This window comes from Heloderma suspectum, chromosome 6, assembly GCF_057233095.1.
Source record: "Heloderma suspectum isolate Gila_16-S chromosome 6, 16-S_ref, whole genome shotgun sequence".
NCBI lineage: Eukaryota > Metazoa > Chordata > Lepidosauria > Squamata > Helodermatidae > Heloderma > Heloderma suspectum.
In genome coordinates this window covers 94,053,378-94,125,466 of record NC_139463.1, presented here as the reverse complement: position 1 = coordinate 94,125,466, position 72,089 = coordinate 94,053,378, and the positions used below count along the sequence as shown (strand labels likewise).

The window sequence follows — 72,089 nt, the reverse complement described above, 5'->3', positions numbered from 1 at the left end:
TCGCCTCGCCCGGCCGCGAAATTAAAAGTTTTTTTTAAAAAAAACAAAACGCCCCCGTGATAGGCTACGTGATGATTAACGTAGCCTATCACGGCTAGATCTGCAAAGTCAGCCGTGATAGGCTACGTAAATCGTCACGTAGCCTATCACGGGTGACTTAAAAAAAAAAAAAGCGCGTACGCAAATGGCGGCCCCCATAGGGAGCCGCCATTCGCGTTCCTTATTTGGTCGCTGTAGTCTACGTAAATCTTTACGTAGACTATGGTGAAAATAAGGGCAACGCAAATAGCGTTGCCCTTATTTTCGCCGTAGTCTACGTAATCTTTACGTAGACTACAGCGACCAAATAAGGAACGTGAATGGCGGCTCCCTATGGGGGCCGCCATTATCCGTACGCGCTTTTTTTTTTTTTAAGTCACCCGTGATAGGCTACGTGACAATTTACATAGCCTATCACGGCTGACTTTGCAGATCTAGCCATGATAGGCTACGTTAATCGTCACGTAGCCTATCACGGGGGCGTTTTGTTTTTGTTTTTTCTTTTATTGGAATGGCGGCGGCGGCAGCCGGTTGAAAGACCGGCTCCCGCTCCCGCCCCGGTCGAAGACCCGACGAACCGCCGGCTGGACCCGCCGCCGGGAGGGACATTCGCCAAAGGTAAGTCCCGTCCCGGGGGCGGTGCGGGGGGCGGGGGGGTGCGGAGAATTTCTCCCCGAAACTTGTTCGGGGGGCCGAACACGTTGGCGCTCGGCCCCCCGAAGTTTCGGGGAGAAATTCTCCGCCATCCCTACAGATGATGCATGCTGCTCTCCGTAGCTAGCCCGGTGTTTCTTGCCCTAAATCCAGGTTTTTTTCAAACTCATTTTGTGTTGGATTTTCCTGTCACAGCAGCTTCAGTGCTGTTTGAGAGTCCGTGTAACCTCAGCTGGCTTCGGTGCGGGCTGGTGGAAGCGGCGCTGACTGGCAGACGGGAAAGTAGCATGGGGTGGGGGTGTGCAGAGAGCAGCGGGGTAAACATGTCTACCTGGAAGTAACTCCTCACCTTCAGTTCCACTTTGCCAGCCCTGCTGTTTTGGAGCTGTGCTGGCAAACACAAAGGACCACAGCTGAAAAACACTGCCTCAGTTGCTGCCTCTTATTTTAAATAGCCATTGAGCTCGGGAAGGGAGATGGGAGCCAGTCCTGCTGTTTTGAAACTGCGCAGCTACGAGGGGGCACAGCTGAGAAACCCTGCTCAGTCACTGCCTCTCACTTTAAGTAGTCAGTGGGCTTAGGAGTGGAGATGGGAGCCAGCCCTGCTGTTTTGTAGGGATGTACGAAAATCACTTACCTTTCGGGGATTATGCTGATGGTGCGGGGGGAGGCGTTCCGTCCATCCCCCTGGAATCCTGGCCAGCTGGCTGTGCTCCACAGTGATTATGCAGAGCCGCCGGCTGGCTCCGCCAGCAGCCGGACATCCGGCCGCTGGCTAGCAGGGACACAAATGGCGGTGGCTGTAGCCGCCGCCGTTTGCGTCCCTGCAGTCAGTCGTGATAGGCTACATAAATGTTTACATAGCCTATCACGGCTGATTTAAAAAACAAAAATGCATGTACGCAAATGGCGGCGGCCATGGCCGCCGCCATTTGCGTTCCTTATTTTGGCACGTCTTAGTCTATGTAAACATTTGCGTAGACTAAGTCGGTGAAAATAAGAGGAACGCAAACAGCGTAGTGTCTACGCTATTTGCGTTCCCTTTATTTTCGCCATCTTAGTCTACGTAAATGTTTACGTAGACTAAGTCGTGCCAAAATAAGGAACGCAAATGGCAGCGCCCATGGGCGCCGCCATTTGCGTACGCGCTTTTTTAAAAAATCTGCCAAGATAGGCTACGTAAACATTTACGTAGCCTATCACGGTGTTTTTTTAAAAAATTTAGCCGTGATAGGCTATGTAAATCTTTACGTAGCCCACTTTTCTTTTCTTTTTTAACTTGGAAATGGTGGCGGCCAGTCGGAACACCGGCCGCCGCCGCTGCCGCCAGGAAGATCCGCCCCAGGTAAGTCCCATCCTGAGGGGGGCAGGGGGGGCGGGCCATTCCACCACCAATTTCAGGGGGCCGAATGTGCTGGCATTCAGCCTCCCTGAGATCCGTGGCGGAACTTTCGTACATCCCTACTGTTTTGAAACTGTGCAGCTATGAAGGGGCACAGCTGAGAAATGCTGGCTCAGTCCCTGCCTCTCACTTTAAGTAGTCAGTGGGCTTGGGAGTGGAGATGGGAGCCAGCCCTGCTGTTTTGAAACTGTACAGCTACAAAGGGGCACAGCTGACAAGTGGCAGATGCCTGTTCATTTGAAGCTGCGCAGCTAAGACAGGGTGATTGCCAGGGTGGATGATTTTCATGAACATGTACTCAGAAGCACTTCATTGAGCTCATGTTTGTTTTGGGGGAAGCCTGTTGATTGGGGCAGTTAATATACATCAAATACAAAGTTCCAGTTGCTCTACCTCCTTGCTGGCTCCATGCTCTCTGCTCTCAGCATCTCTGGCACTCCTGCCTATTCTGCTCAGTTTCCTGGCGGCGGCTGCCTGCTTCCCTGCCTGCCTCATAAATGTGAGTGTCTATGTGGGTTGTGTGAGGTTTGTCATGGAAGCCTACTCATAAGCAAGTCCTCCACCACACTTGGTTGAACATGCAAGGGAGGGGGAGCAAGCCTCCATTCCTTGGCTGCCCTGCAGCTATGCAATTGCGGACGTCCATTTCTACTTATGGCGGGACTTCCCACCCCACCCCAACGAATGCGGCTCCAGTTCCCATCTACACCGCAAAAGCGGAGGAATACAGCATTGCGTGTACCATGGGAAGAGCTGATTTGATTATGTGAAAATGCAGATTTTGCCCAAATCACTTCACAGAACGTTTCTGTTTAGGTTGGCCCTATGCCATGGCAGCTAATGCTGCTCATTCCCACTATCCCTGTTGTCTGGGCCAGAGCAAGAGGCAGGTGAACAAGCAGGTTGCAATAGTGGAGAGGAGGATCAAGCCTAGGGAGCTCTTGCCAGTGGGCCCCTCCTGGGGTGTGGACCCTCAGCAGGTGCCCAACCATGCCTACCCTTGACGCTAGCCCTGCATTTTATACCTTGCTCTCTATCTCACCTCATGGACATCTCTCTCTATCTCTTTGAATTTTTCTGTTCAAGAACATATGTTTGCTGTCATGTTTAGAAATAACTAAATTAAATCATCCTTGTCATTCTGGCAAGACCATATCTAGCACACCAAAGAATGATAAATTAACATGTACCTGTACACACCCTGCAGGAAATTTGCAAATGAATATCCCTTTTCATTCTCAAAACCCCCTCAACGTTCTTTGAACTTCTTTCAAATTTCCTACATACATTTCTGCTGGGTTCACTCAAATAGATGAAGCTGTGTTAACCTGAGACTGTTCCCTATTGAGAAGTATAGGAGCTATTCTGTTTGTAGATAAACACAATACAGTTTGGTTTTCTAAACTTCATGTAGACTACCTTAGAGTAAGGCTTGCCTTGAGAAATGAGGTATAGAAAATACTGAAATAAGTAATAAAGAAAATGAGCCAGAAAGCAGTGATGATAATTTTACAAAGTGTGGGATATTCTTCTGATACCGAATGCAACTTTCATTTTAGTGTAGTTACTAAGAATTACCAGCACATCCTGGCTTTGGCATTTGCAGTAAAGGAAATCAATGAAAACCCTCAGATCTTACCCAATCTCACTTTGGGCTTCCACATCTACGACAGCTATTTCAGTGCCAGGTGGACCTATCGTGCCACAATGCAACTTATATCCACATTAGGGAGATTTGTCCCCAACTACGTATGTGGCATCCAGAATTATTTCACAGCAGTTATTGGGGGGCTGGACTCCCAGACCTCCTTTCATGTGGCCACAGTCTTGGATATCCACAAAATTCCACAGGTGGGTGAGATGTTTCTCCTCTGTGTGTATGGAATACGGGAAATTAACTCTTTGTCCTTCCAGGTTGGATTTTGTAGTTTGGCAAACGAAATGGGTACATTTGGAGCAGAGAAATGGGCTTTAAATGTTGTATAAAGCTCAGATCCAGGCTACAGAATATTGGTTGGATCCAGTTTTGGTCATACTTAGAGGAGATCCATTGAAATCAATTGGACCCCAGTTAGTCATGACGAAATCTGAGCCCAACCCATAGTCTTGAGTTTTGAATGAGAAAAAAAATGCAATTCTTAGTTTTAAGCAGGTATTATATTTATGTGGCTATCCATTGAGCTGAAAAAGAAAACCATATGTTTGGCATCTCAAGCCACATTCATACAGGCATCCCATTCCATTTTAAAGATGTTCTGAGGTTCTTATTTATTACTTTCCGTTCATGGCAAAAAAATAATTTATTACTGGTGTGGCATGGGAGCTACTTCTTGTTCATGCTGACACCCTATTTATCATTTATTCGGATTGGAGATGCTTCTGTGTGGCTAGGTCACATGCTACTTCAGGAATATCTGTAGAATGAGCCCTGCTTTACAAACTGGACCCTAATCTTGACTGAGCCAACAGCAAAGAGTTGGGGCCACGAGTACTTTATGCTGAGGCAGAGAGAAGTTTTGATGGGAATAAGAGAGGAAGGCACAGATTTCCAGAGCCCTGTAACTGCCACGTGATCTATTTCATAGGGGAAAAAGAGGCTGAGTGAAAATATTATGGGTGTCCCAAGAATCTGAGTAGGGGTGCTTTCCGAAGTGTACATCCCTGCTTGACTTCTTCAAGCAGAAACGAGGTGGGCAGGGCAGCACAGCTCGCCTCGAGTTTGTCACCCAGCCTGATTCTCTTTGCCCACAAAACCCATGCTGTAGCTCTTCCTGATCCTAAAGGGGTGAAAGCTTACCTTCCAGACATGGACAGGTTAGCAGGTGACAGCAGCAGCGACGGCTGTGGCCCATTGCTGGGTGGGATAGGCCACCCGAGTCTGTCTTCCTTCCCTTGCCCTACTTTGAAAACTGAAGAAGACACTGTCCATGCATTGACTCTGCAGCATCTTCTTCCACTTGGGAACATGAGAGTTGAACTACGACATCTCTCTTCTTTATAGAAGGCTCTCATCTTTACAGAAGCTGGAGCTGCGCATGTAACATTGGCAAGGGAAGTGGAAGCAATTGAGCCCCTTTGGATTCTTTCACACAGTGAAATCAGATTCATTTTTGTGGTGTGCAGCCTTCTGCTGTCCTGTCCCTAGAATTCTGAATTGGTGGCAACTGATATTTGGGAAGCATGATTGCACTTCCAGATATGCAGTGCTTGACACATTTGCTTGAACACACACTGGAAAACAATTGCAACCACCAGTGGCAGGCAACATTTTTTCCCTGCAATGCCTTGGGACAATTCAACATCCAAGGGATACAAAATTGAAACTGGGTCACCCCAGCACAGAAGCTTTACTATTGCACTGGTGACAAAAAAAAAAAAAAAGAAGACGGTGTGCCACTGCTATTAATGGTAACCTCCATACACAGAGCTGGAAAATTCCATTGCAGAAAATATCCAAAGGAATTGCCCTCTTTTCCAGGGTGGGGGGGTTGAATGTCACTGTCCCTGCTCCAAGTTCAAGATGAACAGTATCTTCTGAGAGCTTTCAGCTCAATTCCAAGACATCATAAGCTCTTCGTTTAAAATCAAACAAAAAACAGTTCATCCCTGGCACCTGGTTCAGTTAAGTGGTTGAATAGGAAGAGTTCTGAGCCAACTTGTCCACAGCAAGACTGAAGTTTTGCCTTCAATCATGAACCCACTATCTTCTCATCCTCAGCCCCTTTCTGTAGAATGGGGAAACGCAGGACACTTTTGAAACTGATATTGAAAAATTATTAATTGCTGCTGTTATTATTGTTAAAGTTATTATTGTCTTCCTCCTCCATTCCACATCATTCTTAAGCTCATATATGGCTCTGCTCCAGTGATGGATGATAAAACCCCAGGACTTCCTTTCTACCAGACGGCCCCTAAGGAAACCTTTCAGTATACAGGGATTTGTTATTTGCTCCTGCATTTCAGGTGGACATGGATTGGGGTCATTGTTATGGATACGGACAATGGAGAAAGATTTGTGCATACTGGGCTTCCACTGTTTTCCCGGAGTGGTATCTGTTTTGCCTTCATAGCAAAAAGCCACACGATAACCTTTGTCACTCAAGTTGTAGACATTGTGGTACAGGGGGCAAAAATACACGATACAGTCATGGGGAGCAAAGCCAATGTATTGTTGTTGTATGGAGAATCTTACACTGTGGCATTTTTGAGGTGGTTGCCATATCTATCAGAACAAGAACACATGCCAAGTAAGCCAAAAGGTAAAGTGTGGATAATGACTGCCCAGATGGAGCTCACTTCATTTGTCTATCAAAGGACTTGGGATGCAGACATACTACATGGTGCACTCTCCTTCACCATTAATTCCAATGATTTGCCAGGGTTCAAGTCATTTGTGAAGAGCAGAAACCCATCTAGTGCGACAGAGGATGGGTTTATCAAAGACTTTTGGCAACATGCGTTCAGCTGTGTGTTTCCAAATCGAGTTTTGGACAATGTGGAGGGGGATATTTGTACTGGGGAGGAGAAGCTGGAGACCCTTCCAGGGACTTTTTTTGAAGTGAGCATGACTGGCCACAGCTACAGCATCTACAATGCTGTCTATGCTGTGGCCCAAGCATTACATGCCATGTCCTCATCCAGACTCGATCACAGAAGAACTGTGGAGAGAGGAGGACTGAAGCTTCAGAATCAAGTGCTGTGGCAGGTAATGAGTTAAACATTCTCACATGCGCACATGTGACTTATTATTATTAACTTATTATTTCTGCCTATTCTGGCTAGAGGTGCTGGCGAAATCCACTGCAGATTCCAATGAGGTTGAATTCCCAAGAATTCAACCTGCAGAACCCACAGCACACTGGCTCCCCTTACCCACGCTTCCTTTTGGATTTTGTGCGGGGCAGTTTCCCCACTTTAAAAAAGGCAAGATACGCTAATGGTGGCTGCCATTAGCATCTCCTGGGGAAAATACGGCCATAATTTCCATATTTTAAACCATTGGAGGCCGTAAAGCACTTACTTGTATGAAAATTGTGGCTGTAAAATGCTTTGTTGTTGTTGTTCAGTCGTTCAGTCGTGTCCGATTCTTTGTGACCCCATGGACCATAGCACGCCAGGCCTTCCTGTCCTCCGCTCTCTCCCGGAGCGTGCTCAACTTCATATTCTTTGCATTGTAAAATGCTTACTTCTACATAAATTGCTGCCATACGTGCTTTACGGCCACAATTTACATAGCAGCAAGCGCTTTACAGCCACAATTTACATAGCAGTAAGCACTTTACAGCCACAACTTACATAGAAGTAAGCGCTTTACAGCCACAGTTTACATAGAAGTAAGTGCTTCATGGGCGCAAATGGCATAAAACACACAAATTACGGCCCTGATTTCCCCAAGAGATGCTAATGGCAGCCGTCATTAGCATAGCATGCCTTTTTAAAAGCTGGAAAACTGCACCACGAAATCCAGAGGACGTGCCAGGACTCCGGGGAAATCCTGTGAGCATGGGGTAAAATCTCTCGCCTTCTCTCTCTCTCTCTCTCCCACACACATACTTAGGGATGTACAAAAGTGAAAGGTCCTCCCCCCCGGAATCCTCGACGGCCGGCTGTGCTCCGTGGCAGCTCCGCGGAGCAGCCGGCCAGGCCCAGGCAGGCCAGAGCCGTCTGCAGCCGGATTCCCGGCCGCGGAGGGCGCTGGGTAAAAAAAACACGTATGCAAATGGCAGCTACGGCTGCCGCCATTTGCGTTCCTTATTTTTCGCCATCTTAGTCTACGTCAATATTTACGTAGACTAAGACGAAGAAAAGGAAGGGGAACGCAAATAGCGTAGTGGGCGCTATTTGCGTTCTCCTTTCTTTTCTTCGTCTTAGTCTATGTAAATATTGACGTAGTCTAAGACGGCGAAAAATAAGGAACGCAAATGGCGGCGGCCATAGCCGCCATTTGTGTACGTGTTTGTTTGTTTTTTAAACCCAGACGTGATAGGCTATGTAAGTCGTTACGTAGCCTATCACGTCTATGGGAGGGGGGAAGACACAGACTGCAAATGGAGGCGGCGGCAGCCGTTTGGAAGACCAGCCGCAGCCGCCGCTGGAGCCGCCGCCATCCGGAACATCCGCCCCAGGTAAGTCTCGTCCTGGGGGGGATCCGCGGTGGGCAGGGGGGGCAGGCCTTTCTGCGATGGATTTCGGGGGGGCAAATGCACTGGCATTTGGCCTCACCGAGATCCGTCGTGGAATTCTCTGACATCCCTACACATACCCCCCCCCTCTCTGCTAGTCAGTTTCAGCCAAAAGACTAAAAGTGTAGAGGTCAAAAGTGTAGTTAGAATGGAGGGCTCATGAGGTTTTGCTTAGGAAACCAGTAGAGTATGAGGTTCAACAGAAGGTCAGAAGAAGAGGGGGGAAAGTATTCACTCAGGAAACAGAAACAAAGGAGGAGCCATGGCTCAGTGGTTGACGACATGCTTTGCATGCAGAAGGTCCTTGGTTCAATCCCTAGCATCTCCAGGTACAGCTGGAAAAAATCCTAGCTGTAACCTTGGAGGTATTATATGGCATTTCTGCCTCTTGTTGGCAAGGCAGGTAGCAGAGGCAAACGAAATAAGCATTTTACTAGTCCCACAATCTTTACTCACATATCCTTGCACATAGTATTCAAGCACTGCTTAGGGTTCTAAAGGGTTTGCTCAGTCCATTCAGGCAGGAGAATGGGCTACATGGACCAATGGTATGATTTGGTACAAGGCAGCTTTCTATGTCCCATTGAGTTCACTTCTCTCTCCCAGCAATGCAGGAAGGCAGGGGGGGAGGGGGGAGGAACAGGAAGAAGGAAACAGGAGCCACACCTAGGCTATAGAGTTCCTAAGGCTAGGTATGCCCCATACATTAACTAGCTAAACAGCCCCTTTCCTGTAACTTGCAGATGAGGTTGCAATATTCCCAACATGCACTTACTGGAAATTCCTCATTCATGGGGAATAACTGCATCCCCAATCACTGTCACAGATGGGGTTCAACGGGATACCCATGCCTGTCGGGCCCAGACATCTACAGACATCTGAATGCCACTTGTCCGTCAAAGAAGTTGGACCCTGACTGCTCAGGGATCGCATAACTAGTTAGCATGACAGAGTCTCTTTCATTATCATGATTAACCAGACAAATCACTCCATCATCAACTAAGACCGGCTATGCACACGCACCCCCCCTCACCCAAATTGAGAAACAGCAATCAATCTGTCAATCTTTTCTGTGTCTGGGTAGTAGGGATGTCAGAGAATTCTGCCACAGACTCCAGTGAGGCCGGATTCCTTAGGATCTGGCCCCCCGGAATCTGTGGCGGAACGGCCTCCCCCCTCCGCCACCCCGCAGAATCCCCCAGGGCGAAGCTTACCTGGCAGCGGAGGTGGCAGCGGCTCTGGCTGGTCTCCCAGCCACTGCCGGGTTGCTGCGGCCGCAAATGGCCGCCATCGTAGCAGCCGCCATTTGCGTGACTACCTTTTGCCATGATAGGCTATGTAAATACTTACGTAGCCTATCACGGCTTGGCAGCCACGCCAATAGCAGCTGGTGTAGCAGCCGCCATTTGCAGCGGCAGCAGCCCGGCCACAGAGCAGAGTCGCCATGGAGCGGAGCCGGCTGGGGAGGATTCAGGGGGGAGGGGGGAGCACCTCCCCCCGACCGCTGATACCCCGGAACGGACGGGTGAGTACATTTCATACATCCCTACTGGGTAGTTGAGGTTTCCTATCCTGAGTCAAATTAAGCTGCAGGCTCCCCTCCCAACAGCCAATAGGAGGGTAAATCTGCTCAACTGGGCCAACAGCCAGTGGAAGGCCAGGTCTTCTCAGCCAGCCCCAGCCATCTCCCAGAGGCCAAGTGTTCCCATTGATCCTGACTGTGTTGTGGTGTCTCTCACACAAAGACATGCAGATACCCCACCACTCTGGAATGTCAGTTCTGCCTGCAGAGATGAGGTGACGGGGGTGGCAAGACCTGGTCTTCTCCACTAGGCCACTGGCTCACCTGGAGGTCTGGTCTAGCTGGGGCATGGGTGGGAAGGGGGGTCAGACACCCGTCCCCTGAGGGGTTCCTCCAGATAATGGACAAATGCTTGTGTTGGTGGCTGTCTTTCAATAGATAACAGTAAGGGAGCTTATTTTATTTATTTATTTACAAAATTTATATACCACTCTCATCAGAAGGTTTTCGAGCAGTGAACAACATGATAAAAGAATAAAACAATGGTTTAAAGAGTTAAAGCTTTTAAAAAAAAAAAAAAAAAAAGCCCCCCAAAAGTGGAGTTTAACAAACCACGGCTGGTCATGCAAGGAAGGCCGCTTGAAAGAACAACATCTTCAGGAGGTGCTGGAAGGAACACAATGTTGGCGCCTGCCTGACCTCTAAAGGTAGGGGTGCACAAAAGCCACTTACCTGGTCTCGCAGCTTTTTGCGGTGGGGGGGAGGCGCTTCGCTGCTCTCCCCCCGAAGTTCAGGCCAGGGGGGGAGGCTTCCCGCCTCACCCGGCCGAAATTCAGGCCGGGGGGGGAGGCTTCCTGCCTCGCTTGGCCGAAATTCAGGCCGGGGAGGAGGCGCCTCGCCTCGCCCGGCCGCGAAATTAAAAGTTAAAAAAAAAATACGCCCCCGTGATAGGCTACGTGACGATTAACGTAGCCTATCACGGCTAGATCTGCAAAGTCAGCCGTGATAGGCTACGTAAATCGTCACGTAGCCTATCTAGGGATGGCGGAGAATTTCTCCCCGAAACTTCGGGGGGCCGAGCGCCAACGTGTTTGGCCCCCCGAACAAGTTTCGGGGAGAAATTCTCCGCCATCCCTAGATAGGCTACGTGACGATCCGGCCGGCGATTCGGTGGGTCTTCGTCAGGGGCGGGGGCGGCAGCCGATCTTTCAACCGGCTGCCGCCGCCGCCATTGCAATAAAAGAAAACAAAAACAAAAACGCCCCTGTGATAGGCTACGTGACGATTAACGTAGCCTATCACGGCTAGATTGGCAAAGTCAGCCGTGATAGGCTACGTAAATTGTCACTTAGCCTATCACGGGTGACTTTAAAAAAAAAAAAAAGTGCGTACGGATAATGGCGGCCCCCATAGGGAGCTGCCATTCCCGTTCCTTATTTGGTCGCTGTAGTCTACGTAAATGTTTACGTAGACTACGGCAAAAATAAGGGCAACGCTATTTGCGTTGCCCTTATTTTCGCCGTAGTCTACGTAAACATTTACGTAGACTACAGCGACCAAATAAGGAACGCGAATGGCGGCTCCCTATGGGGGCCGCCATTTGCGTACGCGCTTTTTTTTTTTTTTTAAGTCAGCCGTGATAGGCTACATGGCGATTTACGTAGCCTACCACGGCTGACTTTGCAGATCTAGCCGTGATAGGCTACGTTAATCGTCACGTAGCCTATCACGGGGGCGTGTTTTTTTTTTAACTGTTTAGTTCGCGGCCGGGCGAGGCGAGGCGCCTCCTCCCCAGCCTGAATTTCGGCCGGGCGAGGCAGGAAGCCTCCCCCCCGGCCTGAACTTCGCGGGGGGAGCAACGAAGCACCTCCCCACCACCACGGGAAATCTTCGAGGACAGGTAAGTGACTTTCGTCCACCCCTAAGCCTATCACAGCTGACTTAAAAAAAAAAAAAAGCGCGTATGCAAATGGCGGCCCCCATAGGGAGCCGCCATTCGCGTTCCTTATTTGGTCACTGTAGTCTATGTAAATCTTTACGTAGACTACGGCAAAAATAAGGGCAACGCAAATAGCGTTTCCCTTATTTTCGCCTAGTCTACGTAAACTTTACGTAGACTACAGCGACCAAATAAGGAACGTGAATGGCGGCTCCCTATGGGGGCCGCCATTAGCCGTACGTGCTTTTTTTTTTTAAGTCAGGCGTGATAGGCTACGTGACGATTTACGTAGCCTATCACGGCTGACTTTGCAGATCTAGCCGTGATAGGCTACGTTAATCGTCACGTAGCCTATCATGGGGGCGTGGGTTTTTTTTTAGTTTTATTGGAATGGCGGCGGCGGCAGCCGGTCGAAAGATCGGCTGCCGCCCCCGCCCCTGACGAAGACCCGATGAACCGCCGCCAGGACCCGCCGCCGGGAGGGACATTCGGGAAAGGTAAGTCCCGTCCCGGGGTGTGTGTGGGGGGCGAGGGGGTGTGAAGAATTTCTCCCCATAACTTCTTCAGGGGGCTGAACATGTTGGCGTTCAGCCCCCCAAAGTTTCGGGGAGAAATTCTCTGCCAACCCTATCTAAAGGTAGGGGATTCCACAGGAAGGGGGCCACCACACCGAAGAATCTTTTCCTGGTGGACTCCAACTGCGCCATGGGTCCATGTGGAGCCACCAGAAACATGCCCTCTGATGACCTCAGTGACCGGGCAGGTTGGTAAGGAATGAGGCGCTCTCTCACGTATCCTGGTCCCAATTTGTTTAGGGATTTGTACACTAGTACTAATACCTTAAACCTGGCCCAGTAGTGTATAGGCAGCCAGTGCAGTTCCCTCAGCAAAGGAGTTACACACTGAAAAGGGGCAGGTCCCAACAACAGCATTCTGCACTAGCTCCAGCTTCCAGACCAGCCTTAAGGGCAGCCCCACATACAGCGCATTGTAGTAACCCAGTCTTGAGATTACTAAAGCCTGTACCACCATGGTCAAACTATCCCTGTCCAGGAGAGGCCGTAGCTGGCAAACCAGCTGAAGCTGGTAAAAGGCACTCCGAGCCGCCGTGCCCACTTGGGCCTCCAGTGACAATGATGGATCTAGGAGTACCCCCAGACTACAGACCTGATCTTTCAGAGAGAGTGCAACCCCATCCAGAACAGGCAGTGAGCCTATCTTCCGGACCCAGGAACCCACCCACAGGGTTTCTGTCTTGCCAGGATTCACCTTCAGTTTATTGGCCCTCATCCAGCCCATTCCTGAGTCTAGGCACTGGTTCAGGACTTGCACAGCCTCTCCTGATTCAGATGTCACAGGGAGATGGAGCTGCGTGTCATCAGCATACTGTCATTAGCTCCAAATCCCCTAATGAGCACTTCATATAGATGTTAAACAATACTGGGGCGCCCCATAGCTGAATTGCCAAGGGGCCAAGGAATAGTCATTAGTCACCCAGTGTTACTCTCTGAAATCAGCCCCATAGTTAGGACCAGAACCACTGTAGCACAGTGCCTCCAATACCCCTCCCGCCTAGTCAATCCAGGAGGATACCATGGTTGATGGTATCAAAAGCCTATGAGAGATGGAGCAGAATTAACAGGGTTGCACTCCCCTTGTCCCTCTCTCGATAAAAGTCATCCATCAGGGTAACCAAGGCTGATTCAGCCCCGTAACCAGAACGAAACCCAGACTGGAATGGGTCTAGATAATCAGTATCCTCCAAGCGTGCCTGCAGTTTGTCCGCCACAACCCTCTCAAGTATCTTCCCTAGAAAAGGGGTATTTGCAACTGGGCGGTAGTTGTCTAATACCGTTGGGTCCAGAGTGGGTCCAGAGTATATGAAACTGTGTGGTCTCTACTGGAGGGAGGGGCTTACCCACCCAATTCTAATAGCCAACCTACGTACTACCTGAGACCTAGAAAGTTTTGTGGTTAGTTTAGTGGAGGCAGATGGGGGAGGCGGGGAGATTGCCACCTGGTGGCAGCAGAAAAGGCCACAGAAAGGGAAGGGCAAAAAGGGTTGGGGGAATACTATTTTGCCCATTTTCCCTTCCACACATGAAACATTGTGTTGCTGGTCAGGGAGAAATTGTGAAAAAAAAAATCAGCTTTCAACATTGAAATGTTAAAAAAAAGAAAGAAAAGAAAATTGTTTCCATCCAGGACACATCTTTATTTACATCTTGGTTTCAAAGACTGGACACACTCCTACTCAACTGCAACCTTTTGCAAATTGTCAGCTTTTCCTTTTCAATCTAGCTCCATCACTTTCTGAGAGGTGTCTCATTCAACAACAGCGCTGGAGAAAAGGTTTCCTTTGACCGGAATGGGGAGTTAGCAGCTGGATTTGATGTGACCAACTGGATTGTTTCTTCAAACCAATCGTTTCATAGAGTGAAAGTTGGGAGTGTGGATCCCCAGGCTTCTCCAGACCAAGCATTCACCATCAGTGAGGATGCCATCACATGGCACAGTGGGTTTAACCAGGTACGACGATCCAGTTGGAGGCAGTTAGGGAAATTTTCTTGTTTGACGTGAACACTCAGTCTTATTCCTGCTGCCCAAAATTAATTTCACTGAAGTGTGCTCAGCTTTTATAAACCATGCTTTTTGATTGGGAATACCACAACCCTATCATTCTATATAGATGGAATCCAACTGAGTACTTGTAACAAGGAATGGTAGCTTCAGTTGCATGATAGCTGCAGCTGCATAGACTCCAAGTGTCTATTCTAAGTGTCTATTCCTAAGTCTATCTGGGACTTAGGTCCACGACTCTGCCACTGACAGCCATTCGGCTCCAGAGTAGTGGTGAAGCTGGAACTAACCACAGGATAGGATACAAGAACATATGCATATTGCCTAAATAACACATCTGTTAAGGGTATGACCTGTAACAGCAATAATTCCCTGGCATTTTGGAGCTTGAGTGAACATGAAAAGTCCTTAATGCAACATGTTAAATTGAAAGGTTGATTGTTTATTGAATTTGATTATGTTTTGAAAGGGCTATGCCTACAATGCTAGATGCCTGGTCCACTTAGGAGAGTAGACCTCAATCATATTTGCCTTTGAGAAATCACTATTTGGAAGATAGTATTTTAAACCCCAAAATTGATTCTGAGGGGAGACGGAGAGGAGAGGAGAGGAGAGGAGAGGAGAGGAGAGGAGAGGGAGGCAGAGATCAGGAAAACTAGTCCTGAGGAAACGGTGAAGATGGAAAGATAGGGACAGAAAAGACAGGCCCCGAGGAAAGAGAACAGCAGCATTCTGACATCCCCTAGTTACCGGGCAGCACCAGCTCCATAAGCAACAGTCAATAACTGAGGCCTCAAGTCACTTCTGAATAACAATTGATGGATTATTGTGACATGTGAACCAGATCAATATCTACATGTATACAGGCGTTTCCTCTAGATATCTCATCTAAGCCAAGCTAACCTGAGATGCTAGGTCATAGTAGCATCTCTGCAACAACAACAAAAACAACAACAACATCAACCAAGTACAAATCTTTATCAACAACAAAACATTTACTAGATTATCTGTGCAGTGCAATGCATATTGCTACAATAATAGTAATATAACAACAACAACAACAACAACAACGGAGACAGTTAATGTTAGCATCTGAACAACAACAGCAAAGTACAAAAAAAAAATTCAGCAGCAGCAAGAACATTTTCTCGATTACAGTGTAATACATGTTACTGCACTACTACTACTGTGCGGTGTAATGCATGTTACTATATTACTACTGTGCAATGTAATATATGTTACTGCTCTGCTGCTACTACTACATCTGTGCAGTGTAATACATGTTACTGCACTACGACGACGACTGTGCGATGTAAGATGTTACTACACTTCTACTACTGTGCAGAGTAATATATGTTACTACACTACTATTAGTAGTAGTATAATTAATAATAGGAGGAAACAGCCTGTGGCATGTTGAGTGCTCTTTAGGAGCCCATAAGTGAACCATTTTCATATGGCTTCATCCCACACTAATGTCATAATATTTGAAATGTGAGGACTAGATGGGTTTGGCCTATTATGCTGATGCTCCCCCCACCCAATTACACTCGCCATTTCTAGTCAGGTGATAATTTGGAGGGAAGCACTCGTGTGATTGGCCCCACCTATAAACCACTTGTATTTCAAATATTAAGATGGGGGTATAGGAGAAAGCTACAGAGTAGAGGTTCCTCTACCAATTCAGTAACTTATAAAGGCTCCAGAACCTTGAGGATTCCAAGCTCATTATTCACACTAGATTATCCTTGTTGTTGTTGTTTTTAAATTTATGGATTAGGCACTACCTATCTCTTTATGTACTGAGAGTTGCCTCCCTGGTTCTAGCAAAAAAGTGAAGGAGGGGGAGCCATTTTGCTGCTATGATTGCATCCCCTGTCCAGAAGGAAAGATTTCAAACCAAAAAGGTAAGAAATATACTACACAAATTAATCAAACAGATTGACTACAACCAAGTGTAAATCCATATGAAATTAGGGTTACTATCTTCATTGTTTGAAACATGACAGAAAGTTAGGGTAGAGAAAGGTTGGCTAGGAAGTAGATGAAGATGAAAGAATAAACATATACAACTGGTGTGTGTGTGTGTGTGTGTGTGCCTATGTATGTGTTTGCGATACATTTTGGGGTATGTGTGTAATAATTTGCTCCTAGTTATGCTACAGATATTGAAAGAGAGAAAACACCTTTCAAAGAGCTTCCATTGCTCATTGCTATACTCAAATATGGGCTACTTTTTAACAATCAGTGAAATTGCCAGATGAGAAATACATTTAAGAGCATCTCTACACCAGCCTAAAATCCCACATTTAAAATGGGTCTTTCTGCCTCCATTTTAAATGCAGGATCACAACAGACTCCCCTTACACTTGCTTCCTTTCCCCTGCTCCCCTTTCCCCCACCTTCTCCCCCTTACCTGAGTCTTCCATATGTTTAATTGGTCTCGCTCCTCTTCTTGAAGCTTTTCCTTTTGAGGGAACTCAAGCAGAACACAAGCAGGGTGATTTGATAGCTCATTATCTCTGATCTATAATCCCCTACCTGCCAGTCTGGGGGGGTCCACGGGGGGGGGGAGGCGATCCATTCCTCCCCCGGAATCCTCGCTGGCTGGCTCCATACAGCAAGCGATACAGCCGCCATTGCCATGCTGTATCACTGAGCACTCACTGCAGGAAGGGTTCCGGATGCAAATGGCATCTGCTACGCTAGGGATGGCGGAGAATTCTGTAGGGTTGGCGGAGAATTTCTCCCCGAAACTTTGGGGGGCTGAGCGCCAATGTGTTCAGCCCCCCGAAGAAGTTTCGGGGAGAAATTCTCTGCACCCCCCTGCCCCCCGCACCCCCCCCGGGACGGGACTTACCTTTCCCGAATGTCCCTCCCAGCGGCGGGTCCCGGCGGCGGTTCGTCGGGTCTTCGTCAGGGGCGGGGGCGGCAGCCGATCTTTCGACCGGCTGCTGCTGCCGCCATTCCAATAAAACTAAAAAAACCCACACGCCCCCGTGATAGGCTACGTGACGATTAACGTAGCCTATCATGGCTAGATTTGCAAAGTCAGCCGTGACAGGCTACATAAATCGTCATGTAGCCTATTACGGCTGACTTTAAAAAAAAAAAAAACGCGTACGGCTAATGGTGGCCCCCATAGGGAGCCGCCATTCACGTTCCTTATTTGGTCACTGTAGTCTACGTAAAGATTACATAGACTACGGCGAAAATAAGATTAACGCTATTTGCATTGCCCTTATTTTCGCCGTAGTCTACGTAAATATTTATGTAGACTACAGCAACCAAATAAGGAACGCGAATGGCGGCTCCCAATGGGGGCCGCCATTTGCGTACGCGCTTTTTTTTTTTTTTTTAAAGTCAGCCGTAATAGGCTACGTGACGATTTACGTAGCCTATCACGGCTGACTTTGCAGATCTAGCCGTGATAGGCTACGTTAATCGTCACATAGCCTATCACGGGGGCGGTTTTTTTTTTTTAACTTTTAATTTCGCGGCCGGGCGAGGCGAGGCGCCTCCTCCCCGGCCTGAATTTCGGCCGGGCGAGGCAGGAAGCCTCCCCCCCGGCCTGAATTTCAGCCGGGCAAGGCAGGAAGCCTCCCCCCCCAGCCTGAACTTCGGGGGGAGAGCAGCGAAGCGCCTCCCCCCCACCGCGAAAAGCTGCAAGACCAGGTAAGTGACTTTCGTGCACCCCTAGAATTCTGCCATGGATTCCAGTGAGGCCAGATTCTAAAGAATATTTACGTAGGCCAGAATGGCGAAAAATAAAGGAACGCAAATAGCATCCACTACACTATTTGCGTTCCCCTTTTTTTCGCCATTTTATCTTACATAATGTTTTATCTTATGTAAATATTTACGTAAGATAAATCGGCAAAAAATAGGGAACGCAAATGGCGGCCACCGTAGCCGCCATTTGCGTATGCTGCGTGTTTTTTTTTTGTTTTTGACGTTATCCGTGATAGGCTACGTAAATTCTTATGTAGCCTATCACGGCTGTCTAGCTGGACGCAAATGGCGGCCACTACAGCGGCCGCCATTTGCGTCCACACCAGGCTGTCCGCAGCCAGAAATCCGGCTGTGGATGGCCCTGGCCAGCTGCTCCGTGGCCTGGCCACAGAGCGGACCAAGCCATCGAGAATTCCGGGGGTGAGGACCGGATCGCCTCCCCCCCATCGAGGATTCCACAGGGAGGGACGGAGCAAAGGTACGTGAGTTTCGTACATCCCTACACTATGCCATTTGCATCCCTGTTTTTCATGCAATAGGCTACGCAAATATCTATGTAAATACAAATGCGTAGCCTATCGCGTGAAAAAAACAGGGATGCAAATGGCGTAGCAGATGCCATTTGCGTCCAGATCCCCTCCTGCAGTGAGTGCTCAGCAATACGGCACGGCAACGGCGGCCATATCCCTAGCTGTACGGAGCCGGCCGGCGAGGAGGATCCAGCTCTGTGCAGGTCCGGCAGGAGGCAGAGGTAGGTGGACCTGTTCAAAAGAATCCGGCCTCAATGGAGTCGGTGGTGGAATTCTCTGCCATCCCTAGATCTATTTAAAAATGTAATAAAGGTCATTTAGTGCAGGAGATGCACTGGAGGTTCAAGATGTCATCTAAGGGGCCTGCAAATTTCCATGAGTGAGCAATCTCAATAGCAGGATAAAAGCTCCACGTGAAGAAAGAAGGCTGCAATATTTTCTTCCAGACCTTGCTGCCATTATTCTTATATTTGTCAAATTGGCATTTGATGACTTCAATACACTTTACTTCCACATGTCTTTGAAAGCAGTTTAGATATTTCAATGGCAGTCTCTTTAATAAAACTCAGCCATTACATGAAAATATATCCCCCAACCTATTCCCTCCTTGATAAGCTCTGACAAAGTAAAGATTTAGGATACTTTTAGGCTGGAGTGCAGGGATCTTGGCAGACAAATGAACTTGATCTACTGGTTGAATACTGGCTGAAGTGAGTAGATCCACAAGTGTTTCTGATCTCTTCCATTTCCCCTACATTTCAACTCAGACAATACTCTACAGCTAGGGATGTACAGATTCCCCACCTTCTGTTCCAGTGGGGAATCTGCCCGGGGGGCAAGAGATCCATTCCTCCCCCCTGGAATCCTCCGGAGCACCTCCGCTCCATGAGGATTCTGCGGAGCCATACTCCAGCTCCGTACCACTGCACTTACCTCGGCTCTAGGAGGATTCAGGTTGGAATGGCACTAGGGCTCTGGAGTGTTGGCAATGTGGTAATGGCGGCTGCCATTGCCGTATCGCTGGGAGGAATACGGCCACAAATGGTGTATTGGATGCCACTTGTGGCCATAAAGCCCTCAGTTTAACATAATTGCAGCCATTTACGGAGCTGTTCCGCTGTGGATAAGTGGAGCCATTCCACTGCAGATTCTGGAGGCCTGATTCTTTTTAATTCTTTGGAATCTGGCCTCATTTGAGTCCATGGTGGATTTCTCTGACATCCCTATCTACAGCTGATTGGTTGGTGGAGTGGGGCATGACACTGTCATTTTACATCTGTCTTTTCGGAATTTTTGTTGGATATTAATGCACTTATTTTAAAAATTTGAAGGGGGATATCTGTGCAAGGAATAATATGTTGATGAGAATTATGGCAGGTATCTGAGATTAAACCAATGTTTTTCTTTTTTTTAAAGACATGAATGACTGTTACAACTGTGAAGATGAAAACTATCCAAACAAAAATCAGGATTTATGTATTCCCAAGGATATAAGTTTCTTGTCTTATGAGGAGCCTCTGGGGATTGGTTTAGCCTGTTTTGCACTTTCTCTTTCTTTTATCACCTCTCTAGTGCTGGGAATATTTATGAAGCACCACAACACTCCCATAGTCAAAGCCAACAACCGGAGCCTCACCTACACTCTCCTCATCTCTCTGCTGCTCTGCTTCCTTTGTGCTTTGTTATTCGTTGGTTGTCCTCAGAAGGCGATGTGTCTCCTCCAACAGACGGCTTTTGGCATCATCTTCTCCGTGGCTGTTTCTTGTGTGCTGGCAAAAACTGTCACAGTGGTTTTGGCTTTCATGGCCACCAGGCCAGGATCCAGGATGAGGAAGTGGGTTGGTAAAAGACTGTCCAACTCCATTGTTCTTTCCTGTTCCCTTATCCAAACAGGCATCTGTACTATGTGGCTGGCAACCTCTCCCCCATTCCCAAATGCCGACATGCACTCACTGACTGCAGAAATAGTACTGTACTGTAATGAGGGATCTGTGGTCATGTTTTACTGTGTCCTGGGCTACATGGGCTTCCTGGCAATTGTGAGTTTCACTGTGGCTTTTCTAGCAAGGAAGCTGCCTGATAGTTTCAATGAAGCCAAATTTATCACTTTCAGCATGTTGGTCTTTTGCAGTGTTTGGTTATCCTTTGTTCCAACCTATCTGAGCTCTAATGGAAAATACATGGTAGCCGTGGAGATCTTTTCTATCTTAGCCTCAAGTGCTGGTTTGCTGGTTTGCATCTTTTCTCCTAAATGTTGTATTATTTTGTTGAGTCCTGAGCTGAACAACAAGGAACAACTAATAAGGAGAAATAATTAAATTAAATTAAATTACTAATGTAAATCATTCAGTATGCCCAGGACCTCTGTGACTTTTCCTCCAGTCCCTGTATACTCTCTCTTTTTCATCCTTGGGACTCAGTCTCCTCTGTATTGTTTGGCTGTAATTAGGGATGGCAGAGAATTCTGTCACAGACCCCAATGAGGCTGGATTCTTTAGAATCTGGCCCCCTGGAGTCCGTGGCGGAACAGGACACTTACGTCCGCCACCCCACAGAATCCTCTTTGGCTGGATCCTCCAGCTCCGGATTGCCAGCAATACGGCCACCATGCCATATTGCTAGCTGAAGTGGAATGAATGGCATCCAGGACGCCATTTGCAGACACAAAGGTCTTAGCTGAAGGTAAATGCAGCCATTTACAGCTGCATTTACCTTCAACTAAGACCTTTACGGCTGCAAATGGCATCCTGGATGCCATTTGCATCTGCAGTCATTCCCCTTCAGCCAGCGATACGGCATGGCGGTCATATTGCTGGCAGTTCGGAGCCAGCTGGCGGCTCCACAGAATCACCACGGAGCAGAGCTGGCCGAAGAGGATTTTGGGGGAGGAACAGATTGCCTTCCCCTGTGGGTGGATTCCCCATGGACCAGCAGGTAGGGAATCCATCCATCCCTAGTTGTGATGCCTCTTCCCACAACTAATCAGCACTACTGAAGTATGAGTTTAGCACAGCCTTCCCCAACCTGGTAGTTTCCAGATGTTTTGGACTTCAGTTCCAATCAGCAGCATGGCCAATGATCTGGAATGCTGGGAGCTGTAGTCCAAAACATATGGAGGACACCAGATTGTGAGAGGGTGTTGTTGCAGTGTCACAAAGCCAAATACCTCCTCTCCACTCTGTTCTCTACCTCAATATTGGCACATTGTAAATAGCTGCTGTGGGGCAGGGGGAGCTGGGTAGGGAGCTTGTTATGAAAAGGGAAGGAGGAATCCTTGGGAGGCAGTGGGCAGTCATTTTAAGGGTAGTGGTCAGAGGAAAAATAGTGGAGACAATCATATCTCTGGCCGCCTGTAGTCTCCTCAGCTTCCTACAATTCAGTTAAAGCCCAGCTTAAGGCACCATGAGGTAATTCCTCCCATAGGGCTTTTGCAGATCAGGACACGCAGGCAGCCTAGGTGGCTAGCTGTGGTAAGCTCAAAAGACCACAAAAACACATTTTAAAATGTCCTGAGTGAGGCAGAACAATGGAAACCTCTTTCATGGGGTGGGAGAGGACTTTCAGGAAATTGGAGGACAGATTTAGCAGAGCACCAAGTCCACCTCATTCCTGGAGCTAGACACAACACTTCCTCCACCTGCATGGTGGTGGATGCACACTAGGGACCAGCCTGCCAAGACAGTTGATGCTGTTGCAGCATGAAAACCCCCAAAACCCTTACCAAAAAAGAAAGAAATTGTGCTACAAGCCCTGCCAATGGGGAGCCCTAGCTGGGAGAAACTGTGGAGAATTTCTCATTCTCCTCCCTCTGGAAAAATTCAGTGAAATTGTCTCCCAACTTTTTCTGCCCACAAGTAAGGTGGAGAATTTCAAGAGGCCATTTGCACACAGCCCTCTTTCATACTACCAGTAGTGCTTTATTTAAGAATGCTTCATGGACTTCAGGCATCTTTACTGCCATTGGCAACATTATATTCAGTAAACCTCCAGGGTTTTTAGGCACTGCTAGTGCTGTTTTTATTATCACATGGCCATAGCAAGGCCCAAGACGACCTAAGACAAGTGAAATGTTTTGTTACTTGATTGCAGTTTTGCCCTGGATCTTTCTGACAGCAGTAACAATAAATACTTCCTTGTTAAACCTTGGAATTCCTCTGATTATTGTCTTGTCTCCTCGACACAATACTTTTGGTGATGAAAGTAGGGTTTTCTACTGCAGACCTTTGGAATTAACATGGGTTTGTTTTACTTTCTGCTGCGAGTGCAAATGCTGTGGCTCAGACTTCTGAGCCATATAGGCTCAATATGGCTCAATATTGAGCCATATTGAACCACTCATTTGATGTGACTGAGCCAGTTCCTTGGAACTCTTATGCTGAAAGGCTACCCTATTAATCTATGGTTCATGTTTGCCCAAGCCTACAGCAACTAATGTGAGATTTCTTTTCTTTTTTTATGTGACAAGAAAGCCAATGGAGACATTGCAGTCTTTGAATTGGATCCACAATTTTGTCATATGTACAGTAGACCCACTGAAATCAATGGGGCTACAGTTAATCACAATTAACTTAATTCACATTGATTTCAATAGTTCTACTCTGGTTATGTCTGGCTCTAACCCACAATGGTCAAGTTGGATTTTGTGCATTTGGGGATTCATGATTGCTTCATCAGTGCAGCTCAAGATGAAGTAATCTAATTCTGCCTCCTCACAGAAACAAATGTAACTGTATGGCAAAGAAAAGAAAAATCAGCTTGACAGATAACACATTTCTCTTACATTCTGTGATTTATCTATATTTCTGTTAATGTCCATGTGCTTCAAACTGGTCAGAAATCAGATCATTATCAGTACCTTTGTGAACAGCATCGCACAAACCAAGTAATGCACATACATGCACAAGTATAGCGGGCAACATAAACAAAATGACTGTAGGTTTAAGTATGCTAAGAGTTGTTGCCACAAGAAGAGCCACATAGATAGAATCTGACATTTGTGACACAAACTTGGAGCTGGATGACTGTCGGTGGCTGAGTGGTGGGCCTAAGTCCCAGATTTGTCTGTTTGCTGGAATAGACATATGGAGTCTATGCAACTGAAACTATCATGCAACTCAAGCTACCATTCCATACTGCAAGTACCCAACTGGAAATTGATAACATCCACATAGAATGATAGTGGTGAAACTGGAACTAACCACAGCATAGGATACCATACCATATGCTTATTGCCTAAATTGCCTAATAATAATAATAATAATAATAATAATAATAATAATAATGTATTCTCCACCTTTTCCCCAGTACTGGGACTCAAGGCGGTTTACAAAAATTAAAACATATACAATTAAAACATATGAAAATGCACAAAAGTTAAAATATAAATTAAACAACAATATAATGAAAATTATATTAAAACATTAAAAACAGCATTTTAAATAACACATCTGTTAGGAGTGTGGCCCTTAAGAGCTGCAATTTCCTAGCATTTTTGAGCATGAGTGAACATATTAAATAGAAAGGGGTGGGTTTTTTTTGGTTTATCAAATTATTGTTATTCTAATAGACCACCTACAATTAACCTCCCCACTGCTAATATAAGGACTGTTGTGTTTCTCTTCTGCTCTGTGTGAACTCAGGAACCTATGCCCAAGGCAAGAGGCAGATCACTGTCACAGCCGGCCTTTATGTTTTCAGACATGGAGATCAGCTATTGTTTAGCTATTCCAAAAAGCATTGCAAGGTGTAACCCGATTAGGGATGTCAGAGAATTCTGCCATGGATCTCGGTGAGGCCGAATGCCAGTGCATTCGGCCCCCTGAAATCTGTGGCGGAACAAAGCCCCCTGCCCCCCCACCCCGCAAAATGGGCCCAGAACGGAGCACCTACCTGCTGCTGTCCGCGCTGCATTGTGAACAGCGGCCACATTTGCGGCTGCCATTTGCTTCTTCCATATAGCCGTGATAGGCTATGTTGTCAAGGGCTCCTTGGAGGCCTCTCTCAGTCTAATCCAGTAGCCAAGTCCAGACATAGACAAAGGGATTCTTTTCAAAGCTTTATTCCTCTTTTACAACTTAACAACTCTACTGTTAGCAACTAGATATGAGCAGCAGAGTACCTATGCCCTAAGTTGGAACAGTTGGTCCCTGTTTGAAAGGGAATCACTGGCAGACCCTGAACTTATGGGCTAGGGAGAGTCCCTCCCCTTTTCCCTTGGATCCTCTGGGCGCAACCATTGTTTGCGCACCAACCGGGCACTATGCCTCCTTTCCGCACCCTCCATTTGGCGCCGCTCCCTGCGTTGGCGTCGCACATCCAGCAAGTCTGCTTCCCACACTCTGTCACTCCCAGGACTGCTATCTAAGCTAGGAATGCCGGTGGGAGGAATCTCTGTCAGCTGTTGGCCCTGGGAAAGAGGAGCATGCTCCTCTCCCAGCAGTGGCTCCTCTTCCTCAGAATCAGAACTACTCTGGGATTCTATGGGCTCAGTGTCCACCCTGATATCCATAAATACTTACGTAGCCTATCACGGCAAAAAAAAGGGAACGCAAATGGTGGCGGCTATGGCAGCCACCATTTGCGTTCCCTTTTTTTTTTGCCATGATAAGCTATGTAAATATTTACATAGCCTATTATGGCAAAAAGAAAAAGAAAAAAGAACACAGATGGCATAGTGGCCACCGTTTGCGTTCCCCCTTTTTTCTTTTTTCTTTGCCGTAATAGGCTACGTAAATATTTACGTAACCTATCACTGCAAAAAAAAAAAGGGAACGCAAATAGTGGCCGCCATAGCAGCCACCATTTGCGTTCGCTGTTTTGTTTTTGCCGTGATAGGCTACGTAAATATTTACGTAGCCTATCATGGCAAAATACAGGGACGCAAATGGCGGTGGCTATGGCTGCCACCATTTGCATCCCTGCAGGCTGCCCAGTGGCTGGATGTCCGGCAGCTCCATGGAATCTCCGTGGAGCAGAGCTGGCCGGAGAGAATTTCGGGGGGAGAGATGGAATGCCTCCCCCCCACTGCGAATGTCACCCTTCAAAAAGGTAAGTGACTTTTGTACATCCCTAAACCTGATACCTGCAGCACCTACCAGTAACTAATTCATTCAGACTGCAAATCTCCATGTTGAGAATGGATCTATCTAAACTACAGACTTCATGGCCAAAACATCTGGCCAGTTTATTGGACTTTAACGTTTCTTCCCCTATGCCCTGCTTTTTGTACCACCTAGCTAGATGAAGATTTCTGAAGAACATGAAAGGTTGCACATTTTTGTGGCATTTCTGGATGGTCCTAATATAGGTATTGCCCATCTGTGGATTTTCGATCCTCATGGACCAGCATAGCTATTTTTTTGGAATTTAGTTATAGTAATAACTGGTAATGAATCCTCGAGTGCTTTCTTTGTGAGTAGTGAGGGAGAAAGGGTTAATTTCCATTTTCCACTGGGAAAAAAATGTCTTATTTTTCCAGGTGGAAAGAAATCTCTTATTTTTAGGGTTTTTCACTGCTGGAGTTCTAGGGTCAGTAAAATGAACTCCATCAACAGTTACAAAATCCTCATAATGTCTGTTTTGGGCATCTAATCCCATACTCTTGACCATAATTTGCTGTATAGGATCATCATGAACTGGTGTAACATCCCATTTCTGCTGCAGCTTTTGCAGAACACATTCTTCCCTATACTTATAACAGAAGGAAAATCCACAAACTCACACAGCACTAAATCTTCTCGTAGCTACATGCTATGCTGGGGGTAACCCCACCTACCTGGGTCCACTGGGGGGTCTGTGGGTGGGGGAAGCGATCCGGTCCTCCCCCTCGGAATTCTCCCGGGCTGGCTCTGCTCTGCAGCGAGTCTGTGGAGCTGCCGGCCAGGGCCAGCCGCTGTTGGACTTCTGGCTGCGGCTGATGTACGGATGCAAATGGCGTCCGGCATAGCCAGCGCCATTTGTGTGCCTCCCTTTGGCCATGATAGGCTATGTAAATCTTTACATAGCCTATCACGGAAAAAAGGGAAGGACGTAAATGGCATCCGCTATGCTGGATGCCATTTTGCATCCTTACGGGGCAGCGGACGGACCTAGCTGGAGCGGTGCCAGCCTGCCAGGTAGGATCTGGCTGGGTTGGACTTCGCGGGATGGCTGGGTGGGGTGGTCCATTCCGCCACGGACTCCAGGGGGGGAATGGATTCTAAGAATCCAGCCTCATTGGAGTCCATGGCGGAATTCTCCGCCGTCTCTAATTCCCACCCAGAATTCTTAAAGAAAAATATACCAGTAGGTTACACCATGCTTCTATCCTTGTAAGGATAAAGCTGGAAGGCTGCTTAAGCAAAGCTTGGGTGTACTCTTGGAAGGGAGAGAAGAACATGCCCAAAGTTGGGGGGGGGGGTTTCCTCGCATCTCTTGAGATCCTTTTCTCAACAAGTTATATGATGGGATATATTCATTTCTAGCACCAGACCATATTTTGGAAATTTTTTTCTTGCTGGGATCATTCCAAACCCACATCCACCTTGCTTTCCAACAAAGTAGAACAGAAAACATCTGTTTAATTTTCTTCTGCAATTCCACAGGGAATCCCCAACTTTAATGCATGGTTACTTTCTCTTTAATTAGCAAATGGGCTAAAATTAATTTTGCTGCTTGTCAATCCCCCCCCCCTTGAATTGCAAAGTACAGTAGCTAAACTAGTAACACAATCTGTGAAGGATGATACAAATATGCCCTGTAGCATCCAGAGGCAGAACTAGGGACATGGAAGAGGCAAAGATCCACCTGTCTGTCACTGATACCTTACATTTTAGAATCTGGGCTTCAGACCTGCCAATAGAATAAGTGGGGTTCAGGTTGGGCTAGTGTAATCTTAGAGACTATAATGATACTGTTGTAGACAGAAATCAGGGAATACATGTCAAGACAGATGAAATAGGGGTTGTATGTCTAGGTGGAAGATGGTGGTACTAGTCATATTAGAATATGGCCTACCAGTAGAATGAATTATGGTTCAGGCCAGGCTACTGTCATCTTGGAGACTCTATTGACACTGCTTCCTATGGAAATAGGGGAATGTATGTCTAGAAAGATTTCTACTCAGAATGGTGGTACTAGTCATATTATTGCTGATTCTGTTTTCTCATATCGTATGTAAGGCTCACATTGTTCAATGCAGTTTCCGTGTTCCACACCATCCCATTCACAAATACCATCAATCAGGAGACCTCATCATTGGTGGTATTGCTTCTCAGATATTTATTGTCTCCAAGTCGATAAACTTCAGAGAAGAACCCCTGCCAACAGTGTTTGATGAGCTTAAGTAAGGACTTGTTCACGTTATTTTTCTTTGTATTATCATTTTTTCAGCCCCAGAGCAATGGATATGGTAGTAGGAGAAAAGGTAAAAAAAAATGAATGGCCAAATCAGACATAATATGTGAAATCCATGGTGAGAATATCTTGCATTTCTTTAAAAAAGTAATATCAGTCATGGGCTCACTGATTTCAGCTGGGGCCATGGCAATGGAAAGTGTGGATTAACTTTTCCCATGCACTGTTTTGCCAATCCGAGTTGCCAGTCCCAAGGGTTTTTCTACACCTCATACATATATGATGAAATTATGCCATATTCATATATTTTCTTGTAAGGCAAACAATAGCTATGTGAGGAGGGTAATTTAGATTGAAAAGATGTGGCTAAGGGTGGAGGGGAGAGAATAGTTAAGCCCCTGACACCAGTTCCCCAGATCCATTCTGAAATAGCATGAATGGCATCCCCAAAAAGTGTGTGTGGGGGGAATAAACCCTCACTCACAAGTCACTTTTAATTCTCTTATGCTTATCACAATTCTTAACTTTCTCCAAGTTCCCAAAGACATTTCTCATAAGCAGATCCATGGACGATTCTATGAAGTGACATTAGACTTAGGGTGGAATCCTATGCATGTTTAGACTTAAGCTTGCTTCAAAAAAAATGAGGTATAAATGATGACAGAATGAAAGGATAATGAAGACAATGCCTGGAATGTGGAATATTCTTCTGTTACCTGGTGCAACTTTCATTCCTGCGTAGTGACGAAGAATTACCAACACATCCTAGCCTTGGCATTTGCAGTAAAGGAGATTAATACAAACGCTCAGATTTTGCCTAATGTCACTTTAGGCTTCCATACTTATGACAGCTATTTCAACGCACAGTGGACCTACCATGTTACAATGCTACTTATATACACACTGGAAAGATTTATCCCCAATTATACATGTGGCATCCAGAATAAGCTCGCTGCAGTTATTGGGGGACTGGACTCCCAAACCTCCCTTGATGTGGCAACCATCTTGGATGTCTACAAGATCCCACAGGTAGGCTATGTGAATGGATGTTTCACACAGTCTTCTAGGTTTGATTCTTCTTACCTTTGATGAGTCACACTGGATGTGCCCCCTATTGCCCTGGGTGTGTTGAGATTAGCTGTTTATATAGAATGGTTAGGATCCTGGTAACTCTCACTCTGATAATCACATCTTCCACTGCATCTATACTTTTCAGCTATTTTCCCATCTCTGATTTCCCAAAATGCGCCTGAACCTTTGCTGTCATTCCTCGTTCATCTCTTGTGTTCTCTGTGTAAATGGCCTTGGCTTGCTCTAGGTATCTTATATTAAACTTCTCTCTCTCTCATTCTCTCCTGCTCTCTCCTGCCCAGTTCTATTTCACTCCCATTTTACTGTCAGGTTTATGCAGGACATGGTATTCATAGAAGGTGTGTGAAAAAGTCCTGCAGTCTTCAAGTGTTCTAGCTTAATACTGACAGAAGTGGCTTGTCATCTTACACTTTGAGGGTAAAGGAGAAAAATAATAAGCTGTATTGAATGTAAGTCCCTAAAATTTTCCACAGTGGCCTGAGGCCTGCAACTGTTGTCTCAGAGAATAACAGAAGCCACTTAGGGTGCATTCCAATTCATGTTTAGACAGAAAAGAGTCCTACAACTCCCAGCATTCCCCAGCCAGCCATCTAAGTATTGCCGACTAGGGCTAGATCTACATTACTGCTTCATAGAGGTATTGAAGAGCACTGATAACTGTTGGGGAACATTACACATTCTATATTCTGCTATCATAGTGTTATTTCCTGCTTTTCATTTCATATTATTCAAAACACTGCAACAAATGTCATTGTGTGCCTTACAAGGTATAAATGTGCAAGAGGGGTACCGCTAGTGCTGTGCCGAACATTTCTCCCACATTTCTCTCATGAGGCGAAATCCTCATGGGTTGGGTTTGGGGTTCTTGTAATTACCTTACTAATGAGATGGCTGAGGAGTGTGCATGAGCATCCTGTCTGTCATTGTACAGTAATCTCTGTGGCGGCTGGAAGCCTCCTCGGCTTCCTGAACTTCAGTTAAAGCCATCATGAGGAAGAATTCCTCCCATGGTGCTTTTTCAGTTCAGGAAGTGCAGGGGGCCTGGGAGGCTGCAGAATAATGGAAAGATGTGTAATAGAGAGAGAAAACACACACAGCACCCTCGGCCACCTCGCAGTTATTAGGCAAGCTAAAGGATCCCACCGAAAAGAACATCAAAATTCTGCCTCAAAGAAGTGGAAGCCTCAACACAGTTGGTGCTGTTGCCACCTACAGAAGCAGTACAGTAAACCAAAAACCCTTATGATCAAAGAAAGAACCTGTGCTACGACCTCTGCTGGTAGTGAGCCCTATCTGTGAGAAACTGTTGGAGGATTTCTCCTCCCCTAGGAGAAATTCGGTGAATTTGTCCCCCCAGTTTCTCTGCCCACAAATAGACTGGATAATTTTGAGGGGCCATTTGTGCACAGCTCTAGATATAGCATTACCATGATTGTAATGATATGACACAAGGCGTAGATCTGGACATAGTGTATGGAAATGGTTATAGAAATGTTGTTCTTTATTCCTTCTCCCCTCTACATCTATATTCAGCTCATATATGGCTCTGCTCCAGGAACAAATAATAAAACTCCAGGCCTTTTCTTCTACCAGATGGCCCCTAAGGAATCCCTTCAGCACTTGGGAATCCTCTCTTTGGTTCAGCATTTCAACTGGATATGGATTGGGATCGTTACTATGGATGATGACAAGGGAGAAAGAATTGTGCAAACTGTACTTCCACTGTTTTCTCAGCGTGGCCTCTGTTTTGCCTTTGCAGAAAAAATCCCCCAAATACGTGGTGTCACTGAAGATTTGGTAGAGCGGGTAGTAAAACTGCATTTTACAGTCATGGAAAGCAAAGCCAATGTAGTGGTGATATACGGAGAATCTTTTACTGTAGCATTTTTGAGATACTTTCCACACCTTTCATTCCTAGAAGAAAACATGACAGATAAGCAAAAAGGGAAAGTGTGGATAATGACTGCGCAGATGGAGCTCACTTCATTTGTCTATCAAAGGGACTGGGATACAGAAATACTCCACGGTGCTCTGTCTTTCAGCATTCACTCCAGTGAGCTAGCAGGCTTTCAACCTTTTGTTGAGAGCAGAAACCCTTCCAGCACAGCAGGAGATGGCTTTATCTGGGATTTCTGGCAATATGCCTTTGACTGTGTATTTCCAAATCGAGTTTTGGGAAATGTGGAGGTGAATATGTGCACTGGGGAGGAGAAGCTGGAGAGTCTTCCTGGACCTTTTTTTGAAGTGAGCATGATTGGTCACAGCTACAGCATCTACAATGCAGTCTATGCTGTGGCCCAAGCATTACATGCGATGTCCTCATCCAGACTCAAGCATAGGAGAACTGTGGAGAGAGGACTGAAGCTTCAGAATCAAGTGCTGTGGCAAGTAAGGTGCTAAACATTCTCATACACACGTATGGAACTTATTCTTTCTGCTTGCTCTGGGTGTGTCTTCTGTAATTGCTACTTGTCAGCTCAGACCTCATTGTTGGTCCTGAATAATAATGTGCCAAAATCTTTCCTCGAACTTTCCAAATGTTTTCTTCCCTCGTGAATGAAGTTTCCATGTCACTGCCTCATTCTCAGGGTGCTTTTGAATTCCTTCAGAATTTGTTTTGGATGGTACTTTTGAGCTTTCCTTATTGTTGCAAGGTGGCTGAGGATTATGTATTTGTGGTTCCCTGCGGTCCACTTCTGTTACTCATCTCTCCATTGCTCTGCAGCTTCCCAGGCTTACTGATCTGAAAGACCCCACTGGGAAGAGTTACTACATGACATCTTTCCCTGGGTTTTAATTGCTATGCAGGAAGCTGGGGAGGCTGCAGACTGCTGGAGTACAATGAAAGATAAAACACTCAGACACAGTCCTCAACTGCCTTGTAACTAAGACATGAATCCTGCACCCCAGCTATGGGAAGTGTACCTAAATTTTCTTCTCCTATGATTCCCCCCCCCCACACACAATGAAATGTATTTTCTCTTAAACTGCAATAAAACTGTCCCCCCAAATTCAGCAGAGGACTAGTCCTGAACCAATATGGAATTGTTGCCCCACTCCTATAGCAGGCTTATGTTGTTGATTTTTACTCTGCTTCAGCAGCTGGTAGAGCCTTGGGGAAAGTCAGTCTACCCATTGACTCCCTGAGTCAAGAGATCATCCATGGTTCTGCTGACATCTTTTATTCTCTGACACACACAAAACGAGTTTTGAATGGAAGGAATTTTGACACTTCTTGAGTAGGTCACTCAGCTGGTGAGACAAATAGGATTGTAGCTGAGTGGGGCCACTGAGAAACACAAGGGAGGTGCTGGTATGGTCAAATGATTGCAGAAGTATTAAAATACCCCAGAACAATGAGGACTAAGCATTCTCAGGGGCTACAGAATGCTGACTATTAATTGGAGGGAGGGAATGGACACCTGGTCAGTGTGGATGGGGTAATGAAATGGCATAGACTGAAAGAGGCCATGACTGGTTGATTGGCTGGAGCTCTGTGTAGGAGCACTTTACACTGCAATATTTTGTTGCATGTTCCAGTTGTAACTTCCAATTCCTCTTTCCCTTGGACCACTGAAGAACCAATGTTACATCTTGGTTTCCTTCTGTAAACCTTGCCTTTTTGGCTGTGAAGACATAAGCCCCATTTTGAATATTCAGTGGTGCCTGATGTGTGATGTGAGTAGGGATGTACAAAAGTCACTTACCGTTTCGCAGAATCATTCGCGAAGGGGGGGAGGTGCTCCGTCCCTCCCTCCGGAATCCTCGATGGGGGGGGAGGCGCTCCGTCCCTCCCCCCAGGAATCCTCGACGGCTGGCTCCACTCCACGGTGATTCTGTGGAGCCACCGGCCGGCTCCACCAGCAGCCGGACATCCGGCTGCTGGGTAGTAGGGATGCAAATGGCGGCTGCCATAGCCGTCGCCGTTTGCATCCCTGTATTCAACCGTGATAGGCTACGTAAAGACTTACGTAGCCTATCACGTCTGGGTTTAAAGAAAACAAAACACGTATGCAAATGGCGGCGGCTATGGCCGCCGCCATTTGCATTCCTTATTTTTCACCGTCTTAGTCTACGTAAATATTTATGTAGACTAAGATGGTGAAAATAAAGGGGAATGCAAATAGCGTAGTGGGCAGTATTTGCATTCCTTTTTGATTCCCCGTTTTAGCCTACGTAAATATTTACATAGGCTAAAACGGCGAATCAAAAAGGAACGCAAATAGCACCCACTACACTATTTGCGTTCCCCTTTATTTTTGCTGTCTTAGTCTACATAAATATTTTCGTAGACTGTGGTGGCGAAAAATAAGGAAGCCGCCGCCATTTGCGTACGCATTTTTTTTTTTAACCCAGACGTGATAGGCTACGTAAGTCTTTACGTAGCCTATCACATCTATGTAAAAAACAACAACACACAAAAGACCAGACTGAAAATGGCGGCAGCGGCAGCTGGTTGGAAGACCAGCCTCTGCCGCCGCCACCGCTGAAGCCACCGCTGGAGCCGCTGCCATCCGGAACATCCGCCCCAGGTAAGTCTCGTCCCAGGGGGGATCCACAGAGGGGCAGGGGGGTGGCAGGCCGTTCTGCCACAGATTTCGGGGGGCCAAATGCACTGGCATTCGGCCTCACCGAGATCTGTGGCGGAATTCTCTGACATCCCTAGATATGAGAGATCCCTTCCTCATAGACTTCCCCAACAATGCCTTATATTCTACCCTGCTTCAGATTTATAAAGATCAAGGGGTCTCCCAGCCCATACAAGGAAACACGATTAACTGGGGGGTGGGGGCTTTGCTACTACTTGACTGGACTTTGGGTATAATTACATATGTATAAACCTTAGAGAGTTAAGTAAAATAAATAAATAAATAAATATTTTAATGCAGAACATTTTGTAAATGCTCTTTTTGGAAAATACATACATAAAGCTCAATCACACATGCAGCTAGTGCATGAGAGAGGGAGAGTGGGAGAGATCTATCACAGATGCACATTCATACACACAAACATACAGTGTTTATACAACAAAGTGCACACAGTACCTATTCTCTGTAACTTACCACAGAGCATGTGGTTGTGTGTGTGCACATTTTAAATAAGCTAATCAAACAGGCTGCCAGAATGATTGAAACTGGTTGAGAGAGCTGTACCAATGACAGTGAGTTATTGCTTGAATTAAGGTCCTCGATAAAATAGGGACACAGTCTTGTTAGGTTAGTTGGATGCATTTATTCTTGGTTGTTTTATTACCCTTTTGCTTATATGGGCTGTGTGTGTCCATTCAGTTTTTAAAACTTCTTCCCACTGACATTTTTTCTTCAGTAAAATTTAAATATCAAAATATCATTATTTGAAACTTGATACTCTCTGTTGGGGGAGGTGGGAGGTTGCTAACTCCACCTGTAATAGTCAACTCCCAGACTACCAAAAGTACATACCTGTGACCTAGAGAGTTTTAAGGCTGTTTTGGTGGTGGTAGTCAGAGAAACAGGAAATTCCACCTGGTGGCAACAGAAAGGGTCCCAGGACAGGAAGGGGAAAAAGGAGTGTGGGTAGACTATTTTTCCATCTCCTTTTTTTCTTATGGAACAGGTTGTTGCTCATGCATAAAAACTGAGAAAAATCTACTTTAAAATGTAAATATTAAAAATGAAAATTGCTTCCACAATGTGCAGATATCTGTATATCTTTGACTGAGATATCCAGCACGGTCCTGCTCTATTGCGGCTCTGCAAACTCTTTGCTTTTCCTTTACAATCCAGCTCCATTATTTTCTGAGAGGTGTCTCATTCAACAACAGTGCTGGAGAAAAGGTTTCCTTTGACCAGAATGGGGAGCTAGTAGCTGGTTTTGATGTGATCAACTGGATTTTTTCCTCAAACCAATCCTTTCATAGAGTCAAAGTTGGGAGGATGGATCCCCAGGTTCCTTCTGACCAAGCGTTCACCATGCATGAGAATGCCATTACATGGCACAGCTGGTTTAACCAGGTAGGATCCAACCACAGTCTTATTCCTGCTGCACAAAGTTGATTTCTCTGAAGGGTAATCAGCCTTTGGAAAAGACTGCTTTTTTTATTTAAAATGCCACAACAAATTAATTGATATAACAAACAAGGCTGCAGGTATCTCCATCCTGGCGGATTATGACTGTTCAAGTGACAAAGTGAAGGAGGGAATTCATTTGTTTATTTAAAACATTTATATGCCACCTCCCATCTTATTTAGGATATGCATTTCCATTATTTTGAATTGATACATAAAACCCTCATCGTAAGCCAGCAGATTTTTTTGATCAATGTATATTAAGAATTAACATTAATTCAACCAAATTCCACCCAGAGGGTCACAATAGATGTCACATGGTCACTTGGGTTGACACACAAGTGTGTCACTTCTCTGAATTTTGGGTAATGCATTGTTGACACAGGCGAATGAAGTTATCAAATGTTATTCCACAACCATAACAAAAGCCTGTGAAAATACAGTATCAAGACAGAAACAATTCCCTCCCACCCCCATTTCTGGATTAGATATTTATAGACAGAAACAGAGGGCCTCCATTTTCAATTTACTTTTGTTAAGAATGATCTTAACATCATAAAACTAACATATGGAATTTCATATCCCCCCCCCACACACACACACACTAGGGGTGGACGAAAGTCACTTACCTGTCCTCGAAGCTTTTCGCGGTGGGGGGGAGGCACTTCGTTGCTCCCCCCGTGAAGTTCAGGCCAGGGGGGGAGGCTTCCCGCCTCACCCGGCCGAAATTCAGGCCGGGGGGGAGGCTTCCCGCCTCGCCCGGCCGAAATTCAGGCCGGGGAGGAGGCGCCTCGCCTCGCCTGGCTGCGAACTAAACAGTTAAAAAACAAAACAAAAAATGCCCCTGTGATAGGCTACGTGACGATTAACGTAGCCTATCATGGCTAGATCTGCAAAGTCAGCCGTGATAGGCTACGTAAATCGCCACGTAGCCTATCACGGGTGACTTTAAAAAAAAAAGAAAAAAGCGCGTATGCAAATGGCGGCCCCCATAGGGAGCCGCCATTCACGTTCCTTATTTGGTCGCTGTAGTCTACGTAAATCTTTACGTAGACTACGGCGAAAATAAGGGCTATTTGCGTTGCCCTTATTTTCGCCGTAGTCTACATAAAGATTTACGTAGACTACAGCGACCAAATAAGGAATGGGAATGGCGGCTCCCTATGGGGGCCGCCATTATCCGTACGCGCTTTTTTTTTAAAGTCACCCGTGATAGACTACGTGACGATTTACGTAGCCTATTATGGCTGACTTTGCAAATCTAGCCGTGATAGGCTACATTAATTGTCACGTAGCCTATCACGGGGGCGTTTTTTTTTTCTTTTATTGGAATGGCAGCGGCGGCAGCCGGTCGAAAGATCGGCTGCCGCCCCCACCCCTGATGAAGACCCGACGAACCGTCGGCCGGACCCGCCGCCGGGAGGGACATTCGGCAAAGGTAAGTCCCGTCCCGGGGTGGGTGCGGGCGGCGGGGGTGTGTGGAGAATTTCTCCCCGAAACTTGTTCGGGGGGCCGAACATGTTGGCGCTCGGCCCCCCGAAGTTTCGGGGAGAAATTCTCCGCCATCCCTAACACACACACACGCATGCAAGCGCGCATGCTTTTTCCATATAGCCTGGAATTGCCAGGTGTGTGTGATGTAGCTCAATCTCATACCAGGATCATATTCGAACTTAACTGACTGGAGGTTGATTGGGGGAGGACAGGAAGTACTGAAAGCAAGCTCAATGGCTCTCCCCCTCCCAATTTGCTGCCTCTCCCCCTTGGCGAGAGGTGCTGCTCAGCAAATGGGAGAGGCTTGTTCCCTGCCCCTGTTCAGGCTCCCCACTACTATGGCACTGTGAGATAAGGCTACACAGTGAATCACAAAAGCTGCTAGTGCACAATTGTGAAGGCTAGAAACAGTGCTGTAGTCCTTTTATGAATTGGAAAGGCAGGCTAGTTATTCTGACTGGTGAAAGCAACTTCGCTATCCTGACACCGCAAAAATGTTCAACTGCAGTATTCTGAATGGGAAACACATTCTGCAGATTGTCCGCCATACTGCCAGTGGGGAAAAAGAGTGAATGGGGGAAGGGGTAGCCCCACCCCCTGACCACATCACTGCCAGGTCACATCCATGTCACAGAGGCACGTCCAGGATTTAATGTGAGGAGACAGGACACATTGCAGCAGGAATGCCTGGGAGCCACTTTAGGAAAAAAATACAGACTAAAAGGACTTTCTGAAAATGCGGCTTTTCAAGAGGGAAGCTGCTGGTTGGCTGCGGATTGGTGACAGCATCATTTGTTGCAAACAACCCTGATGTGCTCTCCCTCTGCATTAACTTGGCCATGTAGATTGGCTCCTTGTCTCTCACACATTTCCTCACTGCTGACAAAATACTAGCACATCCCAGCTGCCACTACCAGATGTTGTATGAGGAACAGCTTATCCTTACCACTGTTTTAAGCTGTGGTGGGAGCAATCCTATGACACCTAGACATCATCTGAGGGGCCATAGTGTACTTTGGATTCCCTGCTCCAAGGCTGGAGACAGCATTCCAACCTTGGAAGGGGGTGTCAGAGATCTGGCTCTCTTCCCCTGCCCCCTCATAGCCAGCATGGAAAGAACTGTGTTAGCTGACCTCCTAGGTCAGGCACTCAACCTCAGAGGGGGTGAAAAGGTGACATTTCTGTGGGTGTGGAGGGGAGGAGCCTGGAGAAACCAGGATACAAGCTATCCTGATGCCACTTCAGCTTCCTTCCTCCCCCCCCCCGCCCCCCTGACCAAGCGACCATCTAGCAAAACATGCAGAGCAGGAGGACAGGGACACAAAGATCACTTCTGTTCTGCTGCTCCTCCTGCCCCGCATTGGATGATCATAAGCTTCCAAGTTCAGGGGCTTACAGGTATCGAGGGTACAACCTAAGTCCCAATGCGCTCTAAGTCCCAAAGTTTCTCTGGGGTATCCCCATTTTCCAATTTACTCTGGTTGGAGATCACAACCTGGGATTCCAAGGACTGTCAAGAAAATAAAACAAACAAATTTCTTTCTACCCTTTCTTGCTGATAAGCATGAATCCCAAGCAAACAAATTTATTTCTTAAAACTGATTCATATGATGGATAGGAAGGAGCGTGCAGATACAAGGAACTCACAAATTTACAGAACCCTTAAACAACTACCACAGCCTAAGTAGTTTCAATAAACCTCTGAGAACACACATACATGCTTAGTGGAAAAAAACCCAGAACAGCCAAAATGAACCTGGCAGTGATGGAAATTCTTTCTAGAATATTAGTCAGCAGGTAGTTTGAGTGCATCTATCAGTGCAAATGAACCAAAGGCATGAGGTTATATGTATGTATGTATCTATGTATGTCTGTATAATTTTATTTAAAGAGATCAGCGTTTTTACCACCTACCATTATGTATTGGACAATTTTTCCCACTTACTGGCACATCAATGCAATGGCAAATATATATAGACATTTTCTATGGGAATGTCATCTAAGCAGAGTTAACCTGAGAGGCTAGTCTCTATTATCACCTGAACAACAATAATGAAGTAAAAAACAAAACTATCAACAGGAACATTTCCTACATTGCCTGTGCAGTGTAATACATGTTAATACACTACTACAAGACAGCCTGTGGCATGTCAAATGCTCTTTAGGATCCCATGAACAGCAAGAGAACCATTTTCTCATGGCTTCATCCCACACCAACATAATAATACTTGAAATGTTAGGACTAGATGGACTGGGCCTATTATGATGATGTCTCCAACCAAACTGTAGCCTTATCACTTTCTAGTCAGGTGATAATCTGGAGGAAGCACCCATGTGATTGGCCCCACCTATGAACCACTTGTATTTCAAACATTAAGAGGGTAACATAAGAGAAAACCACAGAACAGTGGCTCCTGCACCAAGTAAGTAGCATATAAAAAGGCTCCAGGATTTTAAGGATTCCAGTCTCATTATTCACACCAGATATTGCTTGTTTTCTTTATTTTATGGATTAGGCCCAGCCTATTTCTGTATGTACTGAGAGTTGCCTTCCTGGTTTTAGCAAGAAAATAAAGGAGGGGGAGCCATTTTGCTGCTATGATTGCATTCCATGTCCAGAGGGAAAGATTTCAGACCAGAAAGGTAAGAAACAAAGTATACAAATGAATCAAACAGACTACAATCAAGTGTAAATGAATATAAAATGAGGGTTACTTCCTCTCATGTTTGAAACATAACAAAAGGGTTTGGTAGGGACAGGCTGGTTAGGAAGTAGATGAAGATGAAAGCATATTCATATACAAGTGTTGTGTGTGTGTGTTTGTTATCTCATTCTGTCTAGGTATGCAATAAGCTCCTAAATTTAGGCATGGCAGAGAATTCCGCCACGGATCTCGGTGAGGCTGAATGCCAGTGCATTCGGCCCCCCGAAATCTGTGGTGGAATGGCCTGCCCTCCCGCCCCCCCGCGGATCCCCCCCAGGACGAGACTTACCTGGGGCGGATCTTCCGGGCGGCGGCGGCTGCGGCGGTGGCGCCGCCGTTTGCAGTCTTGTCGAGGTTTTTTTTTTTTACAAGACGTGATAGGCTACGTAAAGACTTACGTAGCCTATCACGTCTGGCTTAAAAACCCCCCAAACTGCATATGCAAATGGCGGCGGCTATGGCCGCCGCCATTTGCGTTCCTTATTTTTGGCCATCTTAGTCTACGTAAATATTTACGTAGACTAAGACGGCGAAAATAAGGGGAACCAAATAGCGTCCGCTACGCTATTTGCATTCCCCTTATTTTCGCCGTCTTAGTCTACGTAAATATTTATATAGACTAAGACGGCCAAGAATAAGGAACGGAAATGGTGGCGGCCGTAGCCGCCACCATTTGCGTACGTGCTTGTTTTTTATTTTATTTTAAGCCAGATGTGATAGGCTACATAAGTCTTTACGTAGCTTATCGTGGCTGACTACAGGGACGCAAACAGTGGCGGCTACAGCCGCTGCCATTTGCGTCCCTGCTAGCCAGCGGCTGGATGTCCGGCTGGTGAAGCCGGCCGGTGGCTCCACGGAATCCCCGCGGAGCAGAGCCGGCTGGCCAGGATTCCGGGGGGAGGGACGGAGCGCCTCCCCCCCCCCAGCAGAACCCAGCGGAGCCAGGTAAAGGGAGTTTCGTACATCCCTACCTAAATTATACTACATTTCTTGAAAGACCTAAAATATCTTTCAATGAGCTTCCACTGCTCATTGCTGTACTCAAATGTGGGCTGCTGCTTAACTACCAGTGATAATTACCTGATCGGAAATTCATTTAAGAAGAAAACTGCAGTATTTTCTTCTACACCTTGTTGCCATTATTCTCAGCTTTGTCAGATTGACATTTAATGAAATCAATGTAGTTTATTTCCACTTATCCCTGAAATCATTTTAAATATTTCAGTGGCACTCTTTTTAATAAAAATCAGCCATTACATGAAAATATATCCTGCAATGTGTTCCGTCCTTGATAAGCACTGACAAAGCAAAGGACTAAGTTTCTTCCAGGTGTGTGTGTATGTGTGTGTGGGGGAAGGTGCGAGGGGACTGGGCAGACAATTGATCTAGAACTACTATTTCATTGAGGCCTGAAATGCAGAAGGTCAGCAAGTATATATTCCCTTTCCCCTACATTTCATCTCAGTCAGTACTTCACAACTGATTGGTTGGCTGAGTGGAGCACAATACTGTCATTTTAAACCTCTGTCTTGCATGGAATCCCCTTCATGGGTCACTGCCTTGTTGTGGCGAAGGGGCTTGTGTAACTCAGTGAAGCCATAAGCTATGCCGTGCAGGGCCACCCAAGACGGACAGGTCATGAGAGGTCTGTCAAAATGTGGTCCACTGGAGAAGGAAATGGCAACCCACTCCAGTATTCCTGCCAAGAAAACCCCATGGTACGTATCACAAAGCTAAAATATATGATGCCGGAAGATGAGCCCCTCAGGTCGGAAGGTGTCCAATATACTACTGGGGAAGAGCAGAGGGAATTTCCAAGTAGTGCCAGAAAGAGTGAAGCGGCTGGGCCAAAGCCGAAAGGACACTCAGCTGTGGATGTGTCTGGTGGTGAAAAGAAAATCCGATGCTGTAAAGAACAATATTGTTTAGGAACCTGGAATGTCAGATCAATGAATCAAGGTAAGCTGGAGGTGATCAAACATGAGATGGCAAGATTGAACATCGACATCTTGGGAATCAGCGAACTAAAATGGACAAGCATGGGCAAATTTAATTCAGGTGACCATTATATCTACTTCTGTGGGCAAGAATACCTTAGAAGAAATGGAGTAGCACTCATAGCCAACAAAAGGGTGGGAAAAGCAGTAGTGGGGTACAATCTCAAAAACGATAGAATGATCTCAGTACGAATCCAAGGCAAACCATTCAACATCACAGTAATTCAAGTCTATGCCCCAACCACTCATGCCGAAGAAGCTGAGGTTGATGTGTTCTATGAAGACCTACAACACATTCTAGAACTTACACCAATAAAAGAAGTCCTCTTCATCATAGGGGATTTTAATGCTAAAGCAGGAAGTCAAGAAATAACTGGGATAACAGGCAAGCATGGCCTTGGTGTACAAAATGAAGCAGGACAAAGGGTAATAGAGTTTTGCCAAAACAACAAGCTGATCATAGCAAACTCTCTTTTCCAACAGCACAAGAGGCTACTCTACACATGGACATCACCAGACGGTCAATATCGAAATCAGATTGATTATGTCCTTTGCAGTCAAAGATGGAGAAGCTCTATACAGTCAGTAAAAACAAGACCTGGAGCTGACTGTGGCTCAGCTCATGAGCTGCTTCTTGCAAAATTTCGGCTTAAATTCAAGAATGTAGGGAAAACCACTAAACTATTCAGGTATGACCTAAATCATATCCCTTATGAATATACAATGGGGGTGAGGAATAGATTTCAGGGATTAGACCTGATAGACAGAGTGCCTGAGGAACTATGGACGGAGGTCCGTAACATTGTTCAAGAGGCAGCAACGAAATTCATTCCAAAGAAAAAGAAAAGCAAGAAAGCAAAATGGCTGTCTGATGAGGCTTTACAAATAGCTGAGGAAAGAAGGGAAGCGAAAAGCAAGGGAGAAAGGGGAAGATATACCCAACTGAATGCAGAGTTCCAGAGAATAGCAAGGAGAGACAAGAAGGCCTTCTTAAATGAACAATGCAAAGAAATCAAAGAAAACAATAGAATGGGAAAAACTAGAGATCTTTTCAAGAAAATGGGAGATGTCAAGGGAACGTTTTGTGCAAAGACAGGCATGATAAAGGACAAAGAAGGCAGGGACCTAACAGAAGCAGATGAGATTCAGAAGACGTGGAAAGAATACACAGAAGAACTATACAGGAAAGATCTGAATGTCCCTGATAGCCATGATATTGCGGTCACTGAACTTGAGCCGGACATCCTCGAGAGTGAAGTCAAGTGGGCCTTAGGAAGCATTACTAACAACAAAGCTAGAGGAGAGGACAGTATTCCAGCTGAACTATTTAAGATCCTAAAAGATGATGCTTTTAAAGTGCTGCACTCAATATGCCAACAAATTTGGAACACTCAACAGTGGCCACAAGACTGGAAAAGGTCAGTTTACATTCTAATTCCAAAGAAGGGCAATGCCAAAGAGTGTTCAAACTACCGTACAATTGCGTTCATTTCACATGCCAGCAAGGTTATGCTCAAAATCCTACAAGCTAGGCTTCAGCAGTATGCGAACCGAGAACTACCGGAAGTACAAGCTGGGTTTCGAAGAGGCAGAGGAACTAGAGATCAAACCGCCAACATTCGCTGGATCATGGAGAAAGCAAGAGAATTTCAGAAAAACATCTATTTCTGCTTCATTGACTACACTAAAGCCTTTGTTTGTGTGGATCACAACAAACTGTGGCTTAAAGAGATGGGAGTACCAGACCACTTTACCTGTCTCCTGAGAATAGGGATGGTGGAGAAATCAGCCACAGATTCCAGAGAGGCCAGATTCTTTCGAATCTGGCCCCCTGGAATCCGTGGTGGAATGGCATCCTGCCCCCCACCTCCCCACGGAATCCCCCCAGGACGGCACTTACCTGGGGTGGATTTGGTGGTGGCAGTGGACTTGGCAGTAGTGGCTCTGGCGGTGGCTCCGGCGGTGGCGGCTGGTCTCCTGGCCGGCCGCGGCAGGGCTGCTGCCGCTGCCATTGCCGTCCTTGGACCATGATAGGCTACGTAAGAATTTACGTAGCCTATCACGGCTAACGTAAAAAAACCCACAAAAACACGCAGCGTACACAACTGGCAGCAGCTACGGCAGCCGCCATTTGCGTTCCCTATTTTTCGCCGACTTATCTTACGTAAATATTTATGTAAGATAAAACGGCAAAGAAAAGGGGAACGCAAATAGTGTAGTGGATGCTACTTGCGTTCCTTTATTTTTTGCCATTTTAGCCTACATAAATATTTACGTAGGCCAGAATGGCGAAAAAGAAAGGAACGCAAATAGCGTCCACTACGCTATTTGCGTTCCCCCTTTTTTTCGCCGTTTTATCTTACGTAAATATTTACGTAAGATAAGTCAGCGAAAAATAGGGAACGCAAATGGTGGCCGCCATAGCTGCCATCATTTGCGTACGCTGCGCTTTTGTTGTTGTTTTTTTGACGTTAGCCCTGATAGGACATGTAAATTCTTATGTAGCCTATCACGGCTGTCTAGCTGGATGCAAATGGCAGCAGCTATGGTGGCCGCCATTTGTGTCCACACCAGGCTGTCCGCATCCAGAAACCTGGCTGCGGATGGCCCTGGCTGGCTGCTCCGCAACCTGGCCGCGGAGCGGAGCCAGCCATCGAGGATTCCGGGGGGGTAGGACCGGATTGCCTCCCCCCCATCGAGGATTCCATGGGGAGGGGCGGAGCAAAGGTAAGTGAATTTCATACATCCCTACCTGACAAACCTGTACGAGGGTCAAGAAGCAACAGTAAGAACCGGACATGGAACAACCGATTGGTTCAAAATTGGGGAAGGAGTATGACAAGGCTGTATATTGTTGCCCTGCTTATTTAATTTATACGCAGAGTACATCATGAGAAACGCCGGGTTGGATGAATCACAGGTCGGAATTAAGATTGCCGGAAGAATTGTCAACAACCTCAGAAACGCAGACGATACCACCCTAATGGCAGAAAGCAAAGAGGATCTCAAGAGCCTCTTGTTGAGGGTGAAAGTGGAGAGTGCAAAAGCTGGTTTGAAACTCAACATTAAAAAAACGAAGATCATGGCATCTGGCCCCATCACTTCCTGGCATATAGAAGGGGAAGAAATGGAAGCAGTGACAGATTTTATTTTCCTGGGCTCCAAGATCACCACAGACGGTGACTGTAGCCATGAAATTAAAAGACGCTTGCTCCTTGGGAGGAAAGCTATGGCAAACCTAGATAGCACAGTAAGAAGCAGAGACATCACCTTGCCGACAAAGATTTGTATAATCAAAGCTATGGTTTTCCCAGTAGCAACATATGGCTGTGAGAGATGGACTATACGGAAGGCTGAGCACTGAAGAATCGATGCTTTTGTGGTGCTGGAGAAGACTCTTACGAGTCCCCTGGACTGCAAGGAGGTCAAATCAGTCCATCCTAAAGGAAATCAACCCTGAGTGCTCATTGGAAGGACAGATACTGAAGCTGAAGCTCAAATACTTTGGCCACATAATGCGAAGAGAAAACTCCCTGGAAAAGACCCTGATGCTGGGAAAGATTGAAGGCAAAAGGAGAAGGGGACGGCAGAGGATGAGATGGCTAGATAGCATCACCGATGCAATGAATATGAACTTGAGCACACTCCAGGAGAGAGCGCAGGACAGGAAGGCCTGGCCTGCTGTGTTCCATGGGGTCTCGAAGAGTCGGACATGACTTAACGACTGAACAACAACAACTTGCATGGAATAATTTTTGTTATGTATTAATATAATTATTTTAAGTAAATTAATTTCCTCATTGGAAATTAATTTAAGAAGAAGCCTGCAGTATTTTCTTTGACACCTTGCTGCAATTACTCTTAGCTTTGTCAAATTGACATTTAACAACAGTGATGTAGTTTATTTCCACCTATCCTTGAAATTGGTTTAAATATTTCAGTGGCACTCTCTTTAATAAAAATTAGCCATTACATGAAAATATATCCTGCAATGTGTTCCCTCCTTGATAAGCCCTGACAAAGCAAAGGATTAAGATTCTTCCATGTGTGTCTGTGTCTGTGTGTGTATGGGCAGGGGTGGGTAGGATGACAACTGGGCAGACAATTGATCTTGAACTACTATTTCATTGTGGGCTGAGGAACAAGCATTTCAGCAATCATTTCTGATATCTTCCCCTTCCTCTATATTTCAACTCAGTTAGTTGCTCTACAACTGATTGATTGGCTGATTGGGGCACAATACTGTCACTTTAAATCACTGTCTTGTGCGGAATAATTTTAATTATTTGGTATTAATACAATTAAAAGTAAATTAAAAATGGGGGAAGATAACTGTGATGGGAGGAATAAGAGTATGTTGATGAGTATTATGGCAGGTATCTGAGATTAAAGTGACATTTTTCTTCTTCTTTTAAAAGACATGAATGACTGTTACAATTGTGAAGATGAAAACTATCCAAACAAAAATCAGAATTTATGTATTCCCAAGGATATAAGTTTCTTGTCTTATGAAGAGCCTCTGGGGTTTGGTTTGGCCAATTTTGCACTTTCTCTTTCTTTTATCACAGCAGTAATGCTAGGAATATTTATAAAGCACTACAACTCTCCTGTAGTCAAAGCCAATAACTGGAGCCTCACTTACACTCTCCTCATCTCTCTGCTGCTCTGCTTCCTTTGTGCTTTGTTATTCATTGGCTGTCCTCAGAAGGCGGTGTGTCTCCTCCGACAGACTGCTTTTGGCATCATCTTCTCTGTGGCTGTTTCTTGTGTGCTGGCAAAAACTGTCACAGTGGTTCTGGCCTTCATGGCCACTAGGCCAGGATCCAGGATGAGAAAGTGGGTTGGTAAAAGACTGGCCAATTCCATTGTTCTTTCCTGTTCCTCTGTCCAAGCAGGCATCTGTACTATTTGGCTGGCAACCTCCCCCCCATTCCCAAAAGTCGACATGCATTCACTGACTGCAGAAATAGTACTGTACTGTGATGAGGGATCTATGGTCATGTTTTACTGTGTCCTGGGCTATATGGGCTTCTTGGCAATTGTGAGTTTCACTGTGGCTTTTCTTGCCAGAAAGTTACCTGAATGAAGCCAAATTTATCACTTTCAGCATGTTGGTCTTTTGCAGTGTTTGGTTATCCTTTATTCCAACCTATCTAAGCTCTAATGGAAAATACATGGTAGCTGTGGAAATCTTTTCTATCTTAGCCTCAAGTGCTGGTTTGCTGTGTTGCATCTTTTCTCCTAAATGTTACATTATTTTGTTGAGGCCTGAGCTGAACAACAGGGGACAGCTAATAAGAACTAACAATTGCATTAAATAATTCAGATGATTCAGTATGCCCAGGACTCTTGTGTCTTTTCCTCCGTCCTCGGGATGGGACTTACCTTCAGCGAATGTCCCTCTGGGCGGCGGGTCCCGGTGGCATTTCGGCGGGGTTTTGTCACGGGCGGGGGCGGCTGCCGCCACCGCTATTGCAAAAAAAAAAAACTGAAGTAAAAAAAACACAAGCACCCGTGATAGGCTACGTAATGGTTTATGTAGCCTATCATGGCTAGATTTCCAAAGTCAGCCATGATAGGCTACGTAAATCGTCATGTAGCCTATCATGGCTGACTTTGAAAAAAAAAAAAGCGCGTACGCAAATGGCGGCGGCCCATGGGCGCCGCCATTTGCGTTCCTTAGTTTGTCACGTGTAGTCTACGTAAAGATTTACGTAGACTACGGTGAAAATAAGGGCACGCTGTTTGCGTACGCGGTTTTTTTTTCCTAAAGTCACCCGTGATAGGCTACGTAAATCGTCACGTAGCCGACCACGGGGTCTTTTTTTTTTTTTTTTTACCTTTTGTTTCGCGGCCAGGGAGACGGGGCGCTTCTCCCTGGCCTGAATTTCGGCCGGGCGAGGCAGGAAGCCTCCCCCCCCGGCCTAAATTTCGGCCGGGCGAGGCGGGAAGCCTCCCCCCCTCGCCTGAACTTCGGGGGGGAAAGCGAAGCACCTCCCCCCCACCGCGAAGCCAAGCTGCAAAAAGGTAAGTGACTTTCGTACATCCCTAATTAAATCTTTCCGAACCACTTGGAGGTTACTCAAAACCACAATAATAGAAGCTCAGCTAGAATGTATATTGCAGGTCAGGAAGGGTAGCACCAATTCCATGAGCATGGTCACTGAGCAGTGTCAAGGAAGCTGTTAGACAAAATATGGTTTCCTTGAAAAAAATGGAAATCTCATCCAAATAAGGAGAATAAGAAAGAACCCAAGCTTGCACAAAGGAAACGCAAGTAGACATTATAAGTGGCAAAAAAAAAAAGCATTTTGATGAGGATATCATTAATAAGTCAAACAATAAAGAATTATTTTAATATATCAGAAGCTGGAAACCAGATAGAGAGGCAGTTGGAGCACTGAATGACAACAGAGTTAAAGGAGTACTAAAGTAGAATAAGGAAACTGCAGAAAAGCTGAATGAATTCTTTTCATGTGTCCTTACTGCAGAAAATGTAGGGCAGATTCATGTGTCTGAACAGAAGTTCTCAGGAAGGAAGTCTGACAAATTGAGGCAAATAATGGTGAGAAGAGGTGAAGTTCTCAACCTTATTGATAAATAGAAAGCAAATAAATCACCGGGCCCAGATAGTATCCATCCTAGAGTTCTTAAAGAATGCAAATGCGAAATTGCTGATCTTCTAAGAGAAACAACAACATAACATTTCCCTAAGATCAGCCTGTGTACCAGAGAGGACTGGAGAATAGCCAGTGTAATGCCTCTTTTATGAAGGGATCTAAGAGGATCAAGGAAATTACAGAACAGTTAGCTTAACATGAGTTCCAGATAAATTGGTTGAACAGCATTATTAAAAATACTATGAGGAAGAAAAAAGAAGGAAAACTGCCCGGCAAAACATCAATGTAACTTCTGAAAATGTAGATCCTGTCTCAATAACCTTTTAGGGTGCAATCCTGTTGAGATAGTTGGTAGCCTCTGAACTCAGAGGCTACTGACTATCCAATGCAGGATGGACTGAGGAGATTCTCTCCTCCGCATCTCTCCCACCCTGCATTTGTGGCTATATGCATGTTTTGGGGCGTCCGGCTGTGGCTTCGAGGAGGGAGAGGGAAAGGCCTGGAGAGCGGATAGGGAGCTATCTAAAACTGCTTACATGGTCTCCTCCCCTCCCCACCCCCTGGGAATGCCCCTGTTCACCATCTCCGTGATCCATTTATGAGTGCAGAGACAATGATGGTGTGGAAAGGACTATGCCAGCTACAAGAGGTGGGGGCAGGGAGTGCAGATTCTGGGAACTGAGGTCGGATGACCTTGGTTCCAAGAAATCCTATGGCCATCTTGGCACTGTCTAGTGTCCATAGGATTGCTCTCCCCGAGTACATTGCAAGTGTCATGTGGACAAGGGTGATCCAGTAGACAATATCTACTTGGACTTTCAAAAGGCTTTTAATGAAGTCCCTAACCAAAGACTAAGGATGGCGGAGAATTTCTCCCCGAAACTTCGGGTGGCCGAGCGCCAACGTGTTCAGCCCCCTGAACAAGTTTCGGGGAGAAATCCTCTGCACCCCCCTGCCCCCCACCCCCCCCCCGGGACGGGACTTACCTTCGCCGAATGTCCCTCCCAGCGGCGGGTCCGGCCGGCGGTTCGGCGGGTGTTTGAGCGGGGCGGGAGCGGCAGCCGGTCTTTCGACCGGCTGCCGCCGCCGCCATTGCAATAAAAGAAAAAAAAAATGCCCCCTGATAGGCTACGTGACGATTCACGTAGCCTATCACGGCTAGATTTGCAAAGTCAGCCGTGATAGGCTACGTCAATCGTCACGTAGCCTATCACGGGTGACTTAAAAAAAAACAAAAAAAAAAACCGCATATGGATAATGGCGGCCCCCATAGGGAGCCGCCATTCCTGTTCCTTATTTGGTCGCTGTAGTCTACGTAAAGATTTACGTAGACTACGGCGAAAATAAGGGCAACGCTATACTTTCGCGTTCGCGGCCGGGCGAGGCGGGAAGCCTCCCACCCGGCCTGAATTTCGGCCGGGACGAGGCGGGAAGCCTCCCCCCCTTGCCTGAACTTCGCGGGGGGAGCAGCGAAGCACTTCCCCCCCACCGCGAACGTCCTTCAATGACAGGTAAGGGACTTTCGTCCACCCCTAGTCCCTGTTACCCCATCCTCCCCATCTGGATTTGGGCCTGAAAGTCCAAGGGAAAGTGTGGGCGCATGGAGGGTAAGTTGTAAACAAGCACAATTTGTTCACAGCATCACTGATCATGGGACACATCAGTTAAGGCATCGGCCTTAGCTTCCAGTTTCCTGGCTTTATGGAGCTTGAGCCAACATAAAATAGACTTAACTCTGGTCTTAAACTGGCAGCCCAATTCCAGTCTGGATTTGGGATGCAGCCAAATCCAGAGCACACCCCGAATAAATAGATAACACTGTCACTGTAGAATAGCAGTGTCCATGCCATTTAATAATATGTGGAAGAACAACACCCCCAGAATCTTAAGGATTCCAATCTGATTATTATCAAATTAATCATTCTCCTCTTTCATTTCTTGATTAGGTAGTGCCTCTTTCCATATGCAGTGAGAGTTGCCATCCTGGTTCAAGCAAGAAGGTGAAGGAAGGGGAGCCATTTTGCTGCTATGATTGCATCCCATGTCCAGAAGGGAAGATTTCAGACCAAGAGGGTAAGATATATACTATTCAGAGTTATAATATCTAATTGCGGTATTCCAGAGGAATGGGCATATACAGTAATGTATGAACTGAGATAACTTTTCCTAGGTCTTTGAAATATAAGTAATAACTTGGTCATGGTGATATTACACATATTCAGAAAATAAACATTACACTGTGTTCAGAAGAGGCTTAGGTTAAGGTTGTGGGTGATTCTGGTTCCATTCAAACACAGGGGACACAATTTGGTGATGGGAATGAACTTCCTTTTCCCACTCGGATTCTCAAATGTAGGTTGCTATTTGACCATTAGTGAGTACTGCCTGATAGAAAAATAATTTCATAAGGTAACTGCAATCTTTTTGGTAGACCTATCAGCCATACTTTGTGCCATCTTCAAATTGACATTTGACTACTGCAGTGTTCTTTACTTGAGTTTTTCCTTGGAATCCATTAGAATGCTAAAGTGATGCAGAACATGGCAGCTTGTTCCTTAATAGGAGCAGGAATAAGGGTTTTCTTACAAATGGCTGAATTCCTGAAGGTGGTTGATCACCAATGCTCATGGTGGTTATATATATATATATATATATATATATATATATATATATAATTGTTGTTGTTATATTATATATATATATATATAATATAACCAACATGGTGGTTATATATATATATCTCCTGAAATCTTTACAGTTTTTCAAGCAATTTTCATTTAAAACTTGTCATACTAAGAAATGAAACAAAACACCAAACCATTAATTTAAGATTGTGAGTTATATTCCCCCCACCCCCTGCTCTCGACCTTGTATATGGTATTCTATGAGATACTGTTGACTGAGAGCAGACAGTGGCTACCTGCATAGACTTTTATTTGTGTAATGGGAACAGTTTCTGAATGTTGATGAGATTAATGGCATATATGTGAAATTGGAATCACATATTTACTTTTTTCAGATATGAATGACTGTTATAAATGTGAAGATGGAAAGTACCCAAACAAAAAACAGGATTTCTGTATACGCAAGATTGTAAACTTCTTGTCTTATGAAGAATGTTTGGGGATCAGTTTAGCCTGTTTTGCTCTTTCTTTTTCTTTGACCACAGTTCTGGTGCTGGGAACATTTATGATGCACCATGATACTCCCATAGTCAAAGCCAACAACCGGGACCTCACCTACACTCTCCTCATCTCCCTCCTGCTCTGCTTCCTTTGTACATTGTTATTCATTGGCCGACCCCAGAAGGTGACATGTCTCCTCCAACAAACTGCTTTTGGCATCATCTTCTCAGTGGCTGTTTCTTGTGTGCTGGCAAAAACCATCCTGGTGGTTCTGGCTTTTATGGCCACCAAGCCAAGATCCAGGATGAGAAAGTGGGTGGGGAAAAGACTGTCCAGTTCCATTGTTATTTCCTGCTCCCTTATCCAAGCAGGCATCTGTTTGGTGTGGCTGGCAACCTCTCCCCCATTCCCAGATGCTGACATGCACTCATTGGCTGAAGAGATTGTTCTGGGATGTAACAAGGGATCTGTGACTATGTTTTACACTGTCCTGGGCTACATGGGCTTCCTTGCTCTTGTCAGCTTTACTGTAGCTTTCTTCGCCAGGAAGTTGCCTGATAGTTTCAATGAAGCGAAGTTCATCACTTTCAGCATGTTGGTCTTTTGCAGTGTTTGGTTATCCTTTGTTCCATCCTATCTGAGCTCCAAGGGGAAATACATGGTGGCTGTGGAGATCTTCTCTATCTTAGCCTCCAGCTCTGGGTTATTGAGTTGCATCTTTTTTCCAAAGTGTTACATTATTGTGGTATGGCCTCAGCTGAACAAAAGGGAACAACTGATCAGAAGAAAAGACCCAATTTTTGTATGAAAAATATTAATAACTTATTTTTGACTGCTTAACTACCTTAACATTACATTGCCTTTCTTGTTCCACAAAGGATGTGTCTGATCCTGCATACACAGAAAAAATATTATTAGTAAGTCATTTTTGACTGCTTAGCTACCTTAACTTTAAATTGCCATTCTTGACTCATAAAGGATTTGTCTGATCCTGCATAGACAGAATGTCTGAAATATGCATAGATTACAAAATTATGGCAAGACTGTATAGATAAATTTGTTTAAGTTTACACTATCTGTCCTTAATCCTTTTTCTGCTAATATTATGTAAAGTCAGGTGACTCATAGGAACCTGTAGGAGTGCTCAGGTTTGGCAATTGCATTCAGCATTGTCAAATAGCTGCCAAGGGTTCACTTGCTCAGACGGGCCAATACCTGATCCTGCCAACCCTACAGAGAATGGACAAGGTGTCTTAGCATTGCACTCTGGGAAGGAGATGAGCCACCCATCTAAGGAGGCCACCTGCCATATTAGATTACCCAAAATGCAATGCCCAACCCAGTATCTGTGCAGGGTCGGGCATTACATTTGGTGCAATCTATCATGGCAGGCAGCTGCCACAGGTCAAATCATGCGCTGGCTCAGCTGCCATACATGTGCACCACTGATGTAACCAACTAAGGAAAACACATCCAATGAAATGGCACCCAGCCCAAAGTAAGGTCAGTGTCCCAGTTAGTGCTGATGCTGAATTTTGAAATTAGTTGGTTCATTGATTGAAACCTGTCCTTTCATGATGCTCACCTGTTTATTAAGCCTGGGTCAATGTATTTCAAATTCACTATTAAGTTCAGAATTGTTTGTGAGCTTCAGAGCATGCTCAGTCTGCATTTATTTATTTATTTATTTTATTTATTTACAATATCTGTAACCTGCTCCATCTCTAAAACAGTTTTTGGAGTGCTGAACACAAAAGGTAAAACAGTAAACAAATACAAAAGATTAAAACACCATATTAAAATTATGTTTTTTTTAATGCCAATAGAAATTGTGGCTAGTCAATTAAGAAATGCCTCCTGGAACAGTGCTGTTTTCAGGAGATGCCAGAAACAACATGATGTTGGTGCCTGCCTGACCTCCAGGGGCAGGGAGTTCCAAGGAAAAGGGTCACCACACTAAAGGCTGTTTTCCTGGTGGACTCCAACGTGGCCATGGGTCCATGTGGAACCACCAGGGACATGCCCTCTGATGACCTCAGTGACAGGGCAGGTTGGTAAGGAAGGAGGCTCTCCTTCCAAGCAGAGTTGGAACCAAGAGATTCCCAGAGGTGGAGCCAAGAATTCACCAGAGCTGGAACAGTCTTTGAATCCTGAACAGCTACCAACCCATACCACAGAAAGAACGGGGGCACATGAACTATAAAATTGTATGTGAAAAGGGGGGGGGGAATCACACAGCCACACAAAAACACTGCTTCGGACCCACATTTTCATGTTCCAGCAACAGTTCCCATTCTACAGAGAATCATGAGTGAACAGCATATGTTGGGTGTGCGGTGTGGAGGAAACACAACCACACTCTTCCAAGCTCACATGGATGTTACTTTCTGAGGAAATTACTAATTCATTTGGGGTAAGTTTGCCCATCACATGTGTTGATGATGAGTGACCAGTAGAAGTGGGCAGAAGAAGAACTTTAGTTCTGGGGGTCAGAATGCTGGTGATAGAGGGCTGCAGAACCCGCAGAAGTCCAGTGGCAGCAACAGTGGGGGGACAGGATTGGGAGGGCAGAATGTGGTGTGAAAGCTAGATTACCTGGGGTACATGTTTCTGGGCATCTGGATTTAGGCTTGAAGGACCAAAGAAATGTATGGGTACATGGAGGGTAAGTTGTAAGCAAGCACAATTTATGGCATTGCACAACATCACCATTGATCACAGGGCATGTCTGTTAAGGCATGAGCCTTAGCTTCCCATTTCCTGTTTGTTTGCAGTGTGAGCCAACATGAGAAAGTCTTAACTCTGGTCTTTTAAACTAGCAGCTTTTTGACCACTGAATAGCTGTTAAAGATGAGCAGCCTGTCAGAAAAAAGAGATTGCAGTCCTAACTTAGCATTACCATAGTTAGATAAAAAGGGATTCAAACTCAGACTTCTAAAGGCTAAGCACAGGCACTTAAAGAGCAGTATCCAACTGTGTCATTCCACTTACAAATGAGTTATGCTAGTGGAAATTAGGTTCTGAACTATGTGCAAGAGGAAAATCTGACTAAACTTACCATTTGCACAAGCGTAGTTGGGCAACTGGTTCTGTGTTATGTTTGCACAAGCACTTGTGCAACCCATTGTGAATCACACATGCACAACCAGTTGAACATCACATTTGCACAATGGAAAGGTTTGGCAGAGCTATGCTAGCACTATTTGAGTTTGCAGAATTGAACTATGGATGCTGCCCAAAGCCAGATCTGTCCATTTCTGCTTCTCCCACATTGGAATGTTCGTGTTGCTGTTTTAAAGAATCACAAGTTCTTTTTGTCTCAAATATGGACGATTTTGCCAATTTTGTAATGTGTTTCTTAAAACAAAAACTGAAACACATGTCTCACCCATCCCTAAGTAAGATATTGCTTGGATCAGGGGCCTGGATAAAAGAGGAACATAGCATAGTTAGGTTAGATGGATGCATTGATTCCTGGTTGTTTTATTACCCATGTGTGTGTGTCCATTCAGATTTTGAAACTTTTATTCTATTGAGAATTTTCTTAAGTAGAATTTGAATTTGGTATCTGAAACTTTGGTGTATACTTGTTTATTTAAAACATTTATATACCACATAACATCCTGTTTAGGGTTATATAGATTTCCATTGGCGTATGTGTGTAATAATTAATATTATTGAATGTTGAACCAAATTCCATTCAGTGGGTCAAAATAGATGTTACATGGTCTCTTGGGCTGCCATACACCTGTGTCTCTTCTTTGAATCTCTGGTAATGTGGGTGACACAGATACATGAAGTCATCAAATTTTATTAATTTCTTAATTAAAAATAGAGAGCTTCAGCTATTGGCTAGTATAGAAATGAAATAAATACATATTAATTCATTTAGGGAGCAATCATATGGCCCTTAGATAGAGTCGGGGGAGAGGGGGCATAAGATATTTCCTGGATCTGACATCAGACACAGTGTTCTGACCTTCCCACTTGCACCAGCACAGAGACAACTGCACCAGCTGCCTCTCCAAGTTCACAAAAATGACCTCAAGGAGGAAGGAAAGGGGCTGTGCTGGTGGGAGGGGAGAGGATTGGGGAGGCTAACTTACAACGGATCCTCAGACCTCCCCAGAGGTCTTCCTCCTAATCTGGTTTGCCCAGTTAGATGGGTGAAATAGCCTGTCTAGCCAAAATGCGGAGTGGGAGGAGCATGGAGGCAGACATCACCTCCGCTGCTCCTTCCACTCGGCATAGGATGCCCATGAGCATCAGAGTCTGGAGGTTTATAGTCATCCTGATAGGACTGCACATTTGTTTGTTTGTTTGTTTGTTTATACATACATACATACCACCTATATACCATGACTTGATATCTTAAGATCTCAAAATTATTTACATCAGAAATACATAAAACACAATCTAAAAGCCAATATTTAAACAATATAAAATAATACATTGAATAATTACAGAAAAAATAACAGAGAGCAGTGCAATTACACATCAGGGAAAGCCTGAGTAAACAGGTGTGTCTTCAGGAGGCACATAAAGTTCTCCACAGATTCCGCCTCGCAGACCACAGAGGGCAGCTGCCATTACTGAGGCTGCCCTCTTATTGCCTTTCCTTGACAACATGTTGTTGGGAGCAGGGGAGCTTCATGACAACGAAAAGAGGAGCACATCAAAGTATTATCCAAATTTTCATGGAATTGGCTTTGGTCCATCAGGGACACATAACACAAGAAAATTTGAGTGTACTGTACCATTAAAATCCACTTTTCACGGGTCACACAGCGCTTGAAAGGAATATACTTCTGGGTTCGGTGCGGGGAGTAGAACTGAACATCATCAGACTGGCAGGGGCTGCTCAACCAGTGAGAGAGGCTTGTTTCTCTTCCCTGTCTAGTTTCCCCCTGCCACTACATTACTATGAATGGAGAGCAACTAATTCAGAATTTTGAAAGCTAGAAACAGCACGAAAAAGGCAGGCTAGATACCCCCTCCCCATGAGAGGACCCCACCAGTGCAAATAAGCCCCATTCCAGCAAGCAGTCAGGGAATTAATTCCCTCCCCCCTTTCCCAGATGTGTGCACTTTTCAACGAAGAAGCCAGAATCCCTGATTCTCCAGTGCAGCATCTGAAGGCTCCCTATGAAAGCATCACCCTGCACACATAATTTTGCCCCATTCCAGCAAACTGTCACAGAGTTATTGCTCCCCCCCTCCTCTGGGCACTTCCTTTCTGCTTGCAATGACAGGCTCCCAAGACCTCACCAGATTGTTGCTGCAATCAAGTTCTGAGCATCAGAGAAGTGACTTTACAAAATATCAGAGACAGGATTTAACACAACAATGGAGAAGCAAAGTAGTGCAAACTAGGGATGTCAGAGAATTCCACCATGGATCTCGATGATGCACTGGCATTCGGCCCCCCGAAATCCATAGCAGAACGAAGCCCCCACCCCCCAAACCAAGAAAGGCGTGTGAAATGGAACCCCAACCCACGAAAGGTGCGTGAGATGGAGCACTTACCTGCTGCCGTCCAGGCTGACTTGTGAATGGTGGCCGCCCTGCGGCCGCCATTCGCTTCCTCATCATAGCCGTGATAGGCTACCTAAATACTTACGTAGCCTATCACGGCTAACGCAGGGATGCCTTTTGCATCCCTGTGGAGGCCGTGATAGGCTATGTAAGTATTTATGTAGCCTATCACGGCAAGCCAAAACAAAAAAACAAAAAAAACACGCATACGCAAATGGCGGCGGGTGATTGCCTGATCAGAAATTCATTTAAGAAGAAGGCTGCAGTATTTTCTTCTAGACTTTGGTAACTTTACTCATAACTTCTTCAAACTGACATTTTATGACTTTGATGTACTTTATTTCCATCTATCCTTGAAATTTGTTTAGATATTTCAACTTCATCTCCTTGCTACCCAACCTTTTCAATAAAATCGGACAATACATGAAAATGTATTCCCCAACCTTTTCCCTCCTTGATAAGCACTGACATAGTAAAGGTTGAAGCTTCTTCCAGGCAAGGGGGTGGGGTGACAGACCTGGGCAGACAATTGATCTTGATCAACTGATTGATGGCTGAAATGCAGTAGATCATCAAGGGTATCTCATCCCTTCTGTTTTGTGACAGATTTGTCTAGGGATATTATGATAAACAATATTTGTATTTAGCCACAACCATAGAACAGCAGGTAACATATCTTATGTCATATTCCAGGGCAAAGTGTCACCAAGGAATTTGTAGGTTTACAACATTCCTGGTATTAACACAGAGAAGTTAAATTAAAAAATACAGGGCTTTAAGATCAGATGTGCCTTTTGATTTTTTACTTTAAAATCTCAAGCAGTTTCTGCATTTCTTGATCTACGAACATTAAACAAAGATACAAAGTGGTTGCAAGCACCGGCTGCTGCTGCCGCCATTCCAATAAAAGTAAAAAAACAAAACAAAAACCGCCCCCATGATAGGCTACGTGACGATTAACGTAGCCTATCACGGCTAGATTTGCAAAGTCAGCTGTGATAGGCTACGTAAATTGTCACGTAGCCTATCACGGGTGACTTAAAAAAAGAAAAGAAAAGAAAGCACGTACGCAAATGGCGGCCCCCATAGGGAGCCGCCATTCGTATTCCTTATTTGGTCACTGTAGTCTACGTAAAGATTTATGTAGACTACGGCGAAAATAAGGGCAACGCAAATAGCGTTGCCCTTATTTTCGCCATAGTCTACGTAATCTTTACGTACACTACAGCGACCAAATAAGGAACGCGAATGGCGGCTCCCTATGGGGGCCGCCATTAGCCGTACGTGCTGGTTTTTTTTTTTAAGTCACCTGTGATAGGCTACGTGACGATTTACGTAGCCTATCACAGCTGACTTTGCAAATCTAGCCATGATAGGCTACGTTAATCGTCACGTAGCCTATCATGGGGGCGTTTGTTTGTTTTTTACTTTTATTGGAATGGCGGCGGCGGCAGCCAGTCGAAAGACCGGCTGCTGCCTCTGCCCCTGTTGAAGACCTGCCGAACCGCCGCCGGGACCCGCCACCGGGAGGGACATTCGGGAAAGGTAAGTCCCATCCCGGGGGGGGGGCGGGGGGGCGGAGAATTTCTCCCCGAAACTACTTCAGGGGGCCGAATATGTTGGCACTCGGCCCCCAGAAGTTTCGGGGAGAAATTCTCCCCCATCCCTAATAAGCACATCCTCCCGATCGTCATTTTTTTTTAAAAAACCAAAAACATGGCAATCGACAAGGACAGGGAGTAGGCAAACAGATCTGGCTGGAAGAAGCAGCCAAGTGTTGTTCCGCCTCCAGTCCTCCTGGAACAGAGATAAGTGGCCCGAATCCACTATGGATTCCTGAGGCCGGATTACAAAGAATCCGGCCTCATTTGAATCCGCAGCGGATTTCTCTGACATCCCTACTGCACCCGCAACTGGAAGTTTGCAGGTCCTTTACACAATGTTGTCAACCTTCAGGATGTCTCCCATGCTTTTCTCCGGATATACTGCTTTCAAAAAGATCGGAGATACACGGAAATAAAAATTAACATGGGATATCTGCATTGTGTAATGCCAGTGGAACGCTATAATTCAGGCAGTAGATGGCACTGTTTCCTTGTGCCTGTCATAATCCTGCAAAGAAAATGGAAGCAGAAAACCCTGGAAAAGTTGTGGGGTTTTAATAGGGATGTCAGAGAATTCCGCCACGGATCTCGGTGAACACCGTGGCGGAACGGCCTGCCACCCCCCCGCCACCCCGCGGATCCCCCCCGGGGCGAGACTTACCTGGGGCAGATCTTCTGGGCAGTGGTGGCTCCGGCGGTGGCTGCGGCAGAGGCGGCTGCGGCGGCTGGTCTTCCGACTGGCTGCCGCCACCGCCATTTCCAGTGTTAGGAAAAAAAAAAAAAGACGTGATAGGCTATGTAAAGATTTACGTAGCCTATCATGGCTAGGTTTTTAAAAAAACTAAAAAACGACGTGATAGGCTGTCAGGGTGGACACTGAGCCCATAGAATCCCAGAGTAGTTCTGATTCTGAGGAAGAGGAGTCGCTCCTGGGAGAGGAGCGCGCTCCTCTTTCCCAGGGCCCACAGCTGACGGAGATTCCTCCCACCAGCATTCCTAGCTTAGATAGCAGTCCTGGGAGTGACAGAGCGCAGGAAGCAGACTTGATGAATGCGCGACGCCGACGCAGAGAGCGGCGCCAAATGGAGGGCGCAGAAAGGAGGCCTAGTGCCCGGTTGGCACGCAAACAACGGCTGCGCCCAGAGGATCCAAGGGAAAAGGGGAGGGACTGTCCCTAGTCCTTAAGTTCAGGGGTCTGCCAGTGATTCCCTTTCAAACGGGGACCAACTGTTCCAACGTAGGGCATAGGTACTCTGCTGCTCATATCTAGTTGCTAACAGTAGAGTTGTTAAGTTGTAAAAGAGGAATAAAGCTTTGAAAAGAATCCATTTGTCTGTGTCTGGACTTGGCTACTGGATTAGACTGAGAGAGGCCTCCAAGGAGCCCTTGACAGTTTGGTCCCCGTTTCCTCTTTTTTTTCCTCTCTCTCTTTCTCTTCTCCTATTGCCTTATGGAGGGTGCCGGGGACCCAGCGGTGCAAGCTCTAGCGCAAGAGAACCAGATGCTCCGTGATCAGATGGCTCAACTGATGGCTGCCATGCAGAATCTACAGGCTGCGGTTCAACCCCCTCCACCTCCGATTCCCCCCGCCGCAAGTGCCCGGTGGCTTTGCCAGAGAAGTTTTCTGGTGAGAAAGGACTTTTTCAGATTTTCAGGGCCGAAACAGAGCTGTACATGCGTCTTAGGCCTGAGGATTTCCAGATGGAACAGGTTCGTATGGGTTTCATCATTAACCTACTGTCAGGCATGGCAGCTAAATGGGCTTCGGGGCTCCTGCTCGCTAATGACCCCCTGCTCGGGGACTATCAAGGTTTCATGACAGCCATGGCACGTTTTTTCGGTGACCCCCTGCGCACGCAGACGGCTTCTCCAGAGATTCACCGCAGAGCAAGGACTCAGTTTCCAGCTACGCGACAACCTTTCGCTTGCTGATGCAGGATTTACAGTGGAATGATGCCGCGCTAGTGGCTCAGTTTTTGGATGGTTTGAATGATGAGATCTTAGATGAGTTGGCGCGCACACCCAGCCCGCCTACTTTGGAGGACCTCATCCAGACCTGCCTTCAGATAGATAGTCAGCTGGAGGGGCTCCGGCAGACCCGGCGGGGCACCGGGGGCCAGGATTTCCTTCCTCCCATTCCCCCATGTTTCCTGCCTCCTCCCCCACCCCCCGCTCCGGCGCTGGGGGTGGAGGAGACCCCGATGCAGCTGGGAGCTACTCGAGCCTCACTGCTGCCAGAGGAGCTTGAGTGCCGATGAGCTGAGCGCCGATGTTTTCCATGTGGAAAGCTGGGGCATTTCGCCAAGACCTGCAAAGTTAAATCCACGGCTCCACTGCCTCCTCCTCCTCTCCTTCCCCCTCCTCCTCCTCCTCGTCCCCGGTCCTGACTAGACTGCCCCCCAAGCTTGTTGGGGGCCTCCAGTGTGGGGGTCAGTTCCCCACCGGGTGGGTGCCTTCCCCAACCCCCCCCACCCTCCCATCTGCTGTTGCATGTTCACCTCCGCTCCTCTCAGTGGGGTAATCTTCACGTAGCCTATCACGTCTGACTTAAAAAAACAACAACAAAAAATGCACATACGCAAATGGCAGCGGCTACAGCCACCGCCATTTGCGTTCCTTATTTTGGGCCATCTTAGTCTATGTAAATATTTACGTAGGCCCAGAATAAGGAACGCAAATGGTGGTGGCTGTAGCCGCCGCCATTTGCGTACGCGCATTTTTTTTTCCTTGGGAGGAGCTCCTTCTCTCTGCACAGGCTCAGGATGCTTTTGTTCGCACAAAGGTGGAGGAATTGGGGCTAGCCTCTGCCCCCCCCACTCTACCCCCTTCTCTTTGTGAGGTGGCCTGCTTTACCATTCCGGCCGGGTCTATGTGCCTTCTAGACCCCTCCACGAGAAGGTCCTCCATCAGTGCCACGACTCCCACACAGCTGGGCATTTTGGCGTCGCCAAGACCCTGCATGGAGTGACGAGGGATTTTTGATGGCCTGGTGTGTGTCAGGATGTCAAATCCTATGTTGCCTCCTGCCCAACCTGCCAGCGGGTGAAGGCCCCCTCAGGCAAGCCCACAGGCTTGCTTCACCCCTGCCTACCCCCTCAGGACCTTGGAAACTGCTCTCCCTTGACTTCATCACTGAGTTGCCTCGCTCACATGGTAAGACCACTATTCTGGTGGTGGTGGATTTGTTTTCTAAGATGGCCCATTTCATCCCCTGCTCTGGGTTGCCCACATTTGAGTATGCCATTTGCGTATGTGCGTTTTTGGTTTTTTTTTAAGTCAGACGTGATAGGCTATGTAAAGATTTACGTAGCCTGTCACGGCTGACTACAGGGACGCAAACAGCGGTGGCTATGGCTGCCGCCATTTGCGTGCCTGTTAGCCAGCGGCCGGATGTCCGGCTGCTGGCGGAGCCGGCTGGCGGCTCTGCGGAATCCCCACGGAGTGGAGCTGGCCGGCCAGGATTCCGGGGGGGAGAGGCGCGGTGCACCTACCCCCCGGCAAGGATTCCGGGGGTAGGGACGGAGCGCCTCCCCCCCCCAGCGGAACCCGGCGGAGCCAGGTAAGGGCAATTTCGTACGTCCCTAGATTTTAACCTGGTGTAGAAATGCTCAGAGAGGACAACAGCTAGCTCTGGGAATCAAAGGAAGTTTGGCTGCTTCCAGAGACGGCTTTTATTGTGTAATCACCTTGCCTCATTCATGGACATGTTATGGGGGTGTGCAGATTGTTATCTTCCATTTGAAACCACCCCCTGTGTTAGCTTTGCTTGTCAGGCTTATGTAGGAAATTCGTTTTCAATTTAGGGATGGCGGAGAATTTCTCCACGAATCTCTGGGATGCCGAATGCCAACGCATTCAGCCCCCCGAAATTGGTGGAGAAATTCTCCGCTGGCCCCCCGCCCCGCCGGGAGGGGACTTACCTCGTGCGAATGCCCCTCTCAGTGGCAGGTCCTGGCGGCGGTTTGGCGGCGGTTCGGCGGGGGCAGCGCCAGGGCCAGTCTTCTGACCGGCTGCCACCGCCGCCATTGCAAAATAAAAAAGTAAAGTAAAAAAACCCAACAACACACCCATGATAGGCTATGTAACGATTTACGTAGCCTATCACGGCTAGATTCCCAAAGTCATGATAGCCATGATAGGTAAATCGTCACATAGCCTATCATGGGTGACTTTGAAAAGAAAAGAAAAAACGCGTATGCAAATGGAGGCGCCCATTTGCGTTCCTTAGTTTGGCACGTCTAGTCTACATAAAGATTTACGTAGACTACGGTGAAAATAAGGGCAACGCAAACAGCGTTCCCCTATTCTCGCCGTAGTCTACGTAAATCTTTACGTAGACTAAGACAGCCAAAAATAAGGAGCGCAAATGGTGGCGGCCGTAGCCGCAGCCATTTGCGTACGCGTTTTTCTGGGTTTTTTTTTAGGCCAGACGTGATAGGCTACATAAGTCTTTATGTAGCCTATCAGGTCTTGTAAAAAAAAAAAACCTGACAAGACTGCAAATGGCGGCGGTGGCAGCCGGTCAGAAGACCAGCCTCCACAGCCGCCGCAGCCACTGCCGGAGCCACCGCCGCCCGGAAGATCCACCCCAGGTAAGTCTCATCCTGGGGGGGATCCGTGGGGGGGCAGAGGGGTGGCAGGCCATTCTGCCACATATTTCGGGGGGCCAAATGCACTGGCATTCAGCCTCACCGAGATCCGTGGCGGAATTCTCTGCCATCCTATGTGACAGCTGGATTATAAGGAAGGCTGAGCGCCGAAGAATTGATGCCTACGAAATGTGGTGCTGGAGAAGACTCTTATGAGTCCCCTGGACTGCAAGGAGGTCAAATCAGTCCATCCTAAAGGAAATCAACCCTGAGTGCTCATTGGAAGGACAGATACTGAAGCTGAAGCTGAAGCTGAAATATTTTGGCCACCTAATGCAAAGAGAAAAGTCCTTGGAAAAGACCCTGATGCTGGGAAAGATTGAAGGCAAAAGGAGTAGGGGACGGCAAAGGATGAGATGGCTAGATAGCATCACTGATGTAATGAACATGGACTTGAGCACAATCTGGGAGAGAGTGCAGGACAGGAAGGCCTGGCTAGGGATGTATGAAACTCACTTACTTTTGCTCCGTTCCTCCCCATGAAATCTTCATCGGGCGGGGAGGCGATCCAGTCCTCCCCCCCGGAATCGTCAACGGCTGGCTCCACTCTGCAGCCAGGCTGCAGAGCAGCCAGCCAGGGCCGTCCGCAGCCGGATTTGCGGCCGTGGACGCCCTGGTTTGGACGCAAATGGCGGCTGCCATAGCGGCGGCCATTTGCGTCCAGCCAGACAACCGTGATAGGCTGCGTAAGAATTTACGTAGCCTATCATGGCTAACCTGAAAAAAACAACTATGCAGTGTATGCAAATGGCGGCGGCTACGGCAGCCGCCATTTGCGTTCCCTATTTTTCACCAATTTATCTTACGTAAATATTTACGTAAGATAAAACGGCGAAAAAAAGGGGAACGTAACTAGCGGAGTGGGTGCTATTTGCGTTCCTTTATTTTTTGCCATTCTAACCTATGTAAATATTTACGTAGGCTAGAACAGCGAAAAATAAAGGAAAGCAAATAGCGTCCACTACGCTGTTTGCGTTAGGGGTGTCAGAGAATTCCACAATGGATCTCAGTGAGGCCGAATGCCAGTGCATTCGGCCCCCCGAAATCCATTGCGGAATGAAGCCCCTGTCCCCCAACCCACGAAAGGCAAGCGGGATGAAGTCCCCGCCGCCCCCACCCCACGAAAGGCGCATGAAATGGAGCACTTACCTGCTCCTGTCCGCACTGCTTTGCGAATGGCGGCTGTCCTGCGGCCACCATTCGCTTCCTCCTCTTCAAGCCATGACAGGCTACATAAATACTTACGTAGCCTATCACGGCTAATGCAGTGACGCCATTTGCGTCCCTGCGGAGGCCGTGATAGGCTGCTTAAGTATTCACGTAGCCTATTATGGCAGGGGGAAAATTTTTTTCCCCCTGCCATGATAGGCTACATAAATACTTATGTAGCCTATCATGGCAGGGGGGGAAAATACCCAGCGTACGCAAATGGCGGTAGCCGCCGCCATTTGCATACGCTGAGGTTCCCCCCCCCGCCATGATAAGCTACGTAAATATTTACATAGCCTATCACGGCTCAATACAGGGACACAAATGGCGGCGGCTATGACAGCCACCATTTGCATCCCTGCAGGGCTGCCCAGCGGCCACATGTCTGGCTGTGGGCGGCCGGAGCCGGCCGGTGGCTCTATGGCTTGGCCGTGGAGCGGAGCCGGCCGGGCAGGATTCGGGGGGGAGGGCTGGAGCACCTCCCCTCCGTTGAGGGTTTTGGGGGGAGGGACGGAGCACAACCCCCCCACTGCGGATGCCCCTCAGCAGAGCAAGGTAAGGGATTCGTACATCCCTAATTTGCGTTCCCCTTTTTTTCGCCATTTCATCTTATGTAAATATTTACGTAAGATAAACCGGCGAAAAATAGGAAACGCAAATGGTGGCCGCCATAGCCACCGCCATTTGCGTACACTGCGTGTTTTTTGTTTTTTCCCCCTAGGTTAGAAAAAAACCTCATTTCCAAGGACGGCAACGGCGGTGACAGCAGCCCTGTCGCGGCTGGCCAGGAGACCAGCCACCGCTGCCGTCGCCGGAGCCGCCACTGCCGAAGACGCTGCCGAATCTGCCCCAGGTAAGTGCCATCCAGCTCACTCACTCCTCTGCTTCTTCTCAGGTCCTGCCCTGGTCTAGGCTAGGCTGCTGCAGTGTAGGCCCAAAAGCTTAGGCTCACCCACCAGATGCACTAATAACACCCACCACCTACAGAGGCTACTACAGGGAGGGGGAGATGCTCTGTAGTGCATAACAATACTGTCCTTCCCACCTTTCCTTCCTCCAGCTGCAAACTCCCATCCATCAAGATTTGTGTTCACTTCGTACCTATTCATTAATTCCAATCTCATCTCTTCATTTCCTGCTGTCTTTCTGTAGGAATGTTCCAGTTTGTTTTTCTGCCCCAACTTTGGGTACATGGATTAATCTTATTTCTATAAAGATACAAATTTCTACTTCATACACTTACTTGCATGCAATTCTCATTGTACTGTGTTGTAACAAAAGACCATCTCATACTGATAAGGACACCAAATATTTTCTGTGTTTGCATCCCCTTGGAAATTGCCCTGCCACCTCTTTTTGGATGCATAAACTGTAAAAGCTGAACTGAAGTTTTAAGTTCCTGCAATGCTAGAAATTTGGAGGCTGAAGGAAAATTTCATGGGGGGGGCACAATTATCATTGAGGGGGCAATGCTCTCATCCCCCCTCCCAGTTGCTACACTCTGGGAGAAGAGATCTATTCATCATACACAGATCATTCACCCCATTTGGCAGTGCTTTGTGCACTTGTGTCCCTTTTCCTCTTGACCAGGCTTGCACAACCAAGTTAACTGTGGGTAGGGGTGTACGGAACTCACCTCCAAGTCTGCTGGGGGGGGGTCTGGGGGGGAGGCAATCTGTTTCTCCCCCCCAGAACCCTCCCAGGCCAGCTCTGCTCTGCATCAAGTCCATGGAGCCGCCGGCCGGGTCCGTCTGCTGCTGCCCTGCCTGTCTTCAGATGCAAATGGCATTCGGCGTAGCGGATGCCATTTGCGTCCCTGCCATTTGCCGTGATAGGCTATGTAAAGATTTACATAGGCTATCATGGCAAGCAGCAGGGACGCAAATGGCATCCGCTATGCCTGACACCATTTGCGTCTGAAGACAGGCAGGAGCAGATGGAACAGGTGGCAGTGGACGGCTGGCAGCAGGTAGGATCCGGCCCCGCGCGGATTCCCCCGGGTGGCAGAGGTAAGTCTTTCGTTCTGCCATGGACTCTGGGGGGGGGGGGCGGATTCTTAGAATCCAGCCTCATTGGAGCCCGTGGCGGAATTCGCCGCCATCCCTAACTGCCTGTCTTCAGACGCAAATGGTGGGGCTTCATAGCTGACTATGTCTTCCAGAAGAATGAGCCAGTTAGAGAGAGACCAAAATAATGAGGGCACATGTGGCAAGCAGAAAGTACAATACTTTCTACTAGCTCTTTGGGCCAGGGAAGGATGCACCAGAAGGCTGGGACCCTGATGAAATCTGTGCAGAAAATAGATCTAATTAGAACATACACAACCAGGGAAAAGGGAGGTTCGGAAGCTACGCTCTGAATATAGATGGAGGTTTTAAAGACCCATTTTCCTGGGTCAGAAGACCCATTCGTGAAGCTGATTGAAACTCATGGTCTCAGCAGCAACAGGGAACAGAAGTCTTTTAAAAACGAGACTCTTGGCCCGCCATGTTCTATTGCCAGGCACAGACTGAAGCAGCCAGGCTAGGGAGCCTGAGTGCAAAATAAAGAACGAATGAATGACAAAAAAACAGTGATTCAGTCCTCCTTATCCCTCACCATGTTAGTTTCCATGAAAATAGCATATGGCCTAGAGGTGTCCCTAGGCAAGAAACCTTCATTTTTTAAAAAGAAAGATAGGTACAGGGTCTAGGCAGTTACGATGAATACAACACAGAGAAGACTTTTTGTTTTCTGTTTTCTGCTTAATTGGTACCAAAGTGAAAGAAAGTGCAAGAGGACAGGGGTGGATGATGGATGTGCAGTATACAGTTGAAGAGACAGTAGGACTTGAACATCAAGCATTTTCAAATAAAGGACCCAATGCTCCTACTTCCCAAGGTCCCTCAGACTCCACCAAACCCTCTTTAATGTTCCTGCTCCAGAGAGAGAGAACTAGCAAAGATCATTGAATATTGGAACAGTCCTGCAAACTGTTCCTCTCGAGCAATGGGATTGGAGAGCCCTGGTAATACAATTCATTATGATTAGAAGCTAAAGCTGCCATTCTTGAAACTACACCCCTTCCATCCTCTCCTTCCCCCCATTCCCAACACTGGTGGTTTCCTTATATGGAGAGTGTGGGGAGAAATGTATCAGTTTTTGGAGACACACTGTGTTCCTGTGGGCAAAATAAATATTACGCTAAATCTGTGTCTACTGCTATCTCTCTTCTTCTTCTTCTTCTTCTTCTTCTTCTTCTTCTTCTTCTTCTTCTTCTTCTTGCTGTAGAGTAGATGCAGAGCCTTCAGTCTAGATATCAACAGCCCCCCACCCCCTCCCTCATACACATATGGTTCACAATGCAAGGGGGTTTCTCCATGACAATGGAAGGAGATGGAAGGAGAAGCCAATCGTGTCTTACCTGGATTTTTCAAGGAGCCGGGTTTGGTCTGCACAGGACTCCATGAGCAAGTCCCTCCCTGTCCAGCCCCCCCTTTCTGCTTTGATAAAATCCTGAGAGGTTTCCTCCACTGTCTTTAGGGAATTAGTACTTTCAAATGTGCTATTTCAATGTGGGTGGGGATTTCTGTACATTATGATGTGCACAGTTTATAGTTGGAGGCCCTTCTTTCCCTTTCACAAGTACAACATTAGACATAGTCCTTTCTATTTATTTTATTTAAATATTTTGAAGCTGCCTTTTAGGGCAAACTCTCACAACATGGCTTACATAAAACAACCATAACATGCAGTCTCATATTTCAGTAAAACAAATGGTTTAAAACAGCAGTCTAAACAATGCACAAGTCAGTAAAACACCATTACAGATTAACTAAAACACTTCCAACATGTTGAAGCCAGCAGCGCTGTCAAACATTTCAGAAAAAAACAGCCTGTGATGTTTATCTGTACATCTGCTTTATGTCAACTCAGTTATCTATGCCCAGTTGGAGAGGCAAATCAGATTTACAAATGGCCTCTGTGTTTTCAGAAATGAAGATCAGCCAAAATGCCTTGGTAAGTGCAACACCTATCTCCGATACCTGCAACACTTACCACAGACTAATTCATTCAGACCAATTCATTCAGAGATTGGATTCTTCTCCTCTCATGGCCCCAATCTGTTGGAACTTCTCACCACTTGCAGAAATGGGAAATGTGCATCAAAGATGACAATAGCCACTGGAAATTACAACCTACTCGGTTGAGTACTAATAGTCAACCAATGCATGGCTTCACCATGCCCTTCCTGCAAGATCAGTACTTTGTATTAAAAATCTGAAAATATGCAATCCTACTAGAAGGGACATATACCAAATTCATACCCCCTCACACAATTAAAAAAAAAATGCCCTGTGCTTCTATCTTTATCAAGATAGAATAGGAAGACTGCTTAAGCAATTCTTTGATGTAGTTGTTGGAGAACAAGAAGACCATCTCCAAAGTTAATTTTATCTCTCACACACATCTGTCAATATCATATTCTCAAGTGGTCTGGTTTCATTGAATACATTCATTTCCACTCTATCACCAGATCATAGTTCTGTCATCCCTTGATGTCATTCCAACCCCACAGCACAGCAGTTTAGTTTCCAACTCATTTAGATGTGAAATCGGTTTAAATATTTCAGTGGCACTCTCTCTAATAAAAATCAGCCATTACATGAAAATATATCCTGCAATGTGTTCCCTCCTTGATAAGCCCTGACAAAGCAAAGGATTAAGATTCTTCCAGGTGTGTGTGTGTGTGCGTGTGTGTGCGCGTGCATCGCTGGGTGGGTGGGGCGACTGGGGAGAGAATTGATCTTAAAACTATTATTTCATTGTGGGCTGAATGCAGAAGATCAGCAAGTATTTCTGGTATCTTCCCTTTCCCCTACATGTCCAGTACTCTACAACTGATTGGTTGGCTGAGTCAGGCACAATAGTGTCATTTTAAATCTTTGTCTTGCACAGAATGATTTTACTTGTTTGGTATTAATATAGTTATTTTAAGTAAATTAAAAGTGGAGGAAGATATCTGGGATAGGAGGAGTAAGAGTATGTTGATGAGTATTATGGCAGGTATCTGAGATTAAATTGACATTTTTCTGCTTCTTTTTAAAGACATGAATGACTGTTACAACTCTGAAGATGAAAACTATCCAAACAAAAACCAGGATTTATGTATTCCCAAGGATAAAAGTTTCTTGTCTTATGAAGAGCCTCTGGGGATTGGTTTAACCAATCTTGCACTTTCTCCTTCTTTTCTCACAGCTCTAATGCTGAGAATATTTATGAAGCACACACTCCCATAGTCAAAGCCAACAAGTGTAGCCTCACCTACACTGTCCTCATCTCTCTGCTGCTCTGCTTCCTCTGTGCTTTGTTATTCATTGGCCATCTTCAGAAGGCGATGTGTTTCTTCCAACAGACTGCTTTTGGCATCACCTTCTCAGTGGCTGTTACTTGAGTGCTGGCAAACTGTCACAGTGGTTCTGGCCTTCATAGCCACTAGGCCAGGATCCAGGATGAGGAACTGGGTTGGTAAAAGACTGGCCAATTCCATTGTTCTTTTCTGTTCCTCTGTCCAAGCAGACATCTGTACTGTGTGGCTGGCAACCTCTCCCCCATTCCCAAATGCCGACATGCACCCACTGACTGCAGAAATAGTGTTGTACTGTAATGAGGGATCTGTGGTCATGTTTCACTGTGTCCTGGGCAACATGGGCTTCCTGGCAATTGTGAGTTTCACTTTGGCTTCCCTTGCCAGAAAGTTACCTGACAGTTTCAATGAAGCCAAATTTATCCCTTTCAGCATGTTGGTCTTTTGCAGTGTTTGGTTATCCTTTGTTCCAACCTATCTAAGCTCTAATGGAATATACATGGTAGCCATGGAGATCTTTTCTACCTTAGCCTCAAGTGCTGCTTTGCTGGGTTGCATCTTTTCCCCCTAAATGTTATATTATTTTGTTGAGGTCTGAGTTGAGCAACAGGGGACAGCTAATAAGAAGAAACAGTGAAATTAAATAATTCAGATGATTCAGTATGCCCAGGACTCTTGTGCCTTTCCTCCACTCCCTGTATTCTCTTTCTTTTTTTTCATCCTTGGGTTTCAATCTCTTATGTTTTGTTTGGCTCTGATGTCTCTTTCCACAACTAACTAGCATGAATGTAGTATTAATTTAGCACAGCTTTCCCAGCCTGGTGCCTTCCAGGCATTTTGGACCTCAATTCCAATCAGCCCCTTCCATCTTGGTCATAGGCTAGGAATGCTGGGAGTTGTAGCCAAAGACCATTTCCCCCTTTGTTCTCTCCTCTTTGCCTAGGTACTGTGCGTGTGTGTGTGTGTGTGTGAGAGAGATAGACAGAGACAGACAGACAGATGTGTAGGGAGTGTGTAAGCCCATACTCCCTCCCCATTTCATGGAATTTGAAAAAATTAATAAACAGGATGTAAGGACTCAAAATATTCACCAACATATGGACATTGTTCTTGTATCTGTATTTCACATGAAAAATGATCAGTATATTTTTTATTTCAAAAGCCATGATTTCTTTGTTGACAATCTACAGTAACTAGTTTGCTTATTTACATGCACCTACCACTGACTAATTCATTCAGACTGCAAGGAGTTTGGATCCCATACACCCATGAACTAGTATGGCTATATTATTATTATTATTATTATTCACATCATCATCATCATGAGCATTGAGGGCTTCCTTCAAAAATAGTTCAAGAGAAAGGTTAACCACCATTTCCCACTGCTGTGGGCTCAATCCGTTGGGACCCTTCAGCACCTGAAGAAATGGGTAATGTACAACAAATCAGGGCTGTGTGCTACACTTCAGTCCAAATTCAGAAGCGGATCAGGGTGATTTGGACCGAATCGGTGTTCCAGAGCAGGTTGGGATCAGGCTAAAGCAGTCCAAACCTCTTTGGACTGATCCAAACAGCCGTCCACCCAGTCACACAAGCACCCTGCTCCTTACCTGGATCCATGGGGGGTGCCTACAGCCCTCGCTGTCTTGGAGAGAGTCACCGTTTTCTTTAAAAATGGTGACCCTTCTTCTTCTGCTAATTAAATGTTGCATAGATTGTGGCTGTAAAGGGACCATCTATGCAATGTTAGAAGCATAAAATTACACCCGTAGTGTTGGGTACATGGCCCCTTTACAGCTGCAATCTATGCAACATTTATTTATTGGGAGAAGAGGGGTCGCCATTTAAAAATAAAATGGTGACTCCCTCCAGGATGGTGATGGCTGTGGGCACTCCCCAACAGTCCAAGTAAAGAACAGGGGGCTCACGTGTCTGAGTGGGTAGTGGGCATGGGGCTCATGTGGCTGGGCAGGAGGGGCTATTTGGATGTCCAGATCTTCTTTGAGATCTGGAGGCCAAAGCGGGTCAGTCTGGCTCCAGATCAGGCTGAGGTGGGTCAAGGCTGATTCAGAAGTTTCAAACTGGCTGCCAAGGAGTATCTGGTGGTCCCTAGACAGCCCTACAATAATCATTACAATAGCCACTGAAAATTGCAACCTACTGGGAGGAACTGTTGACTAATAGCCAACTAAGGTGTGCCTACAGCATGCTCTTCCTGCAAGATCAGTACTTTGTACCAAAAGTCTGAAAATGTTCTATATTACTGTAGGGGTCGTTTAACACAATCACACTCCCTCACACAATAGAAAAGCAGGTGCTGTGCTCCTGTCCTTATGAAGATAGAATAGGAAGACAGCTTTAACAATGCTTTGGTGTACTCTTGAGAGTGCAAAAAGATCATGTCCAAAGTCATTTTTTATTTTTTCGCACACATCTGTCAATATCATATTCTCAGTCTAGTCATATGATAGAACACATTCATTCCCTCTCTAGCACCAGGCCATCTTTCTGGCATTCCTTTCTTCCTGGGGGGTCATCCCAAACCCACAGCAGTTTACTTTCCAACTCATTTAGATATGATGTACATGTTTTTCTTCTGCACTTCCACAGGGAATCGCCAACTTTAATGCATGGTTAGCTTTCTCTTTAATTTGCAAACAGATTCTAATTAATTTTGCTGCCTGTGAGAATCTCCTGTGGAGTTGCAAAGTCCAACAGCTGAAGTAATGACACCATCTCAGGAAGATAGTAT

The 72,089-nt window shown here is 46.3% G+C and overlaps 3 protein-coding genes and 1 pseudogene across 3 annotated transcripts in view; all 4 read left to right on the top strand.

Moving 5' to 3' along the window:
* The first annotated feature begins 16,179 nt into the window (after positions 1-16,179).
* On the top strand, positions 16,180-20,898 carry LOC146341880 (vomeronasal type-2 receptor 26-like). Its single transcript, XM_084808436.1, has 2 exons — positions 16,180-16,225; positions 19,997-20,898. The coding sequence occupies exon 2, from the start codon at positions 19,999-20,001 to the stop codon at positions 20,896-20,898; it is 900 nt and encodes a 299-aa protein (XP_084664562.1). The 5' UTR covers positions 16,180-16,225; positions 19,997-19,998.
* A 5,977-nt stretch (positions 20,899-26,875) lies between these two features.
* On the top strand, positions 26,876-46,569 carry LOC146341879 (vomeronasal type-2 receptor 26-like; annotated as a pseudogene).
* Positions 46,570-49,820: 3,251 nt separating this feature from the next.
* Positions 49,821-52,062, top strand: LOC146341878 (vomeronasal type-2 receptor 26-like). Its single transcript, XM_084808434.1, has 2 exons — positions 49,821-49,941; positions 50,888-52,062. Exon 2 carries the CDS (start codon positions 50,890-50,892, stop codon positions 51,799-51,801), a length of 912 nt encoding a protein of 303 aa, XP_084664560.1. The 5' UTR covers positions 49,821-49,941; positions 50,888-50,889; the 3' UTR covers positions 51,802-52,062.
* Positions 52,063-71,286: 19,224 nt separating this feature from the next.
* The window catches only part of LOC146341877 (vomeronasal type-2 receptor 26-like), a 16,958-nt gene continuing 16,155 nt past the window's right edge, over positions 71,287-72,089 (top strand). Inside the window, exon 1 of the mRNA XM_084807724.1 lies at positions 71,287-71,388. Coding sequence (XP_084663850.1) covers positions 71,287-71,388 — 102 coding nt within the window. The remainder of the gene's footprint in view (positions 71,389-72,089) is intronic.

Coding starts and splice junctions, on each gene's coding strand:
- LOC146341880 (XM_084808436.1), top strand. CDS start 19,999: ATGAATGACTGTTACAACTGTGAAGATGAAAACTATCCAAACAAAAAT.
- LOC146341878 (XM_084808434.1), top strand. CDS start 50,890: ATGAATGACTGTTATAAATGTGAAGATGGAAAGTACCCAAACAAAAAA.